This window comes from Corvus cornix, chromosome 1 (genome assembly GCF_000738735.6).
Source record: "Corvus cornix cornix isolate S_Up_H32 chromosome 1, ASM73873v5, whole genome shotgun sequence".
Classification (NCBI taxonomy): domain Eukaryota; kingdom Metazoa; phylum Chordata; class Aves; order Passeriformes; family Corvidae; genus Corvus; species Corvus cornix.
Genome location: NC_046332.1, coordinates 16,779,448 through 16,843,115, shown reverse-complemented (window position 1 = coordinate 16,843,115; position 63,668 = coordinate 16,779,448). Strand labels below are relative to the sequence as shown.

Genomic DNA, 63,668 nt, shown 5'->3' with positions numbered 1-63,668 from the left:
GTTCTCTACTGGTTTGCAGCCAACCAAAGAAAATTCTATTTCAGGTTTAGCTTAGCTGATAACATTCGAGCTCCATCCATCAGAATCCAAACAAAATTCTAAATTCTGGCATTCCAGGAAATTTAATCTCTAGAAATACTTTCTATCCTTCTCTGCTCCTTGCAAATCACTGATAGGATGAAACATTCCTGTCCAGTTCTCAGGATTTAGTTTCTGTGTGGCTTTGGTGAGGGATATGCAAGAAGTGAAATATATGTTGCAGGTATGTGTCTGTGAAGTGTCAAAGTCACCTGCAATGCATCTTTACTTTTCTAACTACTATCCACAGAAAAATGTGCATTATATGGTTCTTAATCAAACCACATTGCTGTCTCCACTGCTTAAGGCTTGTAAAATTATTTGCTTTCATTTTTAAGGATGGGGGAACTGCCTTCAGTGGGGCTCTTGGAGATACACAGAGCCCTTTGTTGTAATATTGCCATGAAGATGAAATAAAATATGGGGTGATTTTCTTGCCTGTTGTGGTTCTGTGTTCTCCATCATCTCCAAAATTAAAAAGAACATGGAGTATCTTTAGAAAAGTGGAGAATGGTGTGTGTAGTACATCTTTCCACCATGGTCGCTCTCTGAGCATTACCCACTTCCCTTAACAGAGATAATTTATCCCTGAACTCACCAAAATAGTTTTAGACGCAACCTATAGAAACACAAAGAATGCAACAGACTGTGCTAAATGTCAAGAATTCCTGTGCAATTTTCTAGGGAAAACTGGTGGGTATATCTTCTCTTCCCTAAGTTTTCAGTAAAATTTAGCTAGACTTTCAGTATAATCAGTACTACTATTTAAAGTTTAATCCACCTGACACAATGGATTTTACAACTGGTTTCCATAAGCTATTTGACATTTCCTTATGTAACGTAGCAGCTATAGAAGTTCTGTAAAAATCATAGAAGCCTTTTTCAGCTTTCTAGTTTATATTAGAAGACTTTTGAACTCAGGAAACAAGAATAGGATTTCAAATCTGAACTTGGCAAATTATCTGGGTGCTCTTCCCTCACTGATGGGTAACCAAAACCTACCCGCTTTTATGTATCTGTTCTGGTGAAAATAATAACTCCTTTGTCTACAGAAGCTCAAGCTGAGAACAAGCTGGTTTGCATTTTATCTCCATATAATTGTCCAAAACAGCTGGTTTAGACCATCATTCTTGTCCAGCCTTATACCCACTGTTCATCAATGCTTGAAAGTGGCTGGAGTAATAAAACTGGTAACACATTTGCATACCAAAAGTGATTGAACTTTTAAATTATGAGAGAGATGATTGATAAATACATTTTTATTAAAACACAGAATGACTCTGTAGCCTAAATGTGGCATGCACTGAAGGAGTCTTGGACTACTGCTGAAGGTTTGGTTTAAACTTTCAGTTAAAAGAATCTAGAGCTCTACCAGGCTGCAAGGTGACCTCCAGCAGAAATAATATCACCTTGGTAAATACCTCTCTTTGTCCAATCCAGCAAAAAATAAATTTGTCTGAACAGATGGTGGTTTATTCTAACAACATGATTTCTCCATGGTGGTATTATTTCTAACAACATCCCAGACAACCATGTTTCAAATGATGCATGCCCTCCACTCAACTGCACTGGTATTCGTTCTAAGTTGGTCTCATACAGTCAGCTAGAAATTACACAGTGTTTTGAAATTATGCTCTGTGATTGCAATGTTACCTTTTATGAGTTACTGGTCAGTTTTTGTTCCAGTGGTAAACTTCAACAAATTCCCCCACCCCTGCTTAGGTAAATTAGAGATAAAACCTACATTCCTGTCCTTGCCATCTTTATGTGCTCTGGTTTGGAACATACAACTAGAAGTAGAAAAAACAAGAGGCCAGTAAAACTAGGAGATAAACAGCTGCTGGGCCCTTTCACCAACCACCACCACCCCACCTTGCTGCCCAGAAGCAAAGTGTGGCAAGCACTTAGTGTGTGATAATGAAGTGAGAAATCAGTGTATAAGAACACTGTGTAAGAACTCATTAGTGCCTTGAATAGTAATTAGACTGTATTGCCCAAGAGGTCTTTTCTTATGCCACGGTAACCTGTCACCCACATTCACTAAGCAGTGGTAGCATATTGCTACCCCCTGGAAATTACTTATAGTTAATCCAATTCTTCAAACAGCTGAGAGTGTTTCCACAGCAGTTACCTGCCAATTACAGCATTAAAACACCTCAGAAAAGTTTTGAAGTGTGGATTTTGGTTTCTATGAACTGAAGATACCTCAGTTCTGGTTACCTCAGAGGGCAAAGGTTCAGCAATTACAAGAAGAGTTTTGATAGAAACTCTGCCACTGAAAGGGCTTTATGGTAAATGGGGAGGTGGAAGTGAGATATGGTTGAGATCAAAAGATACTTAATTGGCCTGAAGATGTTAATTATCAAGAAGACCTTGGTGATTAGCATCATTTTCTTGATTTTCATCTGGCTGAAGTCTGAAGCTACCATTGTTTTCCTTGTAGACATCCCTGGGAGTGTTCAAGGCCAGGCTGGACAGGGCTTTGAGCAACCTGATCTAGTGGAAGGTGTCCCTGCATATGGCAGAGGATGGAACGAGATGGGCTGTAAGGTCCTTTCCAACTCAAAATATCCTGTGATTTTATGAGGGGCTGGGTGAAGGAGAGGCAACTGCAGCCCAGAGCTGGGATGGAGGAATGAAGGAGAAACAAGGAGTAAGAATCCTTCCTCAACAAGTCAGGAAGCTCTTTAACAGGCACAATATACAGAAAGAAAAAAACCTGAGCTCCTGGGGCAGTTTTTTTGCTAACTTTACAAGCCTGTTTTGACAAAAATAAAGGAAAAGAGAGAACATTTCTCTAGAAGAGCCCCCCATGCTGCTCTTTCTGTGGCTCCTGATTAGTGTGGTGTATATCCAATCCAGTGTTTGTTGTTCAGTAATGAGTTGTTCCTTCCATGCAAGAACTAGCAGAAAACTAGATCCCAGAAGCTGCCTCAGAGTCCCTGCAGCCTGCAGCGCTGGAGGGGTAAGGCCACTGCTGCTTTGCAGCTGGAATCTCTGCAATAGAGAGGGGAGAAAGGAAGCTGTACTCTCTTTGTGTGCAGCACAAAAATCCCAATTATTTTAGGGAAATTTTGCTTACTTCTGGTAGCAATAACCTGCTTCTGAAAAAAATTATTTTGAGTGATCTAAATGTAGTAAATCATGTGTTCATTTTTTTTGTCCTGAGTGGGGGCCTCTTAGGTGAAAATCAGACTAGATATTGATAGCAGCAGAAAATTATTCGTTTGATTGTTTCAGCCAGGCATGGTTTTTGATGTGTATCCTCCTTCCACCAAGGAAAACCCTGATTTATTATGTGTTATCCCAAAATTTTTCTAGTACAAGATTCCATCCCTGTTCCTTTTGCTTCACAGGTTTTGACTGCTACAGGAGATTTTCAGTGCTTATTTAGTAGTAGCATCATTTCAGGTTTTCGAATTTGCTTTGATAATTCCACTTTTTTTTTTTTTCTAATTGTAGGTCTGTCTATTAAGAAAACTGCAAAAAAACAGTAAAAAGCCTTTGACTATTGTGTGAGAATACTACTATCACAAGGAAAGTTTATCCTATTCAATGGAAGTTCCAAGCCTATGAAATTAATTTCTTCACAGGGTGTTTTCTTCCATTCTTTCTTCAGAAAAAAACTAATTAAAACCCCTCATTGATCACTTGTGCTAACATACACCCATCTGAAAGTGCTGTATTAATCAAAGAGGACCTTGAATCTGTATAATCTTGTGCATCTTGAGTAATGTACACAGGATGAATAGCAAACCCACCCAATTTAGATCAAAATGGCATTTTGAACTGAGCAGGTGTTAAAATACAAGATTACAGGAAAATGCAGTGAGTCAGTACCTTAATAAACCTAATCTGAGTCTTGACTGCAGAGCAGCTACATAATCTGACCAGAAAGCCCTAGGGAGACTGCGGCCTTAAGGAAAACAAAATGCTGGGTTTGCTGGTTTTGCTGCATGGGAATTTTAGGAATTCCTAAGTGGGCTGATGGCTGAGAGGAATTTTGTTTGCTGTCTCTTTGGTTGAACAACTACTATACTTATTTAGTTAGTCCATAGATAAGTTGAGGCAAATAAGTTTGTGATCAAAGCTGAAGTTCTACAGCCTTTCAGGCTGCACTATGATCCATTCTTGTTGTCAATAGCTTGAAATTTGTATTTGTGTCTGCTTGTGCAGCAGAAGCTGGAGCTACTGGCATTAGGTTGTAGCAGTGGAGTGCTCAAGTGTAGTGAAACAAATTCCTTCCCAGCAAGATAAAGTAGATAATACTGTAGCACTGAACTTGAACAATACACTGACCCTTGAAATATTCACTGTATGGGTATTTTGATACTCAGGTGTACACAGACTCCAGAACAGGCAATTCATCTATAAACACCTCTGTAAAATCCTCAAGCCTGGCCATCCTATGCAAAGCTTCTGTCCGCAGCAGAGGCAAACGTTACAGCAGGGAAGGCTGTGACATGGAACTGCAGGGAGGCAGAATATTAGGAGAAAAGTCAAAGGAAAGGAGAAAATCTTCTCCTCCCAAAGAATTGGGAGTGGTGATACCTCCCTTCTTCCCCCAGATGAAGGTCACCCTCAGCAGTTCACAGCCTGATTATTCCCAACCCTGAGAGAGCAGAAAGGAGGCATGTGCAAGATCTTCATTTTCATGCTGTTTCATGCTGTGCTGCAGCCCGCACTTTTCCTAATAAAGAGCAGGGGACCCAGATGAGTGGCAGGATTTGCTTTGCCAGAACACACCTGAAGCTATTCCAGCTTGGAGGTGTGCACAGTACATGCTGTCTGGAAGACGGACATACACTGACCTGGGTATTCACATTTGAATTGCATCAGGATAAGCATTTACATAAATGAAAAGTGAGAAGGAAGTGTTACAAAGCTTTACCAGCATGGGAGGAGAGAACTGTTCTGCATAGATGTAAGATAGAATGATTGGTGGAGTTGTGCTCCCTGGGATTTAAAGTTCAAGTATTCAAAAAAACTCAAAAGTGCGTATCCATCCATAAAGCATGAATGTGCAGGCTCACAAATGCACAGGTGAATTGTATTTTCATACAAGAAGTACTTTTGTAATTGTAAGGGATGCACAGTCAAAGCCCTGTTTGTTCATGTGTCCTCAGAAAGGGACACCTTCTGGGAAGCCAGGTGTCCCAAGGATGGGTGGTCAGCACTGTCCAAAAAGGACTTATCCTTGGTGGCTCAAGCTGAGAACTTCAACACTGAAGTACTTGCATTCATTTTTAAAAGACTTTTTTAAATTTTCATTTTTTTATGTCAAACCAACTACTCCCTGGAGCAAGGGCACTTACACTGAGTGAACTTTAGGAAAGAAAGTTTGACTACAGTTTTGGTTATTTCCCAGTAACCTTTCTAACGTGACCTGGGACAAAAGTTGAAATTAAACGTTACATGAAACTAAAGATTTGCTAATCCCAAAACATAATGCTGAAAATTACAGTGTATTGTAGCACTTGGGTTTCTATTGTTCAAATCCTAAATTAGGGGGAAAAAAGTGAGAGCAGAAAGCTGCATGATCACAAAGCTGGTATGAAATATTAGTGGTCACTAAGCAGCTGGAGACTGAAACTCTGGAGCAGGGCACCTTGGGGCCAGATAGCTCAGCTCTGTTCACTCAGATAGTGGATGTTGTCATTGCCATTGAGACTCCAGAGCTACACAGAGATAGTACATTTACTTTAGTTTGTCCTTACTGTATCACTGACTTTGTTTATAAATTAAATTACAGAATAAAACAGAGGTCCTAGATGCTCTTTCCTCGAGCCTTCTCTTCCAATGCTCTTCTCAAGGCAGTTTTTACTGAATAAAATCTCAGCTCCTGTCAGCTGGAATAATTCCCATGAAAATTCCTGTCCCCTTTAAAGATTTGTCTAAAGGAGTCTTTGCAAAATGGAGCAAAATCACCCCACCATTCTTTGTGGTTACTATTCATAGAACTATTAATTATTACCTTAGGCATACTAAACAATTGCAACACATGAAAGATAAACTTTGCAGAATATCCTACTTCACCTCGACTACAAAACAACAAATTTCAAACAAAAATACCTGCTAGGAAGAGTCGGAGAGGGAGAGATGGCCTCGTTCATAAAAATACAAGCTATTAAATGTTTCTCTCTTATTTACTCCCCTCCTTTAGAGCCAAAACAGTGACTTACTCTTTCTCTGGATGCCAGCGGATGGGTTTGTCTGTGATCAGTTTCCCGCTTGGCTGAACTTCTCAGCTGTGGCTGGGAGTGGGGTCAGTCTGCAGGGCAGGCAGCAGTGCCTTGTCTCTCACTCGATGCTGCTCTTTTATGTTGTCAAGAGCCAGCACCCCATGGCATTCCCCCACCAGCCAGGAGTGTGGTCCAAGGTCTGCCCCAACCATTAACACCACCCGTGCCATTCTGTCAGGCATGAAGGGCTGGCCTGGAAATGCTCAGAAGTGCCAGCCAGCTCCCTGCTCGCTCTGTGAGGGGAGCTGGGGTGCTTGGCTGCTGACCTGTGTTCACAGGGGATTGGCCAGCCTGGTGTGCACAGACAGAGGCAGGACCTCTGGCACTTTGCTCCCCTCATGGCTCTGTGCTGGCCATCCACCTGGGGAGCCCTGTGACTGTCCCCATGGGACATATTCTGCTCTGTCTGCTTCCTGGGGACTTTGAGTGGAGGTTTAAAACAGAACTTCAGGCAAAGTTGGAAAGCCTGCTCAGTCAGCTGGAGGGAGTAACTGGAAAGCCGTAAGAGGAATGCCTGAGATCACCTGGCTTGAGGAGAAGAGGAGACTGTGAGGGGAAACCTCATAGCAGTGTGCAGCTTCCTCATGAGGCTGCAGAGGGGCAGGCACTGATCTCTGCTCTCTGTGACAGTCCCAAGGGAATGGCCTGAAGATGTATGAGGGGAGGTTTAGGCTGGATATTAGGAAAAGGTTCTTCCCCTAGAAGGTGGTTGGGCACTGAACAGGCTTCCCAGGTCATGGCCCCAAGGCTGCCAGAGCTTAACAAGCATTTGGACAATGCTCTCAGGCACAGGGTGGGATTGTTGGAGTGTTCTGTGCAGGGCCAGGAACTGGAATCAATGATCCTTGTGGGTCCCTTCCAGTTCAGGATATTCTATGATTCTATGAAATTTTCAGTCACAGCTTATCAGAGGCACAACTGGCTCTCAACTGTTCAAACATTGTGTATGCTTCTCCACAATCCAGCATGGAAAACGCCACCTTTGTGGCATGTTTTACATTCCTGTTTTCACAGCAGAGTACCTACTGAATGCTAGAATTTCTGCTGTTAGCCTGGGACTAACTGTCCTGAATAAGCAGAGAGATTATTTGCAAGGACTCATGAGCAGCTTCACAAGGAAATGCAGTAGGAGTACCCTAAAAATAATCATGAGGCAATGTGCTGTGGGACAAAGGCACTCTAGTAGGGCACATGTAAGGAACAAAGACTAAGATTTGCTGTGGTTCAAATGAAAAGATATTTGCTGCTTTTTCAAAAATGATGCCTGGCCTTTACATGCCCCAGGTCCCTCTGGGAATGGCCGATAACTGGTACCACTGAAAGGGCATTTGGCCAAAGTCAGGAGGAGTTAGGGTGCCATTCAGGGCCTGGACATACAGGCTTTTTTTTTATCTAGCAAACAGTGCACCTGGCCAAGCCATGAGCAGACAGTTTCTCCAGAAAGCTGGGGGAAATGGTGTCAAAGGCTTTACTAAAGCCCAGGTAGACACATCCACAGCCTTTCACTCACCTACTGAGCAGGTCATCTTGTCACAGAAGCCAGGTTGGTCAAGCAGGACCTGCCTTTCACAAACCCATGTTGGCCAGGCCTGATCCCCTGGTTGTTCTGCATGTGCCACGTGATGGCACTCAGGATGGTATGCTCCATCACCTTTCAAGGTACCTGAGACTTTTCCTCATTCTTTGTCTCTGTGTTTCCCCAGCCATCCAATAAAGGAGATTCTCCTTAGCCCCCGTTTTGTGGTTAATGTATTTATAGAAACATTTATTTTACTGTCTTTTACAGCAGTGGCCAGATGGGCTTCCACTCTTCTCATTTTCTCCCTGCATAACCTCATGATATCCTTGTTGGTTTCCTGATTTGCTGCCCCTTCTTTCAAGTGTCATAAACTCTCCTTTTTACTCTGAGTTCCAGACAAAGTTCTCTTCCTTCTGGCTGCTTCTTTCAGCATACCCTGCTCCTGCGCCCGGAAGATTCCTTACAGCATGTTCAGCCTTCCTGGCCTCCTTTGCCCTTCAGGACAGCATCCCAAGGGACTCTGTCAACCAGGCCCTTGAACAGGCCTAAGTCTGCTCTCAGGGAGTCCAAGGTGGCAGTTCTGCTGACTCCCCTCCTTACTGCTCCAAGAATCCAAAACTCTATCCTTTCATGGTCACTGTGCCCAGGGTAGCCTCCCACCATAGTAACATGCACTAGTCCTCCTCTCCTGACAAACAGCACATCCAGCAGGTGCCTTCTCTAGCTGCCCCCTCACCAGCTGTGTCAGGAACATCTCTTCCACACACTCCAGGAACCTCCCGAACTCTCTCCTCTCTACTGGATTGCCCCTGTGAAGACAAGGGCTGGCCATCATGAGACTTCTTGTCTGCCTCTTGGTCCTGGCTGGGTGATCTGTACCCAGCTCCCACCTGGATATCTGCCCTGTTGGCCTTCCCCATGATTCTCACCCACCAACCCTTGACACTTGCATCACCACTGTCAGGCTCTAGACAGTCAAAACACTCCCTCACATACAGGGCTACCACACCACCTCTCATTCCTTGCCTGTCCATTCTGAAGAGTTCATCACCATCCATTGCACCACTCCAGTGGTGCCAGTCATCCCGCTATGTCTCTGTGATGGCAACTATGCCATAGTTTTCCTCTTGCACCATGCCTTCCAGGTTCTCCTGTTTGCTGCCCACACTGCAGGCGTTGGGTGGGGCAGATGCACTTCAGCTGGGTTATTGATCCTGATGCCTTTTTGGGGAGAGAAGCTCCAATTCCTGAGTGACCATTCTCAGGAGCTTCCATGGTTTCTAGCACATCAATAACACTTGCATCCTTGCCACTTCATGGATCTCCATTCCCTACATCTACTGAGATGGTAGCCTGAACGACCTCACTAATACACCATCCCTCAAACAGCATCAAGCCACTCCCAGGCTTATCTCCAGTGACCTGGTTTTTACCTCCTTTCCCCTTCAAATCCAGTTTAAGGCTCACTCAACATGGCCTGCTAACTCCTGCACAAAGATCCTTTTCCCTCTGAGGCAGGTATACCCAGTCTGCCACCAGTAGGCTTGTTGTCATCTAAACTGACCCATGATCAAAAACCCCAAAAATTCTGTTGGTGGCCTAAAGCCAGGGATTTGTCTGTACAACTTTCCTGTTTCTACTCTGAGCAGTAGCCCCCCCAGACCAACCTCCCCAGTTTTACTGCTGACCATGACATCCTGTGGTTTGGAATATGCCTGGGGTCAGTTGGGGTCCAATGTCCTGGCCATGTCCCTTTCCAACTCCTTTCACACCCACACCCTACTTGCTGGGGGGGCAGCGTGAGGAGCACCAAAGACCTTGATGCTCAGCACTGACTGAAACATCCCTGGTTTATCAGTGCTCCCTCCAGCAAAAATCCAAACCACAGCCCCAGGGAACAAATGGAATGCCTCCTCTGCCCAACACAGTACCTTCTCCATCCCTTATTCTATGCCATGTACATCCTGCTCAGGTCCAATACCCACCACCCCCTTCCCACCCTTAGCTATCATGCACAGATATCATTCCCCTCATCCATGGACCACTACTATGAAATGTACATAAAATGCCCATAAAATGTCCACAAATGTTCACAAAATCATAGAATCTCAGACTGGTTTGGGAGGGACCTTAAAGCTCATCTTGTTCGAAACCCCTGCCATGAGCAGGGACACCTTCCACTGGACCAGGTTGCTCTCCATGCCCTATCCAATATCGAACATTTCCAGGGATGGGGCATATACCTGCTCTAGTTTGGCTTTCTGCATGGCTGCAGTGCCTCTAAGGGTGTACCTGCTCTTTGGTGGCTTATGCATGGCCACACACTTTCAGGTGTTCCAGCATGACCTCCAGCACAGCTACAGAAAACTTCAAGGTGTACCTTCTCTGGCATGGTCTTATCCTTGGGGCACATTCCCTTCAGAGGTGCTCCTGCTGCAGCACGGACATACCCACAGGTCACAGTAAGCAGAAGCAACCACTAATGAGAACCAGACTAATTTACAGTAAGGCGAGCACAGGAGCCTGTGGTTTTACTTTCCCTTCCTCCTTAGCCTCCAGGGCTGCCCTGGCCAGGCTCTCCTCCCACCAGAGCTTACTTCTTGTCCCAGGTGCCCCGAGGGGACAGTGTCTCCTTCTCCTCACCAGAGTCCCCCTAGCTGGATTCCTGCCCTCAGGCAGGAATAGTGCTGCTTGTACTTCCCCCACTACAGCAAATCCTCTGTGTGCCATCCCAGTGAGCCCCAGGACCTCTCCTCCTCGGTGTCCCCAGCACCTCCAGCTCTCATCCCCCTGACCCCTCATCACCCATTGATAACCCCCATATCTGGCTGTTGTCCATCTCCCTGCTGGCTGACGGGGCTCCTCATCTGGGGAGGACCCTGCTCCTGATGGACATGAACCCTGCCGGTATTTGGGGGTGATGGGCGAGCATGGCCAAGTTGCTGCTACCAGCATAGGAGGAGTCAGAGGTGGCTGAGCCACATGACTGATAAAGTCTTGGGGGTTCACTTTGGCTTTGGCGCCCAGCTGTAGGCTGCCATCCCAATGTCATGAGCCTTGGTCCCATGGTCCCACTGCTTTGTTTCTGAACCTCCAAGCGTGCTGTACCCTGCTGTGCAGACCTGGGTCCCCAGGGAGAGGTATTGCTGCTGACCTGAGCCACAGCCTACGCTGTCCTCAGCAGCACAACAGGGATTGGGGAAAGCACTGCGTGCTGGGTCAGGAGCACCCCGCACCCATGCACTCAGAGGGTCAGGACATGCTGCTGGCTGGGACCCAGTAGGGCTGCTCCACCCAGCAGGGTGACACAGCAGGGCAGGTCTCAGCTGGTGCCGGCATCAGCGTCTGGGTCAGTGCTGGGACATGTGCTGAGGAGGGGCTCTGGACTGTGATGCAGCTGGGGTGCTTTCCCCCAGCCTGCCCTGCATCTCTCAGCAGCCCCTCCCAGGCCCCGCCACTCTCCCTGAGCTGACCTTGCTCCTGCTGCCACACCTCTGCAGCCACTTGAGGAGCAACCAGTTGCTTCCCTGTTCACAGCACCGTGGCATCTGGGGGCTTCCCTCAGGGTGGCTCTGCCCTGATGGAGCATCTACCCTGATGGAGCAACTGCTGGCCAGGACCCTGGCTGCTGGCAGCCCCCCACACCAGCAAGACCTCCACCTCATCAAGGAGATGGTGTTGGACATGGCCCCCACCTTCTTAGGTGCTACTGTGTCCACAGGAGCATACCAGTGCCACCAATCTATCCGTGTCAGCTGCTCCACCTCCACCTTTCTCTGGAAAACAGGCAACCTGCCCTTCAACTGGGATGCCATCTTCGTGATGGAGACCTGCTACAGTGTCCCTACCAAGGACTTCTTCCATGAGGACAAGGAGGTTCTCATCCCGCTTTTCCAGATGTTTGAGGTGGTTGACATCGCCCTCTTCCAGCTCTGTTTCTGACTGTGCTCAGCACCTACAACTGTGAGTTTGTGAGAGGTGATGAACCCGCAAGACAGTCTCTCCAGCCACTGGGCCACGGGGACATGTGGCAGGGAATGGTCCTGTCCCACCAGCCCTGCCAGGACAGGGATGTCTCGATCTTGGTTGTGGGGTGGGCAATGGGGGCGTGTGCCATGGGCACCATGGCCTTGAGCATCTCTGAGCTGCTCTGACCTGGGGTTTGCACTAGGATCCATGGGCAGCAAAGTGTGACACAGCATGGCATGGCACAACATGAGATGGCACGGCATGGCTGTGCTGTGCAGTGAGGAGCATGCTGCTGCCATCACACTGCAGCAAGGAAAAGGGTCGGGGATGGAGCCACCAGCATCACAGGGACAGCAGGACAGAATGGGGGACACAGAGATATCCACACACAGTCCTGCACAGCAGGTATCTGTGCCCAGCTCAGCCTGGCCATAGTGCCACTGCCCCCAGGATATTGGCTGAGCCTGGCAGAGGCCTTTGCTGAGTGGCAGCTGGGGTGTCGGGATGCAGCTGAGTGTGGGGTCTGTGAGAGGCTCTCCCAGGGATGGAGGCTGGCATTAACCGAGCCTAGGGGGTGTAGCAGGGCTGCCTTGGGCGAGTCCCTGCCCAGGTGGCTGCGCCGCTGCTTGCCTTCCCCTGGCTCCTAAGAGTCACTGTGGGACTGGGGTGTCCCCAGGGGGCTCCTGTGGCTCCCTCCCCATGAGGGCAGCTCATGGGGGCTGCATCTGGAGGCTTCTCCATCCCCCCCATCCTTATCCCTCACATTCTGAGCATCCTGAAGTGTGACGCCCATAGCCCAGGGGTTGCTCAAGGGGTTCGGGATCTGTTCCCCAGCCTGTCCCACAGCCCAGGGGGGTTGCAGCCCCCACAAGCACCTGAGGGAGCAAGAAGGAGGCTGGCACCCAAGAGCAGGGGCCCTGCCAGCACAGGATTGTTAGGGGGGCTGCCCCATGGAGCAGCAGATGAGACTCAGCAATGCCATGCTGATGCCATGAAGATTTTTGCCTTTTCTTTGATACCCCTGTTATACCTTTTACAACTTCTGTATTCCTAGTGCTTTTTGCCTACATTCTTGGACTTGTTTGTCAAGCTAAGAGACTAAACATTTTAGAAGCTTCGTAGTTAGGGATCAGTGTGCCTCAGACCCCAAGGTCCTCTCCAGAACATATTCTGTAAACCAAGATAGAACCATCCAGGGGAAGGTTCCTTGGGGAGGGGGGCTCACTTGAGCCTCTCATTGGGGAATCTTTGATAGATATGCTAATTAGTAAAACCTATAATGTTATACCCAATGTTGGGGGGGAAGAAAGAGAGACACAGAGACACAGGGAAAGACTCAGTGGGGTGCATCTCGATGCATATGACCTGGATGTGTACACCTAAGGATCCTTAAAAATAAATACCAAGGTAAAATCCCTTTTCCCCTTCTAACCGTGTATGCCTCTTGATTTTAAGACCAGGAAAAGGCATGAGTTGCTGGCGACCACGAAGGGACCCTAAAGACCTTGAAACTCACAGTCTTGGGTTGGAACACATCTTGCTTTGCCCCTCTCTTTGCCGGCAAATTACAGAGGAGCCAGAGCAACAATCTAAGACTGTGACCAGGACTTTAGGACCCAGCACGAAAAGGCATCAATGCTGGGGAACAGCCCCAACCCCCCAGGTGCAGAGAGGGATGTGATGGGCCCATCTCCCGGGGCCCCTGCAGCCCAGGCCTTCCCCACCCATCCCCTCCTCCAGGGCAGGGCACAGCCATGCTGGCAGGTATTCCCTGGGCAGAACTGGGACTGACTGTGGCTCTCCAGCCCTTCACCAGGCAGGAAGGGGTTCAGGAATGGATCCTGCCCTTCACAGGCACCACGGCTACCTCCTCTCCCTCCCTCCTCATCCCACAGGTGCCCTCTACACCCATGGGCAGCACCATCTCCAGGATGCAGGTAACACTGGGCAGCCTTGATGTAGTTTAATAAACTCTGGGGTCCCAGAGCCAGCTATGGGCAGGGCTGGTGCCAGCCAAGGCAGCGCTCCTGGCTCAGCTTGGGGCACCAGGAGCCCCACTCACAGTGGGGTCAGCACATGTGGGGCCAGCACATGTGGGGCCATGCAGTCCCCAAAGCAGGTAACAGAGACGGGTCTCTGGAGGTGTCACATGCCCAGGCAGTGGTGTGGGGCTGTCAGAGCAGGGCACTCACCCAGCATGAGTTGCTCCCCCACCTCAGCCCAGCCCCGCACTCTTCCCAGTGACAGGGGCCAGTGCTGGGAATGGCCATCGCACCTCCCTGGTGTCGACACCGAGGGGACTGAGCACCACGCAGGTGAAGTTGGTGTGCAGGTGCTGGGTGTTGAAGGAGCTGAAGTGCAGGTCACGGTGCAGGGCCAACCCTGAGCCCTCCAGCGCCTCTCTGTGGACCCAGTGGGGACCAATCAGTGCCCACTCCAGGCTGGCAGACCCTGCCCCAACCGGGGCTGCCCCACTGTCACTGCCCCTCAGGACCCCTGTCCCCACACTCACTGCACTGTCCCCTCACGCACAGCCCCGTCCGGGTGCAGGCTCTCCACGAAGGAGCCGTTCTCCAGCCAGTAGAGCAGCGTCAGCTCCGGCAGTCCACTCAACGCCTCGCACGACACGGTCACGCTCTCACCTGCAGCCGGAGGGGGCCTGAAGGTCAGGGGGGCTGCAAGGCTCCCCAGTGCCCCCCAGGAACAGGCACAGCCCCCCTTCCCAACTAAGGGGAACATCCCCCCACCTCATCAGCACCCCGAAATCTTGACTGTGGGTGGAGGATTCACCTTGTGTCTGCTGGAGGCTGGCACAGGAGTTGACCCCCACTGCAGCCTCTCCACCCTTAGGCCCTGCCATGGCAGCGAGGGTCTCTCACCTGGGGGGGGGGGCTCTGCCGGCATCCGCAGGATGGTGATGCTGGGCGGCGGCAAGGCCATGGCACCTGGGGGAGCAGAGTGGGGTGAGGCAGGAGGTCAAGAGTGACCCCGAGACCCCACATTTTTGTAGTGGGTGAGGGGGCACGGTCCCATAAAGGGACAGGGGCACTGCTTGTCCCCAGACCCCTGCACAGGCCTCTTGACGGGCATAGAGCCCGGGGCTGACCTTAGGCTCCCCGGCCCCCCAGTAACCCCCACTTACCTGTGCAGCGAGCGGCCAGGCCCCAGCAGAGCAGGAGGATCCAAGCGGGGGCTCCCAGGGGCCCTGCGGGCAAAAATGGAGCTCAGTGCTGGGCACACAGGGATGCTCCCCATGAGACTGGGGCGGTTCCCCTAGCATTCCCTGAGCCTGGGATGGTCCTGTCCTCTCAGCATCCTCCCAGCTGGCCATGGTCCCCCCAGCATCCCCCAAGTGGAGGATCCCGTACCCTCGCATCCACCCAGCAGCCCCCGAGTCTGGGATGCTCCCGTACCCCCCAGCATCCTCCTCCCCGGGTCCCTCAAGTCGCGGCTGGTGCTCCTCAAGGCTGTCTGCCCACCGCTGCTCCGGTCCATGCGGAGAGACCGCGGCTCAGACACGGGGCGGCGGCGCTCCGGCCCGCGGCGCTTTATCAGGCGGCCCGGGGAGGGGCGAGAGGCAGAGCCGTGACTCACCGGGAGCCGCCCTCGGTCCCGGCCGCGGCGACGTGGCGCGACGCCACCACACGGGGACCCGCACCTGGACGCTGATGTGTGTCGATGGGTCCTTTGCCGCCATGTCCCCAAGCCCCCAGAACGTGCCTAGTGTCCCCAGCACTCCATGTCCCTGGGCTCTCTGTCCCCTGCACCTGGGGGTACACAACCCTCAGGCACTCCCATGACCGGCATCCCATGACCCTCCCCGCCCCACATCCCCCCCTGCCCCTGAGGGAGCATCCTTGGGCTCCCCAGGGATGTAGGAGTGGGGCCCAGCTGGGCCCCCCAATGTCCAGCACATAGGGCGCCGGCTGAGTGTCACAGGATTCTGAACATGCTGGTTTGCTCATCAGTGCTTTGGGATCAGGGGCAAGGCACGGTCTGCACAGAAGGAAGGTGGGTGAAGCCCCCAGGAGACTGAATAAACAATGGCTGGGGGAGCCTGGGTGCTGGCCCCTGGGTGGCCCAGCTGGTGCAGGACAACATCTTAGCAGATAGAAACCCCTAGGGCTTTAGTTCTCGGCTGCGGGAAGTCTCAGCAGGGGACTGGCTGTAGCAAGCCCTCTCCTGTGTCCCACAGCAGTGCCCCAGCCCCAGAGCCAGCCCCGTGACAGCAGACGTGGTTTCAACAATCCACTGTCTACAAAACCAGGGGCCAGCCCCTGCACCCCACTCCCCAGCAGCACCAAAGCCGGGAGCCAGTGCAGGCACAGCCATAGGGCAGAAGCAGCCACTTGAGTCACAGGCCCTAGCAAAGGCCTGGAAAAGTCCCTAAACTCCCAGAGAGTTTTGTTATCCCTGTTCCCAGCAGAGCAGGAAGGTGGCAGGAACAGCAGTGTGATCTTGGAGACCTGGCAAGCGTGATACATTCCCAACCTCCTGCTGGGATGAGGCCAGAGGCTGCATCTTCCCCACAGCAACCATGGGTATCCAATGGGCAGTGATGAGCCAGAAGCAGCAGCCAGCTCCTCTGCCACCTCCCTGCTCCCACCAATACCAACCAACCAGCTGAGCTCTGGATCCTACAGGGTGAAAGAGGTGGGCAGGAAATGCAGATAGGTGCTTGGTCATCGTCCACGCAATATCCTTCCCCCGGGACAGATGAAAGGAGGAACCATGGCCTTGCCCCGCAGCAGGGAAGACGATCAAGAAAAACCCAGGGCCGCGCCTCCGTTTCCAGGGCTCTTATTTTGGTGTTTGGCACAACACTGCAATGTGATTTCACCCAAAAGAAAACTCAGAGGGTGCAGCAGGGTGCTGGGGTTCCCCGGGGGGAACACAGCCCACACAGCACCCACAGCCATGCCACCACTGTGGCCACTTCCCAAATCCCCTGAGCCAGGAGCTGCCTTGTAGCCATCCACCAGCCCCAGTGCCTGCAGGGAATATGACTCAAGTCTTCACATGCCAAAATACCACCACTGGCCCTGGGATTGGGGAATTTTCCCCCACTCACTGCCAGAAAGAGCCCAAGGCCACTCGCACCAGCAGGACTGTGGCATGGCTCGTACCAGCATGGCCAGGAGGATGTCATGGAGTAATGCTGGGGCAGGGAAACACCAGCACCAGCCCAACCTTCACTCCATCCCTTTTATTCCAGTGCCAAGAGCAATACCCAGTGAGGGCGAACCCGCGCCCTGGGGCAGGGGCACCCACTCTTGGCTGCTCTTGATGTACCATTACCATCACCCAACAGGGCACAGAGAGGAACAGCACTGGCCCCACTCCATGCCTTGGCTGACCCCCCCTGAGCAGTCGGGACACCGCTGGCCTCCAGGGAGGAACACAGAAAATTTGGGAGCATATAAAAGGGTTCCCCAAGGCAGAGCCCATCATCAGCATGCCAGAGAGCAGCTTGTTTCCTCCTGGCACACCCATGGTGCCCAGAGCAGATGCAGCAGCCAGGGGTAGCCAGGTGACCTTCCATCCCCTCTTTCAGGGCGCTGGGCTCCAGCCTCTCCTCCGCAGCCCCCATATCCCATCCTCACTGCCAGCAAGGCTGCTCTGGGGTACCGGCGTTGGAGCCGGCAAAGCCTTGGCCCTTCTCCCCATGGCCTCCCCTGGCAGAGCGGCAGGAAGGAGCTGGAGAACAGTCCCCAGCCCAAAGCTCAGCCCAGCAGGGCACTGCGAAGGGCTGGAGAGGGGCAGGGAAAGGGGACAAGCGTCTCTTTTTGGCTCCAATAGAAAGTTTTAAATATGCTCATTAAAATAATTGCTTTTTAAAAAAATCCTCCCCTAGGCCCAGCAGGATGGGCCCCAATGTTGCTGTCCTCAGGGGTGACCAAGGTCCTGAGAGGTGACGGAGCAAAGCCAACATCCCTGGTGGCAATGTCCTCTCGTGGTTCTGCGGCTCCCCACCACCTGCCCTTACTCCAGCCCCAGGATGTAGTTGATTCCCTGGACCAGTCCGATGATCACTGGCTGCCAGGCCACCAAGTAGCGCAGCCAGTCCAGCAGCTGCCCATACATGACGTGTGGCCTCTCCCAGCTGGGCAGGAAGGAGTTAAAGAGCCATGGGGAAATGAGTGAGAGGAGCGTGACCCACCCAGAAGCCACCCAAAGGTGCCCCAAAGCAGGGACAGAGAACACAGTGCCCAGGGAGGGATGGACAAGCACCCAGGGAAGGACAGACACGGGTCGTCATGGAGGGATGGCTGTGGCCAGGCTTGCCTTGGGTTTTGCAGGGTCTCTGCCACAGCCACATGCTGCAGCGACCTACGCAGGGTGCCAGACAAGCCCCTCACCCCTCATGTGCTCTACCCACTGCTTCCCTTCCCAGAGTGCTGGCTCCCAGCAGGAGAAAGGATACGGATTACTGAACATCCTCTTGAGATCCACCTTCTCTTTGCAGTATGGACACGTCTGCTTCTTCCCGACAATGCACCAGCCCCGGATGCAGAACTCATGAAACCTGGGGAGCGGCATGTTAAGGGGAACTGGAAGAAGAGGGGGATACACGGCTCAGTGTGGAGGAAACCACGAAGCCCGAGGAAGTCCCCCCAGAGCCATGGAAACATCCCGCCATGTGAGGATGGTGCATTGAACAACCACAACCCTTTCCTAGAAGGTGCAGCAGCTTCCAGGGACAGCGAAATGAGCTCATGGGGCAGCAGGACGGAGCCAGGGTGGCAGCATGAAGGCCCTGACCAGTGCATTGGCACCAGGGAGATGGAAACTCTTCAGTGATGGTGCCCAAGCACTGGGAAGGTTTGGACAGCTTGGGAGAGATCTGTGAATTGCAAGCATTTTGGAAGCCTTCTTCAAAAGCTTCTTGGGGATTAACATTTATGGAACTTCTCTGTAAGTAAGGGTCTGACTTACAGGTGCCTGCTGTACTCTGTCACAAGGATTTGCACAACTTGAGCACAGCCTGGAGAAGTTACAGGAAGACATGAGGCGGCTGCAGCTGACTCTGCCATGTACAGGGGTGTTGCTGAGCAAATAAACTTTCCCCAGAATATCTCTGCTGCTCAAACCATGGAAGAATGCCAGGGAGCAGCAACAGAAGTCACTCCCTTGTCAGCCCTGGAGCCATTGATCCAGGAGTGCCCAGCCAGCCCTCACCCCTGAGGACCACCAAGGAGCACTGACCAGCTCCTCTGGCAGCCACACCACCCCAAGCTGCTGCAGTCCCAGGCCCTTGCACAGGGTCAGCCATAAATCTCACCAACAGTTCCCAAGAGTTAAATTTAGGCCCTGAGTTTTGCCTAAAAACAGCATGACCTTTGCTCAGGCCCAGTTTGGAAACCACCTTGCAGGCAGTAATGCACAGGGTGCCAGAGGAATCCCATCTCCACACTGAATCATCATGGGGAAAAAACCCTGACCCGCCACTCCAGCTGGGGCTGAGCACCAACCAGGACTTCCACTTTCAAAACCCACTTCACATCAATCAGCTGACAGGAAGGGCTGAGTGACTCCAGCTTGCTGGAAACCCTGGAGGAGTTCTGGAGAAGGAGGAATCTGCTGGGCTGTGGCCAGAGCAGGTAGCGACCAGCAGTGCTGGACCAGGGGGCTGCTTTCAGAGGGGGGCCAGCAGTGTTTCCCCACAATTCTTCCTTATGGACACTCAGGACCCACTGCAATGGGTCTCTGATAAGGGGCCAGTGTGGCACGGAGCAGGGATGCCTCATGTCCCAACCTCACACCATCATTTCCCCCTGAACATTTGCTGGGCACTGCCAGGCAGATGGGTCACAGCGGATTTATCAAAAGCAGGAAGAAACTGAGGTGCAGCTCCATGGCTGAGCAGAGGTAGCTGAGGAGGAGAAGGAAGAGGAAAAAACCACTCGTGAGTGGTGACAAAGTAATTTCAGGGAAACTTCTTCCCATGCCAAGTCAGTGATGACACAGACACAGATCACATGCAAATTCAGCCAGACAGCCCCAAGTCCCAGAACAGGTATTTCTTCACCCAGTGCGGGAGAAGCCATGGGACAGGAGCTCCCTGCTGCCCATCCCAGCATGGTATTTCTTCACCCAGTGCGGGAGAAGCCATGGGACAGGAGCTCCCTGCTGCCCATCCCAGCATGGGGCCGGTGAGGCAGGGGGCTGGCACCTGCAGAGAAGGATACACGTGGTTGCAGGAGAGGCGGTAGGTGTTCTCAATGATCCCCTCCTCATTGACATCCACGAAGATCTGCTGGCCACAGACGGCACAGACGCTGTCGGAGAGGTGCTTGGTGGGCATCCCTGAGGCGCTGTAGAACTGAGCGAGGGCAGAGCAGAGGGAGAGCGGTGACAGTGGCAGGGCACGTGTCCCGCGCCCGCAGTGGCACAGCTAAGCTCTAAGGAGGGCTGGGGTCAGCGCCCCAGGAGTCCAGCCTTGGCCTTTGGGGCTTAAAAACCTTGTTACAGGTCCGGCTGCAGGAAACAACTACAACAGGACAGCTGCTCAGTGATGCAGTGGCCTATCACACCCCAGCCCCATGCACCCCCTCTGCATGTTGAGGGGCCACCCCTCTTTGCTCCCCGACAGCCAGGTGGGTCCTCAGCTGCCTGCCAGGGCTGTGCACCCAGGGCAGAGACTGGGGGAGAGCAGGACAAGCTGGAGGTCACAGCTTTGACCCAAAATGACAACCTTGGGCTGCCAGTCAGATACAGCCCCCACCTCTGGCCCTGCAGGTCCCTGACACTCCTTCAGCAAAGCACAGAGCAGCCACCCTCCTCCACTTCCAAGCCTGATGGCTCAGCACAGGCCTGACACAACACGCAGAGTGCAGGCACAAAACCAGGTCCCACACACTCCAGCTGCAAGGGACCCCTCAGGATCATTGAGTCAAACTCCCTGCTCCACTGCACTACCTAAAACTAAACCATATGACTAAGAGACTCCTTGAACTCTGGCAGACTTGGTGACATGATCATGTCCCTGGGGAGCCTGTTCCCTCTGGGTAAAGAACCTTCACCCCATGTCCACTTCACTCCACTTCCTCATATCTTACTGCTGGACAACCACCTCCCCTGGCCAAACGGTGATGCTGTGCCTGATGCACCCCAGGACACAGTTGGCCCCTTTTAGCTGCCAGGACACAATACTGACTCATATTCAACTTGCTGTCAACTCAAACTCACAGGACTCTCTCCGGACTCTTGTTCCTTTATTTGTACCTATAACCAGGATTACACCACCCCAGGTGGAGAATCTGGCACTTGCCCCTGTTAAATTTCACACAGCTGGTGCTTGCTCAGCTCTTGTCTGCCCAACTCTCTCCAAAGAGGTCACAGCTCCTCCTGGTTTAGTATCATCAGCAAAGCATGCCTCTAACAGAGCCCTGGCACAGCTTTGCTCTGAGCATCCAACAAGAGCCCTGGGGATCTAAGAGAGACCCAAGCTGTGCCAAGGTGTCCTAGTGTGGCAGAACAGGGGCTGGACCAGAACCTCAAGGAGGAGCAGCAGCAGAAAGCTCAGAAAGGAGGAAGAGGAGGAGGAAACACAAAGTCCAAGACCCTAAACAGCTGCTGAAAAGAAGAAACATGACCTACTCCACTGGTGTCCTAGGTCATGTATTTTTAGTGGAGTGGGTTATTTTGATACCAGGTGAGCGGGCTACAGAATTTAGGCCACCGTGTCCTCTGTCCACAGGGACAGCAAAAGTTGTAGCCAGGTACAAGGAAGGAAGCCCACAGTGTGAATCCTTCCCTGGTGGCTGCAGGTCACAAGTTAATACAAGCACAATGTGGTCCCAGAAATGGGAGTGTTCACTGGCACTGGAGATTTTAAAGGCCCAGGAAGAGAAATACTTGCCAGTTTAGCAGGGCTAAACAGATCATTCCACTTCTCCATAGAATCAGAGAATGGCTTGGGTTGGAAGGGACCTTGAAGATCGCCCAGTTCCAACTTCCTGCCATGGGCAGGGACACCTTCCACTAATCCAGGTTGTTCCAAACCCCATCCAATCTGGCCTTGAACACTTCCAGGGATGGAGCAGCCACAGCTTCTCTGGGGAATCTGTGCCGGTGTCTCACCACCCTCACAGGGAGGAACTTCTTGTCCTTCCGGGGATGACGGGACCCTGCCAAGGCTTCACTCTTCAGGAAGGGTCTCAGAGCAACTCTTGTTACATTAGATCCAGGGACCCTTCCTTGAGAGGGGAATTCCCATTTGAGGGAAGCCAAAGCTGCTGCTGAGACCAACATGTTTCAGGCCCCCTGACATGGGGCCCAACTCTGGCCTGGGGGACAGTCCATCGTGAACTCACCCCGATGGTTGAGGCCATGTAATCCGCACACATTTCAGCAAAGTCCCGTTCCAGCACTCCGTAGTAAAGACCATAGAAGAGGAGGGAGATGCCGAAGTCCATCGCATCTTCTGGTTTGATTCTACAACAGAAAAACCATCAACAGATTTTTTTTCTTGAGGGCAAAGCCACTCTAATCATATTCCAGAGAATGTATTACTCCAGAGAAGTAGTCGACCTCTCTAACCATGAAGCTGGTTTGGGCTAGCGCCCTCTGCCACGACCCATTGGCTGGCTGCTTCTTGCAGGTTCCTCTTCATCAGTATAGCAGAGAAAATGCCACTGCTGCCCCCAGGCTGGACACCACAGAGCTGGGGGAGCTGCCAACAAGTGAGCTGGAAGGATCGCTCTCCAGCAATCTGGACCAGTTCAGGTACCAGCACCTCACCTCTGATCCTCCCAGGAGTGAAAGAACACCCCAGTAGTCTCTTTGGCCCCATTAATCAGATTGCCAAGTAAATTGTTTTTCCAAAGTAATAGCCAAAAGTGTGTTCCACCCCATCGCCCCAGCAGTGGGAGCTGAAAGATTCACTCACCTGAATAATAAGTTAAGACCAAAAAGCGTAAACATGACAGCCATGTACCCCACGATCCCAGTAGCATAGCTGATCTTGTATATTAGTAGAAACCATTTATAAACCAGCCTGGAAAGAATTAAAACAAAGAATTTAATGACTTCATTTGTTCCTGAATGAAAGTGTTTTATTTATTCAAGAGTTTTATTTTTCACACCTGTAGAGTTTTTGCAGACACTTCACCTACCCCTACACATGGGCAAGAGCTTTACATTGCTAATTCAACCTGTCATGGGCTGCTCACAGTCTTGACTTCCAAACTAGAAACCTCATGATCTCCAAAGGCCATAAGGAAGCATGCTGCATGCTGGGAATGCCTTGGGTGAGGACACCAGCCCACGTGGAATCCACCTTTCCACCCCCAACCCGGGTATCAGGTACAGTGGGCTGGCTGCCAGCAGCCAGCTAAGTGCTTCACACCCTTTCACATGTGCAGGGCTCTCACACTCCCAGGGTGCAAAGCTTAACACACATCTGTGGCAGGGAAACTGGAAAGAGCTCCTTGTAATGGTTACCCTGGGGCTGAGGAGCTTCCGCAGGAAAAGCAGACAAACCTGGGTGTTGTCTGTACCAGAGGCTTTCGAGTTGCCCGGAAGGTGACAAAAGCTGTGACTGCTGAGAAGAGCACCCAGATCACCAGGAACCGCCACCAGTTCAGCTTGATAGTGAAATACAGAGGCACTACCCACATCTGGAAGAGGGTCACCATCTGCAGAACAGATGAAAGGCATTTGGAGCTGCTCTGCTCTGCTCCTCAGACATCAGAAACACCCTGTCAGTCACGGCGGCCATTCTCCTGCCTGCATCAAATGGCCCTGAATTGCACCAGGAACCTGGGGAGGTTTGACCTGTGGCACCTAAGAAGAGCTCAAAGCTCAGCTGAGGGCATGAGTCAGATACAGAGCAACTGAAGGGAGCTGGGGAGGCTCAGCCTGGAGAAAAGGAAGCTCAGGGAGGACCTTCCTGCTCTCTGCATCTACCTGAAAAGAGGTTATAGCCAAGTGGGGCTCGGTCTGTGCTCCCAAGTAACAAGACATTAGGAAAAGGCCTCAAGTTTTGCTAGAGAAGGTTAAGGTTGGATACTGGGAACATTTCTTCCTAGAAAGGGTGGTGAAACCCTGGCACAGTCTGCCTGGGGCAGTGATGGAGTCACCATCCCTGGAGGGATTTAAAAGCTGTGTGGATGTGGCACCTGGGGACATGATTTAGTGCAGGGCTTGGCAGTGCTGGAGGAACAGTTGGACTCAATGATGCCAGAGGGCTTTTCCAACCCAAACAGTTCCATGATTTTGTGAGGGAGTCAGAGGCAGCAGCCACATGGTTTTCGGTAGCAAAGGGTACAGCTGGCGGGAGAACACAGAGGAATCATCTCCAGAGAAATGTATGGGAGATGATCCACACAGCTAGTTGTTGTAAGGCAGCTACATAAACCTTTGCCTTCCCAGGGTCCCAACGCTGCAACCACAGACACCTCAGACAGGTATTACCCAAGGCAAGAAGGTTTTGGCTCGCCTCTGCACTACAGCCTATTCCCAAAAGGATCTACAGCTGTGCAGCTGAGCTCCTACAGCGCTGCTGGAGGGAAACAGGCAAACAAGTTTGGTTTAAAGTTCACAGAGGACTACAGGTACTACCTGGAAACATTAAATACAATATTATTATTACTATTATTATGACAAGGAAGTCAGAGTGAAGTTGCTTCAGGTAACTAACAGACCCAGACAAGCTGGTGGCATCAGCAAGTGGCAGGTCTGCTCAGCCGAGTGCTGCAGGAACCATCAAACCCAGGCTGCAAGCAGCAAGAAGCCCCCATTGCTTCCAAGGAGGTACCCACAAAATGCAGTTTCCCTCAGGACAACCCCCAGGATCTGCTTGTCCATCCCTGATGTCAAAGCACTACATCACACCGAGTTATTGGCATCACTTCCAACAGAAACCTGAGGCCTTCAGGTTCATCCATCCTCATCCCCAGCTAGAATCCCCCACATGCTGGGAGAAACAAGAGAATGATGGGAAAGCAAGGGAATCACAACACCAGACAACAGGAAAACCAGGAACACTTTTCTCATCAGCAAAAGGAGGGCATTGTTCTACACTCGCATCCAGCGTCGGGGGCAGAACGGCTGTGGGGGTAACTTACATTGTAGGAGCGAGGGTGCCGCTGCTTCCACTGAACCAGGAGGAGCTGTGCCACCACAAGCGTGGCAATGAGGATGAGGACCATTTCGGCATGCATCGCCTCGTGCCCACGGTGCTTGGCATGCATCCGTACGTGCTCCACCCTGCAACGACCAGGAAAAGGCGGCTGAAGAGCACGCTGGCACAGACTGCATGCTGGGGGACAAACACCTCAGGAGAGCCAGAAAAACCAGATGGAAAAACAACACTAAGAATTGTAGCTGTGAACAATCCAGACGAGAAGGGACAAAAGGCTGCTCTGGGATCAGCTCATTTCTACACTGTGAAAGCCAAGAACAACACTTTGCCCATCTGAGCAAGAAGGAGGTGGAGAACTCCCACTGATGTACCTGGACTAATGAACATGGAGTGCACAGTCGACATAACTCACAGTCCCAGAAGGGGCAACGTTAGAAGGCACCACCAGCGAGGTCATCTCTTTCAACCATCCTGATCAAGCAGCGGCTTTCTAGAGCACATTGCAACTGTTTGACCCAGAGTGTGTGCTATTTCTCAATACCAAACCCTCGGCCCAGTTTTGGGACCACTAACACTGTTCTCCCTCCTGTCCAACAAGGGAAAGGCTGGAAGGGTCAGGGTGGAGAGTGGGGGGAACAGCTAACACGTGGCAAAACCCCCAAACCCCGGCGAATTGCTTCTCTCCACCCTGAGCATGCTGGAACAAGTGATTTCCAGACTGATACTTGCCAGACACCCGGGGTTTCTTTGCCCAGCCTTGTGCTGTTTGACCAAAAAACAAGGTGGAATTAAGAACTGTGACATCCTTATGTCTTGGTCTCCAGGTGATAATATTGTTCAAGAAGCTAGAGGAAAAAACATCCAAACCCAACAAATACGCCGAATTCTCTGATTTTAAGTCATTCTCTAGAAACTAATACAGAATCACAAAATCAGGCTGGAAGGCACCACAGTCAGTCATCTGGTCCAACCTCCCTGCTCAGGCAGGATCATCCTAGAGCACATAGCACAGGCTCGCATTCAGATGGTTCCGGAATATCCCCAGTGAGGGAGACTCCACACCCTCTCTGGATGATCTGTTCTAGTGCTCGGTCACTGCACAGATAAGAAGTTCTTCCTCATGATCAGAAGGAACTTCCTGGGCATCAGTTTCTGCCTGTTGCCTCTTGCCCCATTGCTGGGCACCACCAAGCAGAGCCTGGTCCGTACTCTGACCGCTCCCTGTCACTGACAGACATGGATGAGGGCCCTCTCAGTCATCTCTTCTTGAGGCTGAACAGGCCCAGCTCCCTCAGCCTTTGTTTGTAAGAGAGATGCTCCAGTCCCCTCATCACCTCTGTAACCTCTGCTGGACCTGCTCCAGGAGCTGCATGTCTCTCTTGTGCTGAGGAGCTCAGAACTGGACACAGCACTTCAGAAGAGCCTCACCAGAGCTGAGCAGCGGAGCAGGATTACCTCCCTTGACCTGCTGGCAATGCTCTATCCAATGCACCCCAGGATCCCATTGGCCTCCTTGGCCTCCAGGGCACTGCTGGCTCAGGGACAGTTTGTTCTCCACCAGGACCCCGACACCCTTCTCCATGGAGCTGCTCCAGCAACTCGGCCCCCAGCCTGTGATGGTGCAATACTGAGAGTCCAGCCTCACTGTGATTTTCAATAAGCATCTAGATGAAACTGGTTTGGCTAAGGGAAAAAGAGGAATTTTTCAGGCCCCTTACTATAAGACAGACATTGAAAGGCTGGAGGGTGTCCAGAGAAGGGCAAAAGAGCTGGAGAAGGGTCAAGAGCACAAGTCTGGTGAAGAGTTGGCTGAGGGAGCTGAGGGGGCTCAGCCTGGACAAAAGGAACCTTGGGGGGGATCTTCTTGCTCTCTAGAACTCCCTGACAGGAGGGTGGAGCCAGGTGGGGGTTGGTCTTCTAGGTTACAAGTAACAAGACAAGAGAAAATGGCCTCAGGTTGTGCCAAGGGAGGTTTAGGATGGATATTGGGAAAATTTCTACACAGAAAGGGCTGTCCAGCCCAGGCATAGGCTGCCCAGGGCAGTAGTGGAGTCCCCATCCCAGGAGGGATTTAACAGACATATAGATGTGGCACCTGGCAACATGGTTTAGTGGTGGCCTCGGCAGTGATGGGGGAACAGTTGGACTCAATGATCTCAGAGGGCTTTTCCAACCTAAACTATTCTGTGATTCTATATTTAGCAGCAGTTTAAAATAAAAAAACATTAATATTGCCTTTTAAGACAGTTCATACTTCCCTCCCAAAAAAAATGCTGACCCTTTCCTGCCCCACTGTGAACACATGCTGGGCTGCTGGTAGCTCTGGTCAGTAGCAGGAGCTCAGTTGAGCTGTATGCTCCAAATCAGCTCCCAAAACACTCACCTCCATCTCTCCTCTGGGGACAAGTGTGAAAGATCAACCTAAGGAGAAAAAAAAACACCCATGAAATCAGCTGCTGGGAAACACTGGATTCAGATGCTTTAAATAACAAACCTTGACATGCCCACAGTGCCGGCACCGCCCAGAGTTGTCCTTCACCTTCCCAGGCAGAGTGGGAAGAGCAGAGACTCCCCCTGCTCCTCCACCACTTACACTACCATATTTTATGGGAGCCGAGGCTCTGTCCACCATCCCATGCCACCAGAACCAAAGAACTGGCTTAAATTCCACATTCACAACCCAGCCAGGCATCTCAGGGCACAGAGTGGTGATCCCAGTGCAGCTAATGCTCCCACCAGTGGTAGGAGTCCAAAATCCCTGTAGGCTGCAGGACAGGGGACAGTATGTCACACACCAGTAACAAACCAGTGCCAAAATCACAGAAAAATAAAGATTTAGGCCTTGGTTTTCTGAGATAGCTGGAAATTCCTCCCAAACATTACAGACAGGAGCTACCAAGAAAGAGCAAGAGGAGCTGCTGTTATTAGTGAGGATTGACAATGGATACCTGTATTCCATCTTCTCCCGTAAGACTCACAAAAAGTGTGAATACTCTCACTTTTGGACAGTGGAGGAATAAGGGAAGCTTCAACACTGCATTTCTGCTTTCACTTGGAGCTTTATATAGAACCATAGAATCACAGAATGGTTTGGGTTGGAGAGACCTTAAAGCACATCTTACTCCAACCTTCCTGCCATGGGGACACCTCCACTAGACCAGGTTGCTCCAAGCACCGTCCAATCTGCCCTTGAACACCTCCAGGGATGGGGATTTCACAGCTTCTCTGGGCAAAACCTTCCCTCGATATCTTCACCTAACTGCTGAGGAGCCTCCAGCACCAGTCATGTCCCCACAGGGGCTCACTGACTGGGCAGCACACCCTGACACACGGCACTAGGGAGGGAATCCCGCAGCTCTTCCCATCACCTTTTCTTGGTGAGACACAAACTCAGATTAAACCAAGAGCAATTCATCTGAGCTGGGAACGTACACGTGGAGTTTAAAAATCCTCACAGTGCTGGAGACACTCCAGCATTGCTGAGGTGTTGGAGATGAAGGTTGGAAACAAGCCATAGCAGGGACTGTTATCGCTCTTTCCTGCACACACCAGAACTGTGTACACAGGAACGAGCTCCACCTCACCCCACTGGGTACAGGGCCACAGGCTTGGCTTCAACCTTTCTGCCAGGGCTCTCCCCAGGCTGGTGCTGCAGTCAGTCACCTCACCTGCCTGGTCACCACCACCAGCACACAGGTGTCTCCCAGGCAGCAGCTCCGATCACAGCCAGGCTCAGCTGAGAATGCACAGCTGCCTTGTTTCCTCTGTGGCACCTAATTACAGGTGAGGAGATAGGGAAAAACACACAGCAGCAATCTGTCTGCCCGATGTGGAACATCTGCTGAGCTTCACCCCAGAGCAACACCTGTGAGAAATTCAGCCCTTGAGAATCAAGTCCTGAAGAAACACTTCAGGACTTAGATGCAAAATCTAGAGCTATGAAAATCCTTGTTGGACCTCTCTGGCTTGCGTCCGAAGCCAAGGGAAGGTGGTAACAACCTGACACCAAGAAGGGTGTTTATATCAACCAAATTCCCCAAGCACCTCTGTTCCTAAAGCAGCCACGTCCAGATCCACCAGTTCAGTAGCTGTGATGTAATTTGGAGCAAGTACTGCTCCAAATAAACAAGAAAAAAGGAGATTTTAGAATGTTCGCTAGTCACTGCACACAGGAGAAGCTGAGAAACCCGGAGTGCTTGTTGGCTCCAGCACAGGTCAACCCCTCTGCGAGCTCTGGGAGTCACCCAGGTGCTCCTGCTGCCTCCCCCCAGGAGATCCCCACTCCTCCCAGGCTCTGCCCCAACCCTTGCTGAATGAAGATGTTTGACAAGCACCTTCCAACCACAGCGAGTATTTTCATTCCTATATAGTGGCTCAGCTCACTTCTCTGTACCACACCAGCAGCCACTCCACAACCACAGGGTTAGTCCCATCTTAGAGACTGGGACACTTACCAGCCTCTTTCCTTTGGCATCTTCCTTGAATCTCCAAATTCTTCCAACAAATTAACTCAAGCTGCCTCAGCCCCAACCCCTGTGGAAATCCTGCTGGCATTGCTCAGAGAGGGCTTCCTCCGAGCTGTGCTCCCAAGCCAACCAGGGATCCATTGGACACAATTTTCTATCAATTACCTAGGACTGAGCTTCACCAGATTCCCCAGAGCTCAAAGCTCCTGAAATAACTTTATTAAGAGGGGGGCCAGGATGTGACAGAAGGGATGTTGGGAGGGATCCGATGACTGTCAGACAGGATTTGGCAAAGCAGCCACCCTGAATCTGACCTTCCAGTTAACCCCTCCTTGATCTGCACACTCTCTTAACACAGAAGTTTTGGGTTGGGGCTAAAAATGCACAGCAATGGTGAAGGAAGCACCTGCTCTTGCTAGCAAGCATTCATTCCACTTCTAGTTTGGGGTTGTCTTATTTTAACATACAGGTTTTGGGTCTTTTGTGGGTTTTGGGTCTCTTTCTAACCCCAACAGCTAGGTAAAAGAACCTCTACTCCTAAGTCTCCCTTTACCAAGAGGGCTTTGACAAGAACAATTAGGTGACTGAAGCAGCTGAAGATCAGCTCCACCAGGTGTTCAGCACTAGCCCACTCCTGTTTCAGCACCCTCCAGCTGCCACACCAACACAGAACCCAGTGTGCAACCAACTACAGTTCTTAGACTAACTTTTTGTTTAAAAAAAGTAATTAATAATTCTTCTGTTCCCTGTCTCCTCTGTGACTCATGATTCTCTCAAAAACCTCAGCCTCCTCTGGGTGATGACTAGGAGAAACTGGATATCTAGGACTAAAGTCTAATCCTCTCCTTGGATGTGGTATCACGGCCTTTGGAAGAACCTTGTGCCACTCCCCGGTTTTCTGCAGGGGCTGATGCCCAAAAGCCTCCACAAAACTGTGATCTCCACCACTGGGACAGTCAAGGAATAACCTCCTCTAAGAAAACACAAAGGCTGTTGATATGGATACCACCAAAGCTGGAGCCACACATTCCTCACAGCCCAGGGAGCTGAGAGGATCTCTGGGCAAACATACATGCCACTGTGAGCTGGCTATAATCTACTTATGCTCTAAATCTCCAAAGGAGGAAAGAAGAATGACTTGAGGATGGAGAATAACCAGCTGCTGATTTCATTTCAAAGCTCCAGAGCAACTGACAGCCCTGATCTCACCTTTCCCATAGCCCCAACCTCAAACTTTGACTCCCAGCACCTACCAGGAATAACCTAAAATAAGAGAAAGATAATTCTCCACAGCATTTTAAGTCCAACCAAAGCAGGTTGGGAAGAGGCACATTCTTTAGTGAAAGTCTGAAGAGATTTTGGAATCTCAATTTTGCATTTTTCCTACTCATAAGACAGTGCAGGAATATGGAGCAGGGAGCAGAAATGTCCCAACTGATCAAACATTTGGATAATTGGAAATGAAACCTTTCCTCCCCACAGGCAGAGCCAGAGCCACGGGACACTCAGCTTTATTCCACTGGAATGTTAAACTGCTTTCAGGTTCCCACCACGAATGGCTCATCAGCAATCTGCTCTGCCCAAAGAGCTGCCAAGACCTCAGGACAACACAAGCAGATGGGTTTTGTACCAACAATTTGTGGAATCACAGGGATAAGCACAGTCCTATAATACACCTCCTCATGACGCCCTCTCTGTCAGCCCCTGATGGAATAAAAAATGGGAATTTCGCTTCTGAGGATCAGAGATTCGGATCTTCCACATTTTTACATACGAAGTCACCAACGAGTATTTTAAAATATAACCAATAGCAACTCAAGACTGACTGATCTGTGGTTTAAGCCTCCCATCACCCCACTGCACCCACTCTCTGGCAGCAACACAGGGCACAGGGAGGTACAAGCTTCCACAGCTCAGCCATACACCAGGGAATCTCCACAGCTTGGCCCTGACAGGAATCTTCTCCAAAACAACCATCAGCATCTGAGAATTTTTAAGCCACACCATCAATTCTTGAGGAAAAGCACAAAAAAATACCTGACTGTACCAGCTAAGTGACTTATGCCCCCTGTGCTGCTGCTCCCACAGTGCAGACAGGATGGAACCAGGTTCTCCTGGTTCTCTACAAGTGGAAGAAAAACTCCCAAGCATGAAGCACAGGGGACGGTGAAGAGCCCAGGGCACCAGTGCCGGAAAGTGGCACGCACACTGTGGCAGACGCACCCACCCTGATTCCAATTCCATCTTTCCAAACAGATTTTTTTTAAACAGTTTTGTAGTTTTTCATCCTCAGGAACCTTTAAAAGCCAGCACGGGAAAAAGAGCTGAACTTCCATCCCTGCCCTCCCGACCCCCACTGTCCCCTGCCCCATGGGCCCTCCGAAGCTCCCAGTGCCACGCTTCCCCAGGACCCCCAATGTCCTCCTACACCAAGGATCTCCCCCAGCCCTAACACTCCCCACATCTACTTGCCCCAAAGCCCTACAAGCTCAGAGTGACCCAGAGCCGCCGCCGTCCCATTCCAAGGACCCTCAGAGCTCCTCAGTGCTCACCCCCACCCTGCTCCCCCAGACCCCGCGTCCCCTAGGCCCCGCGTCCGCTGCGGCTCCCCTCCACAGAGGGCCCCACAGCACCGAAGCTCCCCGCCCCCGCCTCCCCTGCCCTACCCGGTTCCCCCTAGCCCGGCCCCCACCGGCCTCGGCCCCCGCACCTCCTCCACCTCACGCTCAACGGGGCCGCCAACCTCCACCTCCAGCACGGCCGCCATCTTGCCCCGCCCCCCCCAGTAGCCAGCTCTTTCCGCCGCGGTCCGCCAATCACCGGGCAAGCTGCCGCACCTTGGGCCAATCGCTGGGCGCGGCGCTGCCCCAACAGCCAATCAGGAGAGGGGAGGAGTGGAGCAGCTGCCAGACGCGCCACTTCGGGCGCATAAAAGCGGTGAGCTGTCACGGCTGGGAGCGGCTGCGATTTACAGGCGCACAGCGGTACGTGTGGCGCCCCGCCGCAGCACTGGCCGCCTCCCACCACGGTGCCGGCAGAGTCCGTGCTGCCGGGCCGCCGCCCTGCCCCCGCCCCGCCCCCGCCCCGCCCTGCCCCCGCCCGCCCCTTTCCGCTACCGCCTCGCGCTGTTCCGGAAAGGGCACGCGCAGCAGATGGCTCCTGAGCCCCACCCGCACGGGGCTGTGGCGCGGTGTTGCCTGGGGACTACGTGTTCTGTCAGGCGCCGCGGCTGCCCCGGGCCGGGGGCCTGAACCGGAGCGGGGTCGGGGTCGGGGCTGAAGCGAGGCGGGAGCGGCGGGGCGGGCGGTGAGGAGCGGGAAGCGGCCACGGGGCTCGGGTCACGTGGTGTGGGTGGCGGGAAATTCGGGATCGGTGCGAATGGGGAGCTGCGGGGTGAAGGACTGGGTGGCACTGGGCTGGGGAATGGCGTGGAGAGGCTGTGGGGCAGAGCTAGGGGTTTAATAGGGCTGGGAAAGTGGGGAAGGACTGGCGGGCTACTGCGATAGCAGAATAGCTCTGGGGCATTGTTGTCAGTCTGGGAACACGGGGCGTGGAGCTGAAGGGAGTTGTGGGGAGGGACTTGAGGGCACTGGAGGGATAGAATAGGGCTGGGGCTTGTGGGATGGATATGGGTGGCACCCGGGTAGGAGAATGGGGCGGGAATGGGGGGTTATGGGGTGAGCTGAGGGCACAGGGGTGGCTGCTCGGGGCTGGGGGATTGTGAGCCAGATGTGGGGATTACTGCTGGGGCAGTAGCCTGAGGGGTGGTGGGGCAGGTCTGGGGGGCACTGAGGCGGTGGGAACTGCTGAATGGTTCCAGAGCTAGGAGACGCTCAAGCCTATCAGACTGTCCTCTCCCCACCAGGCACTGGAGGGATCCGAATAGAAGTTACAGTCTGGCAGTGTTGTCTCCAGAGGATCCTGAATGGCTCCAGTTAAAATCAGCTATGTGGTGTCCTTCTCCTCCCAGGTGCCTGGGAGTTTCCTCTGGGGGGCTTGGTGTGGGGGGCAATCCCTCTGAGCTGCTGGGGTCTCTGAAGAGGTGGGTCAGGATGTGACAGGGTGCAGCACTAGCTGCTGTTGTTAGGCTGAAGGGCAAGAATTTCTCGTGATTCTTGCTCTCTCAAAATAGGGTGTTGTTCCTGTGGGTTACCAGATAATTCTGTGCTTTGCCCCTGTGCCCAGAGCAAGCTGGAGTTGGAGGGGAAGGTGTTCAGGGTGCATGATGCTGTGTCCCTGCTGTGTGTGCAGGACCCCAAGTACCCGGCAGAGAACCTGCTGAGTGAGGATGGCATACGGCCCTGGCTTGGCTGCCCCAAGGAGCACAGCAGGCAGCTGAGTGTGGAGCTGCAGCTAGAGAGAGCCAGTCCCATTGGCTACATTGACGTTGGTACTTCCCTGTCCCCCACCCCCATGCAGGAGTGCCCCACAATTGGGTCAGCAGCTCTGAACTGCCTTGCCTTGTCCTTCTCACTGCTCCCCAGGGAACTACGGCAGCGCCTTTCTGCAGATTGAGGTTGGACGTTCCTCGTGGCCTTGTGACCAGCCCTATCTCACCTTGGTGCCCACTGTCACACTGATGACACCAGCTGACTCAAAGCAGGACCAGAATCGCTGTGGGGTTAGGATGTTTAAGGAAGGTAAGGACTGATCCAAAGGAAAAAGGTATGGGGAAGAGCTGTAGGCCTGGTGGTGGGATGGAGCTGACGTGGGGGAATGGTGATGGAATTGGGCTGGCTGTGGGGTGAGATGGGGGGCTGGCAGTAGGATGTGGCTGATGGGAAGGTACAAGGGCACAGGTAGACCAGTGGTCAGGGTTGTTGATGGCCTCAGGAGAGCTGGACCAGCTCTGCTCCACTGCCCCGGCCTCTCTTGTGCCCATAATCCCTTAGATGTCCTGGGTGGCACAGCAACAGAGCACCAAGCAGAGGCAGGAGTGGTGTTGCGACAGTGGTCACTGCTGTGCCCCATCCACCCCAGCTGCTCTCCCCCACAGCAGATTTCCTGGAGCTGACAGTGGGGCAGAAGTGGGACCGTGTGCGGCTCACCTGCAGCCAGCCCTTCAGTCTGTGCAGCCGCTTCGGGCTCTCCTTCATCCGCCTGCGCACACCACAGGAGCAGGAACCTGAGCCCCCCCGGCCATCCCTGGATGCAGTAGGTGTCTCTCCCACCTCCATGTACCCCTCTCCATGGGGAGGCAGCAGGAAGGGGCAGCTCTTCCATGGACACCACTTGTGCCCCATGGAAAGCATGGGAGGCACTTGCTGGGCTGAACCAGGACCAGGGGCCATGCCCAGAGTGGTGGGTGGGCACAAGGTACCTGTCTCGATTGCCTGTGGCCTCCCCTTGTCCTGCAGGAGGATGCTGAGCTCTCAGACAGACCCTGGTGCTCCAGCCCTGCCTTTCACCGGACTTCCTTTCCTGAACCATGCTTGTAAGTGGCCTGGTCTGGTCCACCCCATCCTGTCCCCCACACTGTCCCAGTGTGGCCTGGAGCCCCTTGAAGTGCTTCCTTGGCACCCAGAGCCCCAGCTCCCACCAGCTTTCTCCTCCTGTGAGGCTGACACTCCCTGTTCTCAGGAGATCCAGGGAGGAGGAGCAGCTGAGGAGCCGCCTGTGGAAGCTGGAAGCAGCTGCCTGGAGCCCAGCCCACCTCAGCCGCTCTGCCCGGATGGTGCTGTTGGCAGCACGGAACCAGGGGCTGAGGCCCAGAGCTGGCACGAGCACTCTGGGGAGTCACCCGGAGTCCATGGCCAAGGACGTGGGAGGTCCTGCAGTGCCAGGTGGGTGAATCTGCACAGCTGTGTCCTGGGTTTGTCCCCAGACACTGTGGGCAGCAGGGCAAGGTGGGAATTCTGTCCCTCTGCTCTGCTCAGATGAGACCCCACCTGCAGAGCTGCCTCCAGTTCTGGGACCCCCAACATTGGAAGGGTAAGGAGCTACTGGAATGAGTCCAGAGGAGGCCATGGAGATGCTCTTGAGGGCTGGAGCCCCTCTGCTGTGGAGGCAGGCTGGGATATCAGCCTGGAGAAGAGAGGGTTCTGAGGAGAACTGAGAGCCCCTTCCACTGCCTAAAGGGGCTCCAAAAGAACAGGAGAGGGACAATGGCCTGAGAGGACAAGACAAGGGGCAGTGCCTTCAAACTGTCAGAGGACAGGGTTAGATGGGATACTAGGAAGAAATTCTTCTCTGTGAGGGTGGTAAAATACCAGCTCAGGTTGCCCAGAGCACCTGTGGCTGTCCCATCCCTGGATGTGTTCAAGGCCAGGTTTGAGGCGCTTGGAGCAACCTGGTCTAGTGGAAAGTGTCCCTGCCTATGGTGGGGGGTGGAACTTGGAACAAAATGAGCTTTAAAATCTCTTCCAACCCAAACTGTCCTGTGTCTCCATGATTCCTGCCTGCCTGCTCTTCCACAGGCTCTGCACTGGATGTCTCTGCAGCCCCCCCAAGCACCTGCAGGCAGCCGGACAGGCACTGTGCTCCCAGCCCTGTTGGCAGGTAATCCCTCGGATCACTGTCTTCCTCCTGCCCTCACCCTGGCCACTTACTACTCAGTCTTTCCCAGATAGCTCTGTGCCCAGCCCTTCACTCTCTTGGGCAGGCAGAATATGGCATAGGGTGCCTTCAGCATGTGACCCCTCTGCAGGGCTCCAGCTGCTGCCTCAAGGTCACCCAGGGTGAGAGGAAGAGCCCGAGCCCGCAGCCCCCGAGAGAGACACATCAGGAGGAATGACAGGGGACAGGCCAGCAGTGATGGGGAGACAGGCGTCTGCCCCATCTGCTCAGGTGGGTGCTTGGCAGGGGTGTCCTCTGGTGGCAAGGGGACATTGAGCAGCAAATGGGGATAGTGGTGGCTGTTCCATAGCTGGGACACATCGCTCCTGCTGGTGCCCTGGCACAAGAGGGACATCACAGTGTATCCTAGGCTGCCATGAGAACCATCAGGGAGGGTGTCAGTCCAAACTCTGTATTATCTCAAAACCAGCAAGCCTGTGACAACCACATCACCTTCCCTTTCCACAGGCTACTTCCTGCTGGATCTGCTCCCCACACACGCCTCCCAGTGTGGAGAAGACCCCACCACAGCCTGGCCTTTCTTGTCCTCTGATGCCTGGGTGTCCTGCCCCATTTGTCAGCTGCCCTTTGGCATGGCAGAGGTGGAGCAGCATGCCAGCAACTGTGGGGAGATACCAAGGGCCCTGTCCTCACCCCAGTGCCTGCAGTAGGACAACAGAGCTGGGGACAAACCCTGTGTCACCATCCCCGGGGGCTGAACCTGCAGTGCTCCAAGGGGCAGAGACATTGCAGCCCTAGGACTTTTGTGGAAAGGCTGGTATGAGGATGGAGAAGGTGCTTCCAAACCCATGGCCAAGTTTGGTGGTGTTTGAAACACTGTAATGGCAGGAGTTGCTACTAGAGAAGAATAAGTTAAAGGAAAGAAAGAAAAAAGACAAAAATCTGCACTATGTGTGGTACTACAGCAGGTTCCCTGGGTGAGCATCCTGCCTTGGGACACCCTGTACATTGATAGGACAAGGAGGAGGTCATGATTTTCCTCCCCTCAGGCCCTGATAAGGGTTCCAGTGCATGTCGACTGTAGGAGGAGGAAGCCAGGACCTCCAGAGCAGGTGAAAAATACACTTTATTTACAAGTAGAAACATTTAAAAATGTTCCCTCAGCTTCCCCAGGAGGAGCAGGAGGATGGGGCAGGTGGGGGGGGGTCCCACACACAGGGAGGAGGGGGCGTGGCCCTAGGGATACCAAGTTTCACCTCTGTCCCTGTAACTGGGGCTGCAGGAGATCCCTGGGGGGAGCTCAGTCCCTCCAGCCCCAGCCTGGTGCACCCACGTGTGTTTCTAGCCCTCAACCCCTGTGCATCCCCTTGCCTTGGGTCCCAGGAGGGTTTAGGGTGACAATGGGTGCAGGAAGGGCAAGGGGGCCCTGCCATGCCCAGGCACCCCCACAGTTGTCAGTGGGATATGCAAGGCAGTCATATGGATGGCCCCACCTGTACCCCCTCAGTGCTCCTGGGCCCTGGAGGGTCTGGGAGAGGTGAGGGGATGCAGGTGGGGGCCAGGACCCAGCCAGCAGTGTGGGGACTGGGGAAACCTCAGGATTGCTTGTCCTTGCGTGACTGGCGACTGGCCTGGAAAGGATGGAGTGAAGAGGGGATGTTAGGGACCATGAATATGACCAGGCCCCATGCTGGGACCTGCTGTTGCCATGGCACCCCAGGGACAGCAGGGACTGTCCCCCTTTCCCCCATGCCCTGCATGAACCCAGGGCAGGAGTTGGGGGCACTGGGGTGAGCATGAGCTCAGAAGTGTGCCCAGGGGCTCAGGCAGTACCTACCTTGCCCTTGGGAGACTTGGCAGTGGCGATGCGGGATGAGCGGCGGGTGCCGCTGCTGGTGGAGGGTGTGGGAGTGCTCCTCTGGGTGGCTGCCCGGCGCAGCAGGCGCCTCCCCAGCTCCCTGGGGGTGTTGAGGATGCTGAATGCCATCGACTGGCGCCTCTGAGCCTGCGGAAGAGGGGCAGGACCATCAGCTCAGGGTAGGACAAGATGGGTCCCTCCTGATCCCTCTTTTTCCCTCTGAAGCTTACTTGCGTGGCTGGCTGCTCGCTCTCTTGAGTAACCTGAGAGCCGCTCTGCTCACTGCGGTCCTGGGCGGTCTGGGACCTTGGGAAGCAGCTGGTTGGCTTCTTGGACTGGAAAACAGGAGACCAGCTGGTACTGTCATCTGGGGGTCACCCTGCTGTGGGGCTGGCAGCAATGGGAACTGAGGGGCTGCAGGGTGGGGATGGGAGTGAGGGTGGCAGTGCCCAGGGAAGACAGAAGGCTCAGGCCTTTGCCTCTGGAATGGCCTCTTTGCCAGTGCTGGGAGCATCAAGAGTACTAGACACACCACTGGATGCTGGGAATGCTGGGCACTGGGATCCAGGATCAATGGGAACATGTGGCACATGGGGGTGTTACCCACAGGGCCACAGCAGCTCCCTCAAAACCTGGAACACCTGCAGTTGTCCCCAGTAGGGTGCTGTGATGGGGGGCTGGGCTGAGCTCACCGGGGGGGTGTCAGGGCCCTGGTGGGTCTCCTCCGAGAGGCGCTTCCTCTGCTGCCGGGTAGTGATGCTGCTCGGCTGGGTGGGGGCCTGGGTGCTGCACTGGCCACCCGCCGTGCTGCTGGCGGCGATGATCTGGGAGGGCTGCATGCTGGCACGTCGCAGTGTCTCTTCTGGGTCCCCCATCTTCACGTCCTCATCTGTGATGGTTCCCACGGAGGTGGAGGGCTGGGGAGGGTATGTGGGGATGTTGCTGAGGGGCACTGTCCATTCCTAGACCCCCTCCCAAACTCCAGTTCTGGAGAAAGAGCTGCCTGACCTCCCTGTCCCCCGCCTTACCATTCTCTCTAGGGAGTAGCTGGTCTTCAGGTGCGGGGGGCGGGCCTGGTTCCGCCGCTGCAGCTCCGCAATGCGGTTCCAGTCATCCAGCTGCTCCGGCTCTTCCTGGCATGTGCCCAGGTTCATGGTGCTCCGGCCTAAATCCAAAGCAGGGAAGGATGAGGGGGATCCCAGGTAAGAGTTGACCCCTCAAGCCAGGGCAGAACCCCACAGCCCAAGTGCCTACCCTGCCCACACACACCGAGGCTGGAGCTGCTGCTCCCCTGCAAGCGCAGGGAGCTACGGGTGACTGGCCGGTACCCAGGGAGGCCCAACAGTGCTGAAGTGCCAGGCATCTTCCCTGGGGAGGAGGTTTCCAGCTTCATAGGAGTTTCCTGGGAGGGGAAGCTGGTGAGGGAACGGGTGGAGGCATCTGAGTGCAGATGGCCCTTAGCAGGGGAAGAAGTTTTTGTGGACTGAGCCAATGGGATGTTCTTGATGCAGACCAGTTCCTCAGACTCTGCCTGTTTCTGGGAGAGAAAAATTCAGAGATGAGGGGATCACAGATGGGCTTATGCTGAATGGACCTTAAAGCTCATCTCCTTCCACCCCCCCTTCCCTTGGCTGGGACACCTTCCACTAGACCAGGTTGCTCCAAGCCCCATCCAACCTGGCCTTGAACACTTCCAGGCATGGGGCAGCCACAGCTTCTCTGGGCAACCTCTGCCAGGGCCTCAGCACCCTCACAGCCAAGAATTTCTTCCTGATATCCCATCTAACCCTGCCCTCTGTCAGTGGGAAGCCATTCCCCCTTGTCCTGTCACTCTAGGCCTTTGTCCAAAGTCCCTCTCCTGCTCTCTTAGAGCCCTTTTAGGCCCTGGCAGGGGGTCTAAGGTCTCCCGGGAGCCTTCTCATCTCCAGGATGAACACCCCCAGCTCTTCTAGCCTGTCTCCAGAGCAGAGGGGCTCCAGCCCTTAGAGCATCTCTGTGGTCTCCTCTGGACTTGCTCCTGCAGCTCCATGTCCTTCTGATGTTGGTCCCAGAGCTGGAGGCAGCACTGCAGGTGGGGCCCCACCAGAGAGGGGCAGAGGGGCAGAATTCCCACCTTGTCCCGTTTGCCACTGTGCTGGGGATCAGCCAAGGACACAGTTTGACTTTAGGCTGCCAGTGCACATTGACAGGTCGTGTTCAGCTTTTCTGTTCCCAGCATGCTGGGTCCCTGTGCAGTGCTGCTCCCAATCCCTGCATTCCCCTGCAAGGGCCCCCGCTCACATCTGTCATGGTGATGTTGATGGTAGTGCGGCGCCGGGCTGAGCGGGTCTTGCACCCGGAGCTGAGCGAGAAGTCACCCGGGGAGTTGGCGCTGCTCTCCAGCTGCGACGGTGTCTCACGGAGGATGGGGGTGAAGTGGAGACTCTCCAGGGACGACTTCTTCTGGGGCAGCCGCTGAGACAGCAGTGACTCTTCACTGTCAGACTGCACCACTGAGACTTCCAACTGAGAGCTGGTAGCCTTCCTGCAGAGACAGGAGATGAGGGTAGCACCAGAAGGCTTACCAGGCCATCAGGAACAATGGATTTTTGGGGTGCTGGAAGCAGATCAATCTGGTACCTGGTGGAGTCAAGCAGCTGTGCCTCATCGAGGCTATCAGTGCTCTGGTCGGCCATGTTCTGACAGAAAGTCTCCTGTCCCTTTACTGTGGCAGTCATCACCTGGAACTTGCCGAGTTCCTGCACCTGTTGTTTGGCAACCTCCACCTGGATGGGAAGCAGGGAGGAATGGATGGATCTATCGTCCAAGTGAGGTGGTGATGGAGACGAGGACAAGGAGGGTAAAGCCCCACTATGCCATGCCCACCTGAGCTTCCAGGCTGTGGATCTGGCTGGTAAGATTCTTGCAGCTCATCTCAGACTCCTTGGCCTGCAGGATGCTCTGCTGTAGCTCCTTGGCCAGCCTCTCTGATTTGCTCTGAAGCTCTGTGTTCTCTTTCTGCAGGTGCTCCATGGCCTTCAGCTTCTCTGCTAGCTCCTGGTTCTGCTGCTTCTTGGCATCATAATGACTTTTTGCCTTCTCCATCTAGGATGTCAAGCAGAGGAATCCTGTCAAGCTTCCCAGCAGTGTCAGGGACAGTTGGGGCCACACTAGCCCCCAGCATACCTGCCCTTTGTAGTACTCAGCTGCCTGCTCCTTCTGGGTTAGCTGCACCTGCAGCTCTGCCACCTTCTCCTTATGGCTGGTGACCACTGCCTGCAGCTCCCCTTCGAGTGCCTGTGGGCAGGGGAGAGACCAGCTCAGAGGCAACCCAGGTGAGCCCCGTGGTAGCTCCAACAGCTCCAGGGCTCAACCCCCAGGTTTTCGATCCCTTTTTACCTTAACTCTCTGCTGCTGGGTCCAGGTGGCCTTCTCATGCTGAGTCAGCTTTTTACTCAGCTCCTCCACCTGAAAGAACATGGCTTGGTGAGACCATCTCCAGGCACAAAACTACAATCTTTCTGCGGAGGAGCACATCCCCTCCTCTCTAGCCGGCTCTAGGGCACGACGAGGAAATTTCCTGCCATGCGGTGACTGTTCAGCACCACCCACTGCCAAGGAAGATCCTGGGACAGGGCAAGGTGACAGTCACCCCATGTTAGTCCTTACAGCAAGGTCGGTTGGAACTACCCAAGTGTAAGGAACAGCCACGTGCTGGAAGCAAAGCCAGTGTAAGTTCCCAGTGCCCCAATGCTTGCGGCCTGGAGTCCCACAAGTTACCCAGCACTCTTGACACAGGTAGATAGCTGCTGCAAGTTCTGGCCTGGCCATGCTCTCCCTGCTCCAGGGGATGCTTGAGGAGGCCCCGGCCCCTGGTCACAGCCACAAGGCCTCTGCAGAGTCCTGGGTAACTCTGGCTGGGACTAGACAGGGAAATGGGGCTTTTCCAGCATTGTTTCCTAAGTGCTAACTCCTACCATATCTGAGATCAATGCTGCTCTAGCTACATCTGGCCCATGCTGTCTGAGCACAGCTGCTCCTACCAGCTGTGCCAAGAGCTGGGCCTTGGTTAAAGGGGATGGGGGAGGGGAAGGGGAAGCCATCACAGGAGTGACAGTCCTACATTGAGGAGTCCTGGATGCTCCTGGCAGCCACTTGCTGCGTGTGCTGCCATGGGGCATGTGAGAAGCCATGCCAAGTGGCAGACACCAATGTGAGGGGGCAGGTGACAGGTTGGGACCCCAGTTCCTACCCCCTCCCCTGGGGGTGAAGGTCCCCTGAGACCTGGAGCCAAGTGCCCCATGGCTGGGTCCATATGGTGACCAGTTCACAAGTGGAGAGGGTGGTTCCAGTGGGAAGTGGCAACAAGGAGGGCTGTGCACTGTCACTGAGCAGCCAGCACTTGGTGTGTGTTACCTGCTTTGTTTGGTCCTTCTGGATTATCTCCAGCTGCTCCACCTGCAAGCATAAAAGGTAAAGGTGAGTACACAGCCGGCACATAGGCTGTTTTTCATAGAATCACAGGCTCACTTAGGTTGGAAAAACCCTCTGAGATTGAGTCCAACTGTTTCCCCAGCACTGCCAAGACCACCACTAATCCATGTCCCCATGTGCCACATCCACATGTCTGTTAAATCCCTCCAGGGATAGGGATTCTACCACTGCCCTGGGCAGACTGTGCCTTGGCTGGACAACCCTTCCAGGGAAGGAATTTTTTCCTAATATCCAACCTAAGCCTCCCCAGGCATAACTTGAAACCATTTCCTCTTGTCGTGTTATTTGTTAACTGGGAGAACAAGTTACCTGGGAGACCCCCATCTGGCTGCACCCTGTTTTCAGGGAGCTGTTTCACCCTTTCAGGGGAGAGGTCCCCCCTGAGCCTCCTTTTCTCCAGGCTTAGTGCCTTACCCCCTCCCCCCCCGCCCCCCCCCATGCCCTCAGCTGCTGTTCATCAGACTGGTGATCATTCCCCAGCTTTGCTGCCCTTCTCTGGAAACACTCCAGCACCTCAGTGTGACAGTCCCTTTCACACCTAGGAGTGTCCCACACCCCCAGTCCCTGTGCTGAGCAGGACATGGATTCAGGGGTGTGCAGAAAGCCAAACACACCCCTTTTCCAGGAGGGCTCCCCCACCCACAGCCTCTCTTCTGGGAATGGGACCCTACCTGAGTTGTCAGTCTTTGCCTCTCTTGAAGGAGTTTCTTCCTCTCTTCCACGGCTGCTGCTTTGCTGCTCTCGTATTCCTTACTCATGGTTTCCAGCTTCTGCACTGCCTCCTTAGCCTCCTGCCTGCTGCTGCTCACTAGCTCCTCAGATGCTGCCCGCAGCTGCTCCAGCTCCTGCATGTGCCGCTCCCTGGCCTGGCCCAGTTCCGCCTCAAGCTGCCGCTGCCCCTGGCTGCGAGTCTTGCTGAGCCCCTGGTTCTCCTCAGCCAGCCGAGCATTGGCCTGCTGCAGCCCTGCCAGCTGTGCCCCTGCCTCTGCTGCCTCAGCCTGCAGCCGCTGAATGGCCCGGTCCTGTTCTGCCAACTGCTCCCGCAGTGACGGCACCTCAGCCACCTCCAGCTTGGCCTGCGCTAGCTCAACTTGCAGTGTGGACACGGCTTTTGCTCTCTGCTCCAGGTCCTGCTGGTGCTGGCTTTCCAGGGAGGCACGCTCAGCCCGAGCGCTGTCAAGCTCCTGCTGCAGGGCAGCCAGGAGCTGCTCCTTCTGTAGGCACTTGTCTTGGCAGACCTTTGCCTCCTGCCGCAGCTCATCCTCCCGCTCGCTCTGGCAATGGCGATCCCGCTTCAGGGCCTCAATGGTCATTCTCTGCTTCTCCATCTCTTCCTGGCACCGCTGCACCTCCACCTTCATCAGTGAGCACCTCTCAGCTGCACGGGAGGCTGCGGTGGCCATCTCTGTCTGCAGCACCCGCAGCCTCTCCTCCAGCTTCTTGCTCTTCTCCGACTCAGCCAGGATCAGGCGTTTCAGCTCCTTGCTCTCCCCTTCCTTTTCTGTCACCTGGCGATGGAGGATGGAGACCTCATGCTCCAGGCTGCTGATCAGGCTGTTCTTCCTCTCCATCTCCTGGATGCACTGGGACACTTGCTCCTTCCAGCTCTCCTTCTCCTGCACGGCAGAGCGGAGGGACACCAGCTCCTTCTCTGCAATCTGCAGCTGCTCCATGGTGCCTTCCAGCTCCTTGGATTTGAGCTTCTCCTGGGAGAGCTGCTGGGAGACTCCCTCCAGTGCCTCAGCAGCTCTCCGGGCATCCGCCTCCAGCTTGGCCACACGCTGGGCTGCTGTTTGCTCTGCCACAGCCATCTTCTCCTGCAGGGAAGAAATCTCAGCCCTCAGCTTCTGCTCCTCAGTCTCCTTCTCCTTCGCCCATGACTGAGCGCTGGACAGGTCAGCCTGGAGGCCAGCCAGCCGCTCTGCCTGGGCCTCCAGCGCAGCCACCTTCTCCTGCTCAGCCTGCAGCTGCTGGCAGGCCCGGCCATGCTCCCGGCTCAGCGCCTGCATTTCCTCCTTCAGCCGCCTGCACTCTTCATCCTCCCCTCGGGCAGCAGGAGAGGCTCCCAGCGGCTGCTCCCGGCTCTCCTCCAGCACCTGGCGTGTGGCCAGCTCCTCACCCCGCTCCAGCAGAGCTGACTCCCGCTCCTGAACCAGCTGTTGTCTTTCTGCCTCCAGCTCAGCGATTCTGGCCAGGTTGCCCTCCAGGCACTCAGCTGCCCGTCTCTTCTCATCCTCCAAGATACCCTCAGTGTTACGCAGGGATTCCTCCAGGAAGAGCAGCTGCTCCTGTAGGCGGCTGTTCTCCCGGGCCAGCTTCTCCCTCTCAGCCAGCCTCTGCTGGCTCTCCTTTAGCCTGCCCTCCAGCTCCTGCAGCTGGGCTTTCAGTTCCTCTGCTGCCACTCCCTGCTGCCGTTGGGCACCCAGCTCCAGGATCTGGGCTTCCAGTTCGCTGACCTTGTGGCTCAGTGCAGCCTTCTCCTCATCCACAGCCTGCAGCTGGCTGCTCAGGGATGCGTTGGCCTGCTGGAGCTGCTGCAGGGCAGCATCCCTTTCCCGCAGGGTCTCCTCGTGCTGGACACTGAGGGCAGCCAGCCGCTCAGCCTGCCCCTCAGCAGCCTGTGCCTGTAGGTCTCGCTTCAGCCTCTCTTGGGCCCGGTGGCTCTCAGAGAGGGAGCTCTGGAGACTGGTGACAAGGCTGTCCAGCTGCTGCTTCTCCTCCTCCAGCCGCATTCCTTTGGCAGTGAGGCTGGACAGCTCCTGCTTCAGCTCCTCCAGCTGGCAAAGAGAAGAGCAGGGAGACTGTATTAGGTCTGACTGAGACAGAGAGATAGTGCTGCTCAGCAGTAGCCAAAACACTGGTGTGGTATCTACACCTTTCCTGCTACCTATGCAAAGCACAGCACTGTGAGAGCTTCTAAGGGAAAATGAACTCTAACATTCCTGTAGAGAAATGGCTGAGTGAACAGGGACATGTGTACGTGCACAATCCAAGCTATATTAGTGAACTGTCCTTGACTAGGGAAAAAAGAGAGGAGCAATGCTGATGTGGCAAGCAACAGGCTGTTGCAGAGGGGGATGCTGACCATAGAAAGATAAAAACTTATGTTAGTTAGGTCGCATGCATATTAATCTGTAACCAATCACTTGCTATTAAAGGCCATGTGAACAGTAGCTGTAACCCAATAGTATGGAGCTTGCTTATGCGTGCTTGGGGAATTAGGGTATAACTATGGGTCTGACAATAGAATAAATGGAGTTCCATCATATCTCTGAGAAGTGTGGTTCATCCCGGCAGATCTCTGGCTATTCATTTGCCCCATCAGGGGTCTGGGAGTGGGCAAGATCCTGGGACGGGACACAATGTGGCCAACTGACCCAAATTAACTAAAGGGATATTCCACACCATATGATGTCAGCTCAGCTATAAAAGCTAAGAGACGTAGGAGGAACAGGGGCCATTCATTATTTTAGTGTTTGCCTTCTGGAGCAACCACTCCACGTGCTGAAGCCCTGCTTCCCAGGAAGTGTCTGAACATCACTCACTGATAGGAAGTAGAGATTAACTTTTCTCTTTGCTTATGCACACACAAACTTTCACTTTTCCTTTTCTGCTTTAGTAAACTGCCTTATCTCAACCTTCTAGTTCTTTTCCATCTTATTTTTCTCTCCCCTGTCCCACTGGGAAGTGATAGAGGAACTTGGTGGGTGCCTGCTGCCCAGCCAAGGTCCGACTACTATAGGGACAAAACATGCAGCCCCAGGTGTCACTCAAGCTGCAGCCCACATGCTCACCAGAGCCCCACGTGCTGCATCCCACCGGGAGCTGCCCAGTGCCTGCCTTCCCTCCCATCACCCCTCCAGCGCACCTTGCTTTTCCCTCAGCCTTGTGCCACTCTGCTCCCTTGGACCAAACACCTTTTTCTCACCATACAGGAGATACTCCCTTCACAACCAAGTCATGTGGGAGGCTGGGGGAGCCAGCAGCTCCCTGGGAGCAGTATTTGCAAATTCAGCCCAAAAGGGGCTCCCTGCAGAGTGCTCAGCCCCACATCCTCTATCCAGCAGCAGAGAGCAGCAGGATCTGCCCCACATGGCTTTGCCATGCATCTCCTGGCACCTGCTGCTCTCTCCAGCTGGAGTAGTTTACCATTCAAACTCTTGCTGCAGGAGCCCCAATGTACCTTCAAAACGTCCCCCATGACTTCTCCCTTCTCCTGGGTGCTGCACTCCTCCAGCTTGGCCAGCTGGTCCTCCAGCAGAGAAATCTTTCCCTGTAGAATCTCGATTTTCTCTTCTGAGCATTTCTGGGGACAGAGACAGGACTGAGCACGGTGCGAGGCAGAAGAGCCAAGCAAGGAGAGGCATGGTCACCCAGTCAGTAATGACACCACACTTTTCCAGCAGCTTTGTCTCTCCCCACTGCAAGGTCAGCAAACTGTTCCACCATGGGGAACCCTTCCTAGGAACAGGGAGAGGCTTCCCACAGGAGCTGGCAGTTACACAGCTTCTCCCCGTGTGTTGGCACAAATGGGCAGGAAGCTCCTGGCTGCTGCATCCTGCTTGCAGTTGGCATGGCCCCCAGCTGGGGGGGCTATGGGGGAGCTACACGGGGGCACCCACCACTCCCAGGGCCTCCTGACCTTATCCTGCAGGGCAGCATGCAGCTCCTTCTCCAGTTGTCGCTGCTTTTCCTGCGACTGTGCCATGGCAGTGTTGTGCTCCTCCGAGAGCTCATTCAGGGCTCGCTGCAGCTGGACCATATTGCTGGCGATCTCCCGCAGCTGCCAAATGAAAATCCCCCCCAGTCCAGAAGATGGTCAGAGTGTGCCTTTGCTGTCCAGGCCTCTGCCTACTCCCCATTCCCAAGAGCTGCAGCACACATGGGTGTCCTGGGTTCTGGGTGCTCACCACAGGCAGACAGCTCCACCCAGTCCCCAGTCCCCCACTATAGTTCCTCTTTGGATCAGGATCCAGCGCCAAAGGCAGGCTTGGTCACTGGGTCAAAGATCGCATTAGCAGAACCATAAACATCCCAGCATTCGGCACTGCCATCAAATCCTCCCCCCCGGGTTCCATCACAACCATCTGGGCTGTGGGGACACGGAGAGGACACTGGACCCCATACCTTGAAGGAAAGATCCCCATTTTCCTCTGAGAGCTTGTTGATTTTTCGGTCCATCTGTGCTTTTTCAGTCTTCAGGTCCTGGCATTGCCTGAAGGCCTCGTGCAGGCGCCCCACCAGGCTGTGGGAAAGGAGGTGGTTAAGGAGAGGGTGCATCCTGGAGGCAGGCAAGGATATCACCTGGAATCAGTGATGCTAGATATTGCCAGGGAAACTAAAGGTTCCAAGGGATCTCCATGCCTTGCTGTGACTCTACCATCAGCCCAGCTCTAAAACTGGGTCCCAACAGGTGGCAAAGCAGAGAAGAGATAAGCAATGTTTGTGCTTTGCAGAAGCCAAACCACTCCAAACTGAGGGCAGAGGCAGCTGTGGGACTCCAGCCACACCCCTGCAAAGGGACATATGTGAGGAAAGGACAAAAAAGACACGACACTTCCAGTGGCGATTGGGATGCCTTTCCTGAGTAAACAATGGCACAGGGCCAGGGCAAACACCAGGACACAGTGTGACAGGTGATTTCAAGTGTGTGACGAAGCCCAGTACATAGGATCAAAGTGAAGGCCTGGGAACGGGGCTGGAGTCAGGAGTTCCAGGATCACCCTGAAAGCTTCCCCTTTTCCAGGGCAGGTGAGAGCCACATGGACAGCATACCCTTTTCACATAATAGGAATAGCTGCTCCCATGCAGGATTTGGGTTAAGAGTGGGCTGTTAGAACAGGCTGCGTGGTTTGGGACTGGATCCCTGCCCACTGCAATAAAAATGGGCTGCAGGCCATAACTGCCCTGAGGGCATGGGCAGCACGATGGTGGCACAGCCATGTCCTGGGCTGATCCCACAGCATGGGCAGCAAGGGAGGAGGGGATTCTGCCCCTCTGCTTATCTCTAATGGGACCCCACCTGCAGAGCTGCCTCCAGCAGCTACTTCTGATACTGTCCCCAGTATCAGAAGGAAGTGGAGCTGCTGGAGTAAGTCCAGAGGAGACGCTCCAAGGGCTGCTGGAGCCCCTCTGCTCTGGACACAGGCTGGGAGAGACTTGGGGGTGTTCAGCCTGAAGTAGAGAAGGCTTGAGGGACACCTCAGAGCCCCTGCCAGCACCTAAAGGGGCTCTAAGAGAGCTGGAGATTTTGGACAAGAGTCTGGAGTGACAGACCAAGAGGGAATGGCTTCCCACTGACAGAGGGCAGGGTTAGATGGGATATTGGGAAGAAATTCTTCCCTCTGAGGGTGGTGAGGCCCTCGCACAGGTTGCCCAGAGAAGCTGTGGCTGCCCCGGGAGTGTTCAAGGCCAGGCTGGATGGTGCTTGGAGCAACCTGGTCTAGTGGAAGGTGTCCCTGCCCATGGCAGGGCGTTCCAGCTGAATGAGCTTTAAGGTCCCTTCTGACCCAGACCCTTTTTTGATTCTGTGCCTGCTGTCTTCTCCCCAGGGCACAGCAGCAGAGGAACAAAAAGAAGGTTTGCTTTCTCCCGTTTCATGTACTGCTAGGGAAGAGACAGACAACATGGGGTCTGGGGATGTGGGAGTGACAAGGTCCTGCCTAGCAGGAAGGAGAGGATGTTCCTGGAGGACTACCTCTCATTCTTCTCCCTCAGCTCCTCCATTTCTTTGGGCTCCAGCTGGTCTTCAGCTTGCTTCTCGTTGAGCTTAACCAGGCGATCGATCCGCTGCTGCATCATGGTGATCTGAGCATCTGGGGAAGTGGGCAAGAAAGGGCTTGTTACCAACTTTGTATGCCACCTGAAGCCCCCACAACAGCATTTCTGCACAGAAACCTGCACCAGGAGATCCAAGAGCCAGGCTACCAGTGGTGCTGCTCAGCATAGGTGTTGCTTCAGTCATGGCTTTTGTTGCCCAGGATATATAAGGGAATACGAGAGGGAAGGAGGAACCTGGAGTCTCACTTGAGGCCTGGCAGGATGGACCATGCCTGAGCCGAGTTGTGGTGGGGTCAAAACAGAAAAGTCAGAGAAACAAGGAGAGATGTGTAGAGAAATGGCTGAGTGAACAGGGACATGTGTACGTGCACAATCCAAGCTATATTAGTGAACTGTCCTTGACTAGGGAAAAAAGAGAGGAGCAGTGCTGATGTGGCAAGCCAACAGGATGTTGGGGAGGGGGATGCTGACCATAGAAAGATAAAAACTTATGTTAGTTAGGTCGCATGCATATTAATCTGTAACCAATTGCTTGCTATTAAAGGCCATGTGAACAGTAGCTGTAACCCAATAGTATGGAGCTTGCTTATGCGTGCTTGGGGAATTAGGGTATAACTACGGGTCTGACAATAGAATAAACGGAGTTCCATCATATCTCTATGAGAAGTGTGGTTCATCCCGGCAGATCTTTGGCTATTTCTGGCGCCCAACCAGGGACAGTTCCTTTGAGGAAGATACACTCGCCGATCACCAAAAGGAGGGTGACGATGACGAGCGACAGAGATACTGCAGGTGGAGAGTATCGACCACGAGTCAAAGGATGTCGGTCAGGCCGGTAAGATGGGTCGCTACCTTCCCTCCGTCATACCCTGCTAGCATGGATTTAGAGTTTGCGGCAGGACAGAAATTACTCCTCAGTATCTTTGCTAAGCAAGGGGAGGAGGTCAAGGAAAAGGATATAAATAAGCTCGTTTTATGGGCGCGGGAGCATGGACATTTGCGAGTCCCCCCCCTCCTCTTTGATGCAGCCGAGTGAAGTAGGGGATCACCTCTGGGACTGTACTATCCAGTGAAAAGGGAAAGAAATGACAAACTTAGGGCCCACCTGGAGAACTGTTATAAATGCCTTGAAAAATATGCAAGCCGAATCAAAAGTAGCTGCGGCTGCGGTGGAGGCAATTGCAACACCGGCTGGGGTTGTCGCTCCTGCCCGAACTACGCAGCGCAGAGGGCTGAGTGGACTGTTTAAAAGCCCGAGCGCGATAAAAGGGCAGAAAGCAGAGAAGCACTTTGAGACTGTCAGTGAGCTCCTGCGGGAGCAGGAGAAAGAGCTCTTGCAATCAGAGCCACAAGAGGAAGTTACCACCACCGTGCCTCAGAGCAAACTGAAGGCAAACGCGGAAGTTACAGTCGGCCAGGCAATGGGCGGGGCAGCGGGCGGTCCTTCTTGTCAGCCGCGCCTCTACCCTGCTTGCCCACCCCCTCCGCAGAGATCCATCCCGGACCACAGACTGTTTCTCTGCCACAGACTGTTTCCCTGCCGGAGCCACAGACTGTTCCTCTGCCAGATGATGACATACCAATGACAGAGGTGACAAATGAGCTACGTGCTCATCCCCCAGGATCTTGTGTGAACCCACAAGCATTGGAAAGATGGGCTCGTCAAGTAGAAGAGGCAATGAATCAAATGAAACCACACTTTGATTGTGCTCTGTCTTCTATGGAAGAGAAGCTCCATCAGAAGCACGAGCCACAACAGGGTCCCACCGAGTCCCGAAAGGGTGTGGCTCAGACGGCCCTGCAACTACAGGAATGGGCTCGAGTCGAGCCCTCCGCTCCACCTCCCGACTTTGAGCCAGGACGTGGCACGTACAGCAGATGTTCCCAACCTTTGGGAAGTGAACCTTCGCTTGGTGGCTGACAACCTCACATTTGGACGACCACTCGGAGTCTGGGAACAGTCACCAAGTGTGCATGCTAATTGCTGCAAAAATTGTTTATGCTGTTATAATAGCTTGTGCTTGCGCTTGTGCTGTGGGGGCTGTGGGGAAGAGCTTATTAGGGGAACTTGGAATGTAGATGAGCGAGGTACTTTATGCCGAGAATGTTATCAAGTGCCTGTGACAAGAAGTTTTAGGCAGTGTGCGTCTATCGTGCTCGGAATTCCACCACAATGGATTAGAGTTAGCTCATTCAGGGATCCACACAAGTTTTTACTAAGCTTGGAAGTGTGGGCAGGGAAGGAAGCCATCAGTCGTCTGCAAGTGAGTAAAAAGACCACTGTAACCCAGGCATGGTGCCCTATGTGTGGCTCCTCCTCTCAAGTACTTTCACCCTGAGTAAAGCTGTGATAACTTCAGTGTCAGAAAAAGAAAACATGTGGGTAACATGGGCTCACCAGGCGAACCAGACGGACTTCTGTCTGGCCATGGGGTCGGCAGCAGATCCATTTCCCACATGTCTAACTGGCGTGCCATGGATCTCACTCGAGGGCACGTTTCAAAAATGGGTGACAGATATAGGGAAAATCAATGAGGAAGTGGAGCAACAAATGCAAAGCAAAAGAAACCGGGGCAAGTGCTTAGGTTGTTGGTCTAGTTACCAGCACTCCTTGCAGCAAACCCGTATTATCGCCAATTTAACAAAAAATGCAACCTTGCCTCTTCAAGAGCTACAGCTTTATGGGTCCCTCTTTCCCAGTACGCTTGTTAACGTAACACCATGGACCAACTGTTCCAATGTGGTGCCTCCAATGCAATATGCCTCCTTTGCACGGAAACAGAATGTATCAGGACGCTCCATTGGAGGCTGGAACGTGCTGGCCACGTTGGGAGGAGCTGAGTCTATTGACACAACTGGAGGAAAGGTTTTACCTCCTGGAGTGTTTTTGATATGCAGAGATAGAGCATGGAATGGGATTCTGCATAGTCCAGTTGGGGGTCCTTGCTACCCGGGAAAGCTAACTATGTTTGCCCCTTCTATACGAGCATGGAAAAACATTACGGCATCAGAAAGTTGGAAAAATAGGATGCGAAATAGATACCAGCGTAGTGTTTCCATGTTTGATAAAGACTGTAATGATAAGGTAAATATTATGAGTTTGAGTGCATTTATACCATTGGCTATTTTTAACCCAGGGGGTGCTGCAGCTCATGGCTATAACAATCTGAAAAAGTTGGCCTGTTGGTCAGAAAAGGAATTTAATAGGACTTCCCATATATTAAATGAGCTTTTAACTGATGTAGATAGCATTAGGCATGCTACAAAATCGAGCTGCGATTGATTTTTTATTGCTAGCTCACGGCTATGGTTGCAAAGAGTTTGAAGGTATGTGTTGTATGAACCTGTCAGACCATTCCCAGAGTATCCATCGACAGCTCTCAGAACTGTAGGATGCTTTTCAAAAGATACAGATCCATACAGACAGCTTCTCTGAGTGGCTGTCCTCGCTTGGTCTGACAGGGTGGTTAGGAAACCTGGTTCAAGAAGGATTACGTCTGCTAGCTACACTAGTAATTGTAGCAATAATAATTTGTTGTGTTTTTGCGTGCATACGGAAAGCTTTAGAGAAAGTTGTTCATCAGGCTTGGCTTGTGCAAGAAGAAAAAGGGGGAATTGTAGAGAAATGGCTGAGTGAATGTACGTGCACAATCCAAGCTATATTAGTGAACTGTCCTTGACTAGGGAAAAAAGAGAGGAGCAATGCTGATGTGGCAAGCCGACAGGATGTTGGGGAGGGGGATGCTGACCATAGAAAGATAAAAACTTATGTTAGTTAGGTCGCATGCATATTAATCTGTAACCAATTGCTTGCTATTAAAGGCCATGTGAACAGTAGCTGTAACCCAATAGTATGGAGCTTGCTTATGCGTGCTTGGGGAATTAGGGTATAACTATGGGTCTGACAATAGAATAAACGGAGTTCCATCATATCTCTATGAGAAGTGTGGTTCATCCCGGCAGATCTCTGGCTATTGAGATGTGTGCCCCACAGACACCTGCACCCCAGGACATCCTGCTTGCGACTCACCCTTCTCCATGATGAGCTTGTGATTCTCCGCCATCTCCACCTCCAGCTCTTCCCGGTTCTCTCTCTCAAAAACCAGCTGCTCCTTCAGCCGCCGCAGCTGAAACTGGGGGGTCTGCATGATGTCCCCCATGGGCGAAGATGGAGTGCTGGGCAGGCTGGAGGGAGGCACAGAGCTGGATTATCCTGAGCTAGTGCAGGCCCCATGCAGCCAGACCACTCTGCTACCCCCATCTCTGGGGCAGGTTCTCCTGCCTGGCTCCCCAAGGAACTGATGCCTTAAAAACCATTTTTTCCATATTTGCCCCTGGAGGCCTCCAATTAAAGACCAGCTTTTATATTACCTCCTATATTAAAATTGTCTTGTATGTGTGTTGTTTTATTCCTAGATTTTTAAGGCATCAGTTCCTCCCCCTTCTGGTTCAGCCCTCTTCTGGAGCCCCCCTTTTGCCATTTGTTTACGGGAATGTGTCTTGGGAGGGTGGCTTGTCCTTGGTTCCCAGAAGAATTAAGATTAGGAGAGGGTCTTTGGAATGTGTTTTGCCTTTCTGTCTATGGGGGCAGGAAAAATACTGGAGACAGTTAGGAACTATATAACTATACAATAATAGTCTACAGAGCTACGAATATATATGAAGAAAATATAAAAGCAAAAATCATTTTGGCATCAGGTTCACAGGAAAAACTTTGATGCCAATCACTTGAGCCATGCTCCTCCTCTTGACTGTACTAATGCCAACCTCTAAGTGCTGTGCAAAAACCACCACCAGCATGCCCAGGTGGCCAAGGGCATCCTCGCAGTGACCCAGCAGGGTTAAAGCAGTGACTTCCCCCCTGTGCTGGGCACTGAGGCACCTCCAAACCTGGGTTCAGTCTTGGACCCCTCACAAGAAAGACACTGAGGTACTGGAGTGTGTCCAGAGAAGGGCAACAGAGGTGGGGAAGGGTCTGGAACATGAGTCTGATGAGGAGCAGCTGAGGGAGCTGAGGGACCTCAGACTGGAGAAAAGGCTCAGGGGGGACCTTATCACTCTCTACAACTCCTTGAAAGGAGGATAGGGCCAGGTGAGTGTTGGTCTCTTTTCCCAGGTAACAAGGGACAGGACAAGAAGAAATGGTCTCAGGCTTTTCCAGGGGAGGTTTAGGTTGGATATTGGGAAAATTCCTTCCCTGAAAGGGTTGTCCAGCTATGGCATAGGCTACCCAGGGCAGTGGTGGAGTTCCCATGCTTGGAGGGATTTAAAAACCATGTAGATGGTTTTTGGAGACATGGTTTAGTGGTGGCCTTGGCAGTGCCAGGGGGACAGCTGGACTCAATGGTCTCAGAGGATTTTTCCCACCTGAATGATTCCATGATTCTAAAAGGAGCTAGAGCCAAAGCTCACCCCCACCATCCACATCACACCAGAGCAATGTACAGCAGGACAGCACCAAGGCAGAACAGGGTATTCCGGGAGTCAGCATGCAGCCTGGCTACATCTGCGGGTCCCAAAAGCCACCCTATCCACTCCCCCCTTTCCTCATTCCCCCTGGCAGCCAGGAGGCAGGGGACGTACTTGGTGCTGCGGAAGGAGGAGATCCTCTGCAGCTCCAGGAAATGCACCTCTCGCTTGTGTGGGAGAGGGGACAGTGGGGAATGCTCCTCAAAGCTGCTGCTGGACATACTGGACGAGGATGGCTCTGCTGGAAATAAAAAGGGAGAAAAAGGCTGGGATCTTTAATATCTGAGGGGCTGAGCAGCTGAAATCTCAGGGGCATGGGAACCACAAATCCCAGTAGGGGTGGAACAGCCCAACTGAGGAAACCATAAACCTGCCCTACATCCCCATCCCTCCAGCTCCACAGCCCTTCCCCAAGCACTCTGCTACCGCGAGACCGTCAGCATCCTACCTGCTGCACTCCTCCAGGGAAAGGCTGAGGTACTGCTGAATAGGAAGAGCCAGCAGTTCTAAGGCAGCCCTGCTCTTGGAGTTTACAGGGTGCTGTCTTGTAGCTGAGGGCATCCAGGTGGTGCAGCTGCCTTTATGGCCGGGCAGGTACAGCAGCACAAACACGAGGAAAAGCCAGGGCCCAGCACTCACCTTTCTTCTGCAGAAATGGCTCCAGATTCTCATTCAGGCACTCCTCGTTATCCAGCACAAATTTGAGGATCGATGCCAGTTCAGCCTGTGTTGGGAGGAGCTGCAGAGTTAGCAGCTCTTCTGCAGGTCACAAGGCAGCAACCACAGCAGGCGTGAGGCAGTGGGCAGCTCCCTGCCTGCCTGTGCCGGTGCCCACACTTGCTGCCACAAGCTTTTGATAGCCCAAAACCAGAGAGCACCACAGTGCCCACTCCACACTTTTTCAATGGGACCCAGGAGGGCAAGTCTCGGACCACCTCCCCTCAAAGGCACTGCTGCTTCCCCCTGCACCCCAGATCCAGACGAGGAACCCCAAAGGGATTACCTGGGTCTTGTAGTCAAATTCATTCCAGTCCCCAGGGTTCTTGCAGCTCATAGAGGTGTGATACAGGAGCAGCACAGCCACCTGAGCAAGGCAGGAAAAGCACCACTGACCCCAGGCCAGTCATAAGCACATTGGTGCCGGCTGGGACTAAAACATGCCACGTAGTTACCTTGGCCAGTGCCAGCTCCTCTCCATCCAGGAGTTTCTGTGCAGAGACCAGGTTCTCTGCAGCCAATTTGTGTCTGCAGAGCTCTGCAACATGAAGAATTCCTAATCATACAGGTGCCACTGGGCACACTGCCTCCCCTGATGTGACACTCATGGCCAGGAGGGCACTGTAATGCATCCCCAAGGAGAAGGGACATGGGGCAGGATAGGCTGAGATCCCAGTGGTCAGCCTTGGCAATTAACTCTGACCGACTTCTATAGAACTCCCTTGAACTCCACCCTAAATCCGAGCCTCCCCAACTTGGCATCTCCCCTCCAACATCAGCACAAACAGAGAGTTCCATCTCTGGAGGGTGGGATATGAGGTGGGATATGGTTTCTTGCCCCCAGGAAAGGCTGAGCAAGAGTGTGAGGTACTTCCCATTTCCCCTCCCAGGATTTCTGCTTGGGTAAAGGTTTTCCACTGGGATTTGAACAGCTTGAGTCCAGGTACCCAACTAAGAAAACTGCTCCAAGGCAGCATCACCAGAGCAGCCACTGGCACCCTGCCCTTCACACCCAGGACCTCCTTTGCTCTGAACCCAGGCTCTGGCAAGGATTTCCATCTGGAAGTTTCCCATCAGGAAGCTTTCCCTCCCACATGCTGCTGCAGGAAAGCTGCTGGCATCTCACAAAGCTGCCGATGCAGCATGGGGGGGTCACTTTGTGGAGGGGGAAGCTGCAGACAGCAGAGCAGACCCCCTCAGGGGTCAGGAGCACTGAAGGGGCAGTTGCTTTCCCCAGCACCAGCGGAGAGTCTTACTCTGCAGGAAACCATGGATGAAGGAGATCCTCTCTGGCAGCGGCTGGTCCAGCACAGACTCCCCCTCCTTGCTCCCGTGGCTGGAAGAGTGCAGGGTTTGCGTTAACTCTTACTGGAGGGATTAGACCAATGCCAAGTTTTGTGCAACAGGGTTCACTGAGCCTGGGGCTGGCTCTGGGGCACTGCTCTGCCTTCCACCCCCGCACCAGGGGCAGAAGAGCCAGGGGCGGCCGTGCCATGCATGGGAGCGGAATGCCCTGGAATCTCCCTGCTGGGAAAGCAGCTGGAGCTGGGCAGCCGACGCCCCCCCGGCACTGCTTCCTCCTCTGCCTGCCAGCCCTGGCATCCAGCACAGCACAGGGAGCTTGTGGTGGCCCCACCAGCCAGGAGGCACCACAGGGGCCAGTCCATACATGGAGCCTCAGGCTTTTCTTCCTGGACTTTGGGGAGGCTGAAGCTTCCTCTTGCACTTATTTGCAACTACACTCTTCCTGAGCAGGTGCCAGTTCACGGAATATCCTGAGTTGGAAGGGACCCACAATGATCATTGAATCCAACTGCAGCCCAGAAACAGCATGCTGAAACCCCACACCAGTCATGCTTGACCAGCACTGCTTCAGTACTGGCACTTACTCCCAAGGTGCCAACACCAGGAACCTGGCCCGGGACAGGGGCTGCCACGAGGATTTGCCCCTCCTCACGGACTTCCCCTGGTGCCACCGGGAGCTCCGCAGCTCAGCCAGCTGCTGTGGTGGCTGCCCTGCTGCCACCCCACTTTATCAAGCAATGGCTAGGCCTCCTTAGAGAGCACACGCCACCGGGATCCCTACTAATCCGAGCTGGAGCACAGACCCAGGAGATTAACCAGGTCTGACTAAATATATCTGCGGTGCAGGCAGCTCCTTCCTCCCCACCCACTGCAAGCAGATCCCTGCTCCAAGCAGGCTCTTCTTACCCCGCGCAGGAGGTAATTATAGCAGACGGGCTCCCAGTGAGCCTCCCACCGGAAGGGTTCAAAAGCAATGCATGGCAGCCTCACACCCTCTCAATTTGTTTTGCCAGCTCCTTAACCACCAGGCTTTATCCTACCTCTGATGGCCATTATGGTCTGTAGGTTTTAGTTGCCCCTTGCTCCCAGGCAACGAATGCAATTTCTGAAGGAGGCATTCCTCCCACCCCTGCCCATCCACCTCAGGTCCCAGGATGGAGCAAACAGGCTCCATCCTAACCACACTATTCTCAGCAGGAGCCTGACATCCACAGGCAACAGAAGCACTTCATGAGGCAGAAACTGTCATTCTTTACACTGCTTTCCAGATACAAGGCTTCCTCAGGATCCCAAGGCTGCCACTCAGGAAAACTTGCTGGGCTGTTCCCTCATCAGAGCAGCATCAACGGAAATGAATAATCTCCTGTGCAGCTGCAGGAACCCCTGTGCCACTGGCAGCAGCACTCAGGTCTTTTCTTCAATGCCAGGAGCAAACCTAGATGTTAGTGCCAGATGTGATAACAAGTCTGAAATGACAGGAACTCTGACCAAAACACTCCCTGGGCAGCTCTGTGGGACCAAATAGCTCTGCCCAGGGCTCTGCAGGCAGACCCCAGCTGTGGAGTGGCACACAGGAGATGGAGATCACAGCATCTCATATGCCAGAGGAGGAATGAATGAATACCCCAAGACCCCCACTCCCACCCTGCTCAAGAAAAGAGCCCCTTAGCTCCTGGGGGCGAAGGCCATGGCTCCAGGAGGCAGCCCAGACCTAGCTGGGTCATTTGAAATGTGCACACAGCTACCCATACTCACATTTTGTGGATAATTCTGATGAAGACACTACAGTCCTGGAGCTGGGACAGATCCTTGAGGGGATCGGGACAAACCTTTGTGCTGTTCACCTAGAAATGGGGTGGGACAGTCAGAAGGCAGAAGCCAAGACAACACTGTGCTGTGCCACCCACCACCTCCAGTCCTGGCAGGGGACAGTAAGATTCGTCTGGGTGTGAGAGTAAAAACACCCCTTCCAACCACCCCTGCCCAGGGAACAGATGAACATGAGCCCTACAGCTCCACATCTGTGAGGTTGGCACAGGTCCCATTTATCAGGCTGCTGGAGCCCCTCTGCTCTAGAGCCAGGCTAGAAGAGGTGGGGGTGTTCAGCCTGGAGAGGAGAAGGCTCCAAGGAGACTTTAGAGCACCTGCCAGCACCTAAAGGGACTCCAAGAGAGCTGGAGAGGAACTTTGGACAAAGGCCTGGAGTGACAGACCAAGAGGGAATGGCTTCCCACGGACAGAGGGCAGGGTTAGATGGGATATTGGGAAGAAATTTTTCCCTGTGAGGGTGGTGAGGCCCTCGCACAGGTTGTCCAGAAAAGCCGTGCTTGCCCCATCCCTGGATGTGGTCAAGGCCAGGTTTGGATGCGGTTTGGAGCAACCTGGTCTAGCGGGAGGTGTCTCTGCCCGTGGCAGGGGATTCCAGCTGAATGAGCTTAAAAGTCCCTTCCAACCTAAACCATTCTATGATTCTTTGCTTGGACTTAGCAGTGCTTTGTGAGACAGATACAACAACCCCTTTATAGTACAGCTGCTGCCTGCTTCAGGTTCAGCTCCATCTCCCAGGCAGTTTCCATGACCAGACCAAGCCATTCCAGCATTTCTGGTTACTCAACAGGAAGGGTGAGCAAGGTTTCTCCTGCAAACACCCACCTGCCCGGGACCAGTGGGAACTGGGCTACCCTAGGACCTGCCCCAGCCACAATCCCTCCCGTGACCAGCCCAAGCATTGTGCCCTGATGCTGCCAGCAGCACATCCCACCTATGCAGTGAGCTCCAGCAAAGGAGGGGGGACTTACCCAAGCAAGGAGAGCAGCAACTCTTGCACCGTGAAGAGACATTGTGGCCAGCCTGCCAGGTCACTGCCTAGACCTAAAGACACCGACAAAGGTGGGGGGGTGATAAAAAAGGTAAATTAATTATGCACCCAGCACCAGGCATTTGTGCCCACCAAGGGAGGACATGCCCCTGCATCTGGCCAGCTGTGCAGGAGCAGCCAGCATCCTCCTGCTTCCCCACAGGCACAGAGTGGGGAGCAATGCTGAGCGGCAGCCAGGTCTACTCCCACAGATTAGGATCCTGACAAGGGGTCAATGGAAAACTGCTGCTCGGGCTCCTCATCCTCCTGCCGTGCCTCCTTCCCTCCCTTCTCACCTCCAAATGTCACTAACACTTCTTGCCTGGCAAGGCAGTGGCCAAGCCATTGAAGCGCTGCCAGCTCCCCTTCCCCACTGCTGCTGGTGAAAGAACCACCTGCTGGGGGCACAGGGAGCTCGCTGGGCATCGCTGCACTGGGTGGGAGCAGGGATGAGCTGCCCTGACATGATCTGGGATCACTGCCAGGTCCCCTTCACAGTGACCTTTGCCTCCACACTCCAGTGCCACCCTGGTAGTCTTCCAAGGGAGGGGACTGCTGGGAGCCAAAAAGTCACCCAGATGAGGAGGGGGCTCCTTACCCTGTATTGCATCTGGACACCCCCGCCATGATGGGCCAGGGGCCTGGTAGGGATCTGCAGCTGCTCAGCACAGCACAGCCAACCAGTCATGGTGGCTTTGGGGACTACGGAGCTCCCACTGCTGTCAGTCCAGCTGGGAAGCATAGGATCCTCAGCAGGACAGGTCCTCCCTCCAATTTGGCTAAAACCCAGCTCCTTGTCCCATGGCTGGGTCACTCAGCACCTACTGTCCCTCCACCCGGTGACACAGCCAGGACCTCTCCCTAAAAATCCACCCAAAAGCAGCGGGCAAAGCACTCGTGCAGCACTGGATGCAGACCCTCGGAGAAAACCGTGCTCCACCACCGTCGAGCTGGGTTTTACTGGAACCAGTCTGCAGACACGCTGGTGCCTGGCATGAGATCCGGACGGACAGGGCTACCTGCTCCTGCCGCGGTCACAGCCTGGCTCGTCACTGGTGACACTGGCCACCCTGAACATCTGAGACAACGCCATGACCCTCCGTGAGGACGTGCCATTCGTGATGGCAGGCGGGAAGTGGTTGGGGAGCCCGCCAGCAGCCGTGAGCGCCTTCCAGCCGCATCCCCGAAGCGAGCAGCTGCAGGAGGGCGTTGGGGACCGGGGAACGAGCCCCGGAGGTGGCGGCGGCCGCGGCGGCATTGTCCTTCCCCGCTTTCCCCTCCGCCGCTCCGGTCACAGCACGGCGTTACGCAAGCCCGCGCTCCGGAGCTCCCGAAGTGCCAACGTGCCGGGGGGACGCACCCGCGGGCTCCGGGCTGTCCCAGGCCAGGGGTTCGGCTGCGGGAAGCACCCAGGCGGGGTAAGCGACCCACGGCAGCCCCCGCGCACGGACGGGCCCGCAGCTAGCGCGGGGCGGAGGGAGAGAGCAGCCGCCGACCCGAGCGCCCGGATGTTGGCGAGCCCGACGCGGCCACCCGCGGCCCCGGGGACCCGCACCTCGGGCGCTCGCGAAGCGCCGGGCCGGGAGCCCTACGCTGCGGCGGGGCGGCGGAGCTGGGCAAGCTGAGCTTCGCCTCCCCCGCCTCCCCTCCTCCGCGCCAGCCCCGTGGAAAACAAAACAAGGAAGAGGCAGAAAGTCTTTGTTGGGGCCTTACTGGGGCCGCGCGGCCGTCGTCGGCGAGCTGGGGTTAATCCGCCATGAGCGCTGGCAAGCCGGGGAGGATCAGGGAGCCAGCGGCCACGCACAAAAGAAAAGTTGTTGAGCTTCTCTTCGGCGGGGCTGGCAGGCGGCGGTTCCCCTTCCTGGCCCTGGGCCACCCCACGTCACCGCGCCGGGGCCGCGCTCGTTAAAGGCGCACAGCACAGAAACCTCCCGCGCCGCGCCATGGGGAAAGGGAATCGTCCGACCCTGGCCATGGACGCGCTCACTGCCATCACCCTGCCCCGGCCCCGGGTGACGGAGAACTGCTGGGGCCGGCACAGACCCGCTCCCGGCCCCAGCGCAGCTCAGGAAAAGCCGGGGGCTCGGCAAAGAATGGCCCCCGATGCTACGTCTCCCTCTAACCTCACTGGAGTCACATCCCAGCTGTGGGGTGAAAAATTCCCCCCGATACGCACACACCCCGCGGCCATGGATTCAACGAGAACCGGACCCTACGGGCCGCAAACTGGACCTGGCAGGGGTCGGGCGAGGAAGGAACGCTCACCCCTCGCTGCTGTTCCGGAAACCCTCGGAAGTCATCCCCGCAGTGTCTGGGCTGCCTGAGGAGGCTCGGGGCCGCAGGATGGAGCTGCCCCGAGCACGGCACAGGAAGGGCACAAGGAGAGGGTTCTTTCAAACCGGCGCTGGGGGCAGCAGAGGAACCCGCGAGGAACGCGGCCGCCGAATGCCGCTGGCGAAGGCTCGGACTTAACCAAGACCCGGGAAACGAAGGATCACACGCCCGAGCCCCAACGCTCCGGCCGGGACCCACCCCCGTCCTTAGGGAGGAGGACGTCGCTGAGCTTGGCCGGAGACGGAGGCTGTGCCACAGGCGTGCCCCGCCGGCCCGAGGGTTTCGCGCCTTGCCTGCCTGTGGCAAAGCCTCGCTGAGCGCTGCGGCCCCGAGCCCCCGCCGAGGGAACCGCCGGGGCCCGCCCCCTCCCCGCAGGTGACCTCAGCTTTCCTCGTACCGTGGCTGAGGATCGTGTCCGTCTTCGGCGTCCTCGGCGTCACCGGGGTCGCCGGGGCTGCAGTCGTACTGATGGTCGAGTACCAGACCGGAGCCGACAAGGTCTGGGCCGCGGCCGCTCTTATTCGAACGGCAGCGCCCGCCCCCGCTGCTGCCCATTGGGCGCCGCCGGGCTGGGGGCGTCACGCAGGCGGGCGGACCGCGAATCGCGGGGTCCGGGACACACGCGGGACTGCAGCGGGGCGCGCTCTGCGGGTCGCCGGGACACACGCGGGGTCCGGGACACACGTGGGACTGTAAGAGGAGCGCTCTGCGGGTCACCGGGACACACGCGGGGCCATGGACTCCTGGGGAACTCATGCAAGAATCCCAGCGAGGGAAGCCCTAGTGTAAGGGGGTTATAGCGCTGCCTGGGGCCAAGGGGAACACAGACAGGGGCCTCCCGTGAAGGCATAGTGACACACATGGGACCACGGGGATGCGTGGGAGTGTGAATCTCAGGCCCCCACTCAGAGGTGAAGACACACGAGGGGTCCTGGGTGCTCGTAGAAGGGGTTGTGTGGGGCCACATGCAGGGCAAGGAGTACATGGAAGCCCCCAGTCAGTCAGGGGACATGGGGGAGGGGGGGGACTCTGGAGGTGTGTCACATGCAGACACCCCACTCTGCCCTGCAGTGCCAGCTGGGCAGGGGTCCTCACCAGCCCCCAAACCTGCCCTGACCTACTAGTGGGGCCTCATTTCACTTGGGGGGTCCTGGGCTTGTCCCCACACCCACAGCCCTATTTCATCCTGTAGAGGCCCAGAGAAGTTGAGTTTAGTCATGGACTGGATTGTGGTGGTGCATCCCCCCGCCACTGCCCAGGCCCCATCAAGACCTGAGAAATGCTTGTTAGGCCTTCGCCTTCACCAACAGCATCTGGGCTAAGCCTCTTTTGAGCTTATCAGATATAATCTGTTCCAAGGAACTAACAGATGTTTAACGAGCATCTGTTTTTTAATGAACAAACTTGGAAACTCATTTTTCTTGCCTGAGTAACAACCCAGGTGAAACAGTATTTTTGTTATTGAACCTTCAACCAACTCAAATTATGGCCAGGATGGAAAATTACTATGACTAAAGCCCACTCGCTTGCAACCTTCTAGACAGCAATCCAACGTGAGACCATTTGAGCTCTCATTTATAAGGGGCTAATGCATACTGAAGCCCACTCTCTAATGATCCTATGATCTGCATAGGATCATCTCTTATGATCCTATAAACTGCAGTCCAAAGTCTCACAGAGCATTCTATTCCCAGAATATAAGAGAGCTAACTTGTATGTCTCAAATACAGATACTGGATGGCTGTTGAACCAATCAAGGACTGTTGGTAATAAACAAGGATTGTTGATATTAACACACCATGAGAAAGAACAAGATATGGCTGGAGAAGGGGGGCAAGGTGAGATAGGCCAGCACCGGAAAAAAATCCTTGTTGTAGTTCCTGCTGATAAGCACAAGACAGTACAGCATAAGCACAGGAATGAGTGGCAGGAAGCAGGCATGGACTATAGGGTGGGATTAAGACCACCAAAGACCCCCAAACCCCTCCGACCCATTTC

The 63,668-nt window shown here is 54.1% G+C and overlaps 4 protein-coding genes across 16 annotated transcripts; 1 reads left to right on the top strand and 3 right to left on the bottom strand.

The window, feature by feature from the left end:
* Positions 1-9,478: 9,478 nt before the first annotated feature.
* LOC104686977 (interleukin 18 binding protein) lies at positions 9,479-16,489 on the bottom strand. Its single transcript, XM_039557188.1, has 6 exons — positions 15,177-16,489; positions 14,951-15,013; positions 14,688-14,753; positions 14,321-14,450; positions 14,084-14,210; positions 9,479-11,669 (listed from the first exon to the last, which is right to left on the bottom strand). The coding sequence occupies exons 1-6, from the start codon at positions 15,301-15,303 to the stop codon at positions 11,271-11,273; spliced, it is 912 nt and encodes a 303-aa protein (XP_039413122.1). The 5' UTR covers positions 15,304-16,489; the 3' UTR covers positions 9,479-11,270.
* A 103-nt stretch (positions 16,490-16,592) lies between these two features.
* On the bottom strand, positions 16,593-32,324 carry RNF121 (ring finger protein 121). 6 transcript variants are annotated; one of them, XM_039557162.1, is made up of 9 exons: positions 32,199-32,322; positions 27,279-27,316; positions 24,879-25,020; positions 23,293-23,447; positions 22,700-22,807; positions 22,125-22,245; positions 19,982-20,131; positions 18,233-18,359; positions 16,593-17,911 (listed from the first exon to the last, which is right to left on the bottom strand). In XM_039557162.1, exons 1-9 carry the CDS (start codon positions 32,289-32,291, stop codon positions 17,838-17,840), a joined length of 1,008 nt encoding a protein of 335 aa, XP_039413096.1. In that variant the 5' UTR covers positions 32,292-32,322; the 3' UTR covers positions 16,593-17,837. The 6 variants fall into 6 exon arrangements, with proteins under 6 accessions (XP_039413096.1, XP_039413090.1, XP_039413110.1 ...); XM_039557156.1 differs by having other exon boundaries at positions 18,233-18,334; positions 19,998-20,131; positions 32,199-32,314; XM_039557176.1 differs by lacking the exon at positions 32,199-32,322 and adding an exon at positions 32,072-32,164 and having other exon boundaries at positions 16,593-17,925; positions 18,236-18,334; positions 19,998-20,131.
* LOC104686976 (short transient receptor potential channel 2) lies at positions 32,261-37,008 on the top strand. Of its 4 annotated transcripts, XR_005602666.1 has the most exons (11): positions 32,261-32,345; positions 33,227-33,331; positions 33,613-33,751; positions 33,846-34,001; positions 34,358-34,515; positions 34,719-34,795; positions 34,942-35,144; positions 35,238-35,292; positions 35,778-35,859; positions 36,008-36,147; positions 36,385-36,475. XR_005602666.1 is itself a non-coding variant. In XM_039557137.1 (10 exons), exons 2-10 carry the CDS (start codon positions 33,287-33,289, stop codon positions 36,585-36,587), a joined length of 1,203 nt encoding a protein of 400 aa, XP_039413071.1. In that variant the 5' UTR covers positions 32,262-32,298; positions 33,227-33,286; the 3' UTR covers positions 36,588-37,008. The 4 variants fall into 4 exon arrangements, 3 of the variants coding, with proteins under 3 accessions (XP_039413071.1, XP_039413079.1, XP_039413063.1); XM_039557137.1 differs by lacking the exon at positions 35,238-35,292 and having other exon boundaries at positions 32,262-32,298; positions 36,385-37,008; XM_039557145.1 differs by lacking the exon at positions 35,238-35,292 and having other exon boundaries at positions 32,263-32,345; positions 34,361-34,515; positions 36,385-37,008.
* A 34-nt stretch (positions 37,009-37,042) lies between these two features.
* On the bottom strand, positions 37,043-63,288 carry NUMA1 (nuclear mitotic apparatus protein 1). 5 transcript variants are annotated; one of them, XM_039557100.1, is made up of 26 exons: positions 62,068-63,288; positions 59,278-59,350; positions 58,235-58,323; positions 56,431-56,510; positions 55,630-55,712; positions 55,461-55,541; positions 55,097-55,181; positions 54,572-54,698; positions 53,019-53,173; positions 48,906-49,023; positions 47,336-47,453; positions 46,851-46,991; positions 46,392-46,514; positions 42,880-44,985; positions 42,131-42,172; positions 41,114-41,182; positions 40,901-41,011; positions 40,601-40,819; positions 40,355-40,500; positions 40,016-40,259; positions 38,990-39,272; positions 38,764-38,900; positions 38,428-38,652; positions 37,966-38,070; positions 37,715-37,882; positions 37,043-37,508 (listed from the first exon to the last, which is right to left on the bottom strand). In XM_039557100.1, the coding sequence occupies exons 2-26, from the start codon at positions 59,317-59,319 to the stop codon at positions 37,473-37,475; spliced, it is 5,133 nt and encodes a 1,710-aa protein (XP_039413034.1). In that variant the 5' UTR covers positions 59,320-59,350; positions 62,068-63,288; the 3' UTR covers positions 37,043-37,472. The 5 variants fall into 5 exon arrangements, with proteins under 5 accessions (XP_039413034.1, XP_039413040.1, XP_039413028.1 ...); XM_039557106.1 differs by lacking the exon at positions 62,068-63,288 and adding an exon at positions 61,602-61,953; XM_039557094.1 differs by lacking the exon at positions 62,068-63,288 and adding an exon at positions 61,050-61,554.
* Positions 63,289-63,668: the final 380 nt, after the last annotated feature.

Excerpts from the sequence above, each read along its gene's own strand:
- LOC104686977 (XM_039557188.1), bottom strand. The coding sequence starts at position 15,303 with ATGGACCGGAGCAGCGGTGGGCAGACAGCCTTGAGGAGCACCAGCCGC. Across the intron at positions 15,014-15,176 it reads GCTGCTGGGTGGATGCGAGG|GGCCCCTGGGAGCCCCCGCT; the intron begins GTACGGGATCCT and ends TTTTGCCCGCAG. Across the intron at positions 14,211-14,320 it reads GTGCGTGAGGGGACAGTGCA|AGAGGCGCTGGAGGGCTCAG; the intron begins GTGAGTGTGGGG and ends CTGGGTCCACAG.
- RNF121 (XM_039557156.1), bottom strand. The coding sequence starts at position 32,291 with ATGCGCCCGAAGTGGCGCGTCTGGCAGCTGCTCCACTCCTCCCCTCTC. Across the intron at positions 25,021-27,278 it reads TCCCCAGAGGAGAGATGGAG|GGTGGAGCACGTACGGATGC; the intron begins GTGAGTGTTTTG and ends TGGTCGTTGCAG. Across the intron at positions 20,132-22,124 it reads ACATGGCCTCAACCATCGGG|TTCTACAGCGCCTCAGGGAT; the intron begins GTGAGTTCACGA and ends GCCCTCGCTCAG.
- LOC104686976 (XM_039557137.1), top strand. The coding sequence starts at position 33,287 with ATGGCTCCAGTTAAAATCAGCTATGTGGTGTCCTTCTCCTCCCAG. Across the intron at positions 33,752-33,845 it reads CATTGGCTACATTGACGTTG|GGAACTACGGCAGCGCCTTT; the intron begins GTACTTCCCTGT and ends ACTGCTCCCCAG. Across the intron at positions 34,516-34,718 it reads CCCGGCCATCCCTGGATGCA|GAGGATGCTGAGCTCTCAGA; the intron begins GTAGGTGTCTCT and ends CTTGTCCTGCAG.
- NUMA1 (XM_039557100.1), bottom strand. The coding sequence starts at position 59,319 with ATGTCTCTTCACGGTGCAAGAGTTGCTGCTCTCCTTGCTTGG. Across the intron at positions 56,511-58,234 it reads ATCAGAATTATCCACAAAAT|CCACGGGAGCAAGGAGGGGG; the intron begins GTGAGTATGGGT and ends GCACTCTTCCAG. Across the intron at positions 41,183-42,130 it reads AGAAGGACCAAACAAAGCAG|GTGGAGGAGCTGAGTAAAAA; the intron begins GTAACACACACC and ends ATGTTCTTTCAG.